Genomic DNA, 72,089 nt, shown 5'->3' with positions numbered 1-72,089 from the left:
CATTTTATTGATAAAATTAAGACGAATTCACAACGATGCTAAATAACAGAAAATAAAATGTCACTAGTGGCCATTGGCCTTATTACATCATTAAAAGCAAAATAAAAGACTCCTAACTACTTGGTCCTAGAAGGACCTTCCCCAGATTTGGCATCTTTATCCCCCTCGAACAGCTTCACCAGCTCGCGCAGTCCTAGCAGTAGATACGCTTGGGCCAAATGTCCTTCTGCATTCCCTTCAGCGTTTTGACAATCTTCAATCCTCTTGAGGAACTTTCCTTCTAGCTCCACTAGACCCCGCTCCAAATACCCTAGTCGTTTGTTGGCGCTGATAGCCATATCCTTCCATTCCTCGATCAACTTTTGATGGGCTTCTTGTATTTCCCGATGCTCACTTTCACACTCTCGAATTCTCTTGCGCAGTTGATTATACTTAACCCATGCTTCAGCTTTTTCGTCGATGATTCCGTGTCCGTGAATGAACCCGAGCTGACCCATACCATTGTGATCATCTTCCAACCAACCCAAATAGTGCGGCACGCAACCAGCATGATACCTGTCTGGCTCAATAGATTCTTTCCCCAAAACGAGCTTGCAATGCCACATGTGTTGAGATTGTCATTTGTGAGGGCTATCATCGTCCTAGAAATCAGCCCTAAAGTGACTCATTTTGTCGACCCTTGGTATGATTTTCTTTCGTCCCGCCTGCCTCATGGCTCGGAGGGGAACGTAGGGATAAGTTCCTCTTAGACCAATGAGTATGAGAAATGGTGCGTCTCGGGATCGAACAATGAATTCTTCCGTAGGGAACCATTCGACCATCCACTGTACCTGGTCTTCTTTTATATTCTCGAATAGCTCTACCCATCTTCTAGTGTCCTCTGGCTGAGCGAACATGTTAGGCATATAATTCATACGCCTTGGTTGGTGGAAGGCAATGTGATCATCCCAGTCTCTGCGTAAGATCTCTTGTCGGTATTCTCCTTTCTGGAGGTGCTCCATGAGCCAGAGTTGAAGTAATAAATTGCATCTCTCAAAATGACTGGCTTTTCGCTGACAGTTGTCCAGAACCCGGTATATCTCAGCAACAATCATGGGCACTATACTGAAAGGCTATCCGCCAATTCCTTCCATCAGAGTCTTGGTTACCATGGCCAGTCTAGTGTGGATCCTAGCCTTCTTCATAGGGAACACTATCATCCCCAGGAAACAAAACATGAATACGAAGACCCTTCTGTGAATATGCCCCAGTGAGGTGAGGGCAAATTCATCTGAGTAGGTGCGGTATGACTTGCTATGGTCATACCTCTCGTACAGATAGTTTAATGGGATGTAGGAGTCTTTCAAACAGGTCAAGTCTGGGTTCTTCTTTAGTCCCATCATCTTAAGGAAACCCCTAACCTTGCGATTCTCTGGCATAAGCAAACCCGGAGTCTCCCAAGGAATACCAGCTAAGCCTCCTATTTCTTCGACCAAAGGAGTCATTTCAAGGTCCCCGAAGCGGAACACGGACCTGTCACTATCCCAAAACAGAGTTACAGCCTCTATGATTTTGTTGTCAAGCTGGATTTCTAGAAGAGAAGGCAGATTCTCTAAGTATTTGCGGACGAGTGTCTGATCACTGGAGTGGAGATCTTCCCACCAATTCAGCAGGCTTGGATGAATGTTGGTTACCATGCCAAATCTGGGGACTTCATGCCTCATTTTCTGCAAAACAAAGTGTTAGACCCCTACCCCGCCAAACTCGACTATTTAAACCGATAATTAGCATAAAAAGCATTAGTTCTCCAAATAAATGCACAGAACGTGTAGGTGTCCATTTGGGTTTCAGGAAACCCGATGGACTTTGGACAAGGCTATCTTAATGAGTCATTATGTGGACAACATAACTAACTCGGCTAGGTTTGACCATGATGCATGCACAGTTAGACAGAGTAAGGTTTCTATCGGGGTATTAGACAGGTACCCTTGAGCGGACAACTCAAGAGGGAAAGGCACGGAACCATCGATTGCACCGCTGATCGACTGGTTTTATCGCAAATACGCCTTTGCCAAATTTAAAGGGTGATAATATTGGAAGAGCGCAACCACTCATTATAAGCGTTGCTATGGTATTTGTTTGGCACGAGTGGAATATGATGTTGAAGATGCAGTTTACAAGAATGAAATTGACATGTATGTTCACGTTCATAAGATAAATGATTACAATAATTGTAGTAATTACAACAGTATTGAAATAAAGCAGTAAAGGAAAGCAGCTAAAGGAAAGAAAAGACATGAAGAGCCAAGTCAGTTTCGTAGCGAATAAAAGACAGTAAATAAAGCAATTAATGAGATAGTAAAGTCACAAGCAACATGCAATGGTAAAAGCCTAAAGAAAATCCCCAGCAGAGTCACCATGCTGTCGACGCCCCCTTTTTCTCTAACCGTGGGGTCAGAAATCGGGTATACGACATTGGGAGGACAACTCTATTCCCTTTCGAGAATTGGGTTTAGAAGTTGAAGAGTCGCCACCTAATGATTATAGTGCATTAGGACACTTTAAGAAGGGTTTGAGATGAAGAGACCAGAGATTAGGGTAAGGGCTAGAAATTATCCCGAGGGGAAGGTGTTAGGCACCCCTCAAGATCCACTAGTGTGGTTCCCGGCCATGTTGCAATTGTGACTTTACAAGTAAACAATCAAGGCTCAAATAAGGATTCGCACATAAGATTGCGACCAAGTTGAAAATTTTCAAAGATAAGTAGAGAAGGCAGAAATTTATAAAAAAAAAAAATTTGAATAGTTTTACAAGAAGAGATGAAAGCAAATAAAGGGAGGTGGTCCTAAGTTTATAATTAATATGGATCACTTCAATGCAATACCCAGCAATCACTCCTCAGAAGAGGGGTCGCACGTGATATTAGCGCATTGGTCATCATATCCATATCTACCCTTCCCACCCCGTTAAGGTGTTAAAGCGCTGTGAGCACGTGATTTTTGCCTTACGAAAACTACTCCAAAATAAATCAAAAAAATAAAATAAATTTCTTTTACTGTGTAATTTTTGAATTTGCGTGGTGTTAAATACTTGTGTTATGTCCGTAAGTGTTTACTTTGTCATAATAAAATAAAAATAAAATAAAATACATATTGCATGCATATAGGATTTAATTATGCATTTAAAAGATAATTTAAATAAAATCACAAAAAATATGCAATAGTTCTATTTTAAATATTCCACTGTGTGATTGATGTCTTGTTTATGTGTTAAATAATTGTTATAGAGTAATTAATATATTTTGTTAAGTTAAAATTGTTAAAATTAGAAATTTAAATTAGAAAAATGTAATAGTTGAAAAAGAAATATAAAAAAAATAATCGGACCTGGATTTAAATCCAGGCCCAAACCATTTTTAACCCCCCCACAGCCCAATCTAGGCAGCCCAGGTCCGGTCCAAACCAAACGAGCCAAAACGACAGCGTTTGGTCGTGGCTTCTCGGGGACCGTTGGATCAAATCCAACCAGCGGTCAAGATTTCATCCCCCTTACCCGTAACCCATTACCCGACCCAATGCCCCGATTCAGCCCGACCCCAGCAGTAAACCAAACGACACCGTTTGGCTAAATGAGCTAATCCTGACCGTGAATCTTACTTGATCGGACGGACAAGATCAATCCACCCCTCCCCTATATAAGTTCCAGACCCCTACCCCGGCCCCCTAACTAAACACCCCCCCTTCCTTACTGTTCATCATCTTCCTCAGACCCCCCTAACCCTAGCCGCCCTAGGATCCCACCGCCTGAAACCCGGCGGCATCAACACCGCCGGTCACCAAAATAACACCCTAGAATCCCCTGAACATCCTCTACACAGATCTAACATTGGTTTCCTTCGAATCAGGCCCCAACTCTTCGAATCTTAAATTGAAGGTTGGCCTGAAAACCTTATCTTCTCCGATGACCTCCAAAATAACACCACAGTTTCTCCTAAATTCCCTCACCAAGGATCTGTTAGTTGCATGGTTCGAATCATACTGGAACTACTCGAATCTTCATTTGAAGATTCGAGTACAACCTGACCTTATCCCAACCTACTTCAAACTCACACCAGTTACCCCCCTGACCTCCCTCGTGCCTAGAACATCTTTGGTTTCTCCTCGAATCTGACCAGAAATGGTTAAGTCCCAAATCGAACTTTCAAGAACCCTAAAAATACCAAACTTTTGGATTCTGTTCAGATTGAATAAAGATTGAGGTTTAATCGACCTTAGTCGAAGTATTTTCAGTGGAAAATACTTCGACTAAGGTCTGTTTGATTTCAAACAAAATCCGAAGCCGAGTTGAGTTCGAGTCTGATTAAAATTCAGAGGTACTTTTCTATTTCTGTTTGTATATTCTGTATGTATTTTTGTTTGTTTTAATAACTCGTTGATTTTTCATATTTTTGTTTTGATTAAATTCTGTCATCTTTGTCTCATGCCCGTCTATATGATCAAAATATGAAACTATTTCTGTTGGTTGTGATTATTCACAATGTAAGTAATCGACTCGATTAAGTTCGTCGATTAGTTATATTATGAATTCTCATTTATGATAATGCTAATTGAAACAGTCTTTTTTATTGTTTTAGACTAATTATGGACAAATGTTATAAGTAATCAACTGATTAATACTCGTCAATTAAATCATGTTTGTTTGCGAATCAGTGAATTCAAATGTGTGCTGTATATATCATTTTCTGAACAGGGCATTGTCAGTATACTAACAATGCCCCTGTGTTTGTTTAACTTTAGTCCAATGTTGAAATTCAGTTTGATTGCTATGTTGAATTCAGTATAATTGATTGTGATGTTAAGTTTGAATTCAAGTTTACAAGTGTTAGTTAAATACAATTGTACTAGGAATTTAATCCTAGGACTGGTTATAACTGTTAAAGCAGACTTTAAAATCTGTTTTGCAACATATTCTGATTTTAGTTTAAAGGCTGTAATTACAGAAGGATTTCAGGTTTATTTTGAAATGAAACAGTAGGGTAATGTGATAGTGTGCTTTCAATGGAATGTTGGTTGGCTATAATTTAAGATACTAATGGGAAACAAGGGATAATGGGGCTGTTGATAAGAGCACTTAGTTTTAAATTATTCAAAAGCAGTTTTAATGGAAACTTTCTGATTTAAAAAAAAAAGAAAGGGGTCCAAGAAGCACTTAAAAAGTATAGGACCAGCCCTGTATAAATACAGGAGCTGGACAGCTTAATGGGAAGGAGTTTTTCAGACAGAGAGAGATTTTAAGAGAAAAGAGAGAAAAGAAAAAGAAAGAAAAGAGAGGCTGATTTCTAAAGCACAGAAAATATACACAGAAATACATATATATTTGAGTGAAACAGAAATCTGAAAAGAGAAAAATCAGATTTGAAGAGAAAGAAGAAACAGAGAAAAAATCAGAAACAGGAAAAAATCAAAAACAGGAATTTGAAACATAAAAGAAACTGAAATCTGAAATATTGTCCCTTTGTTGAATTTGTTCGGATTTATTTGAATCCATAGTTCAGTTAAAATATTCGTGTTTTCTTTAAAAATGATGTTATTGTGCATCTGGGTTTCTCGGGTCTTATAATTGCTCAAATCTGTGGAAATACTGCTATTCTGCTGATTTTGTTACTGCTGCTACTGCTGATTTGCTCCTTATACCTTCATTTCCAGGTACATATCCTTTTAAATTCTATATTGGAAAGAGATTCAGCACGACAGATAAATGAAGCTTGAATTGTAATAATATCTGTTATTCATTTGAGCTCTTTAATTAAAAATTCAACTTTGTTTCATGTTGGTTTAATAGTAGTATATTTCGACGCAATGGCTGTAAGTTAAATGTCATTTTTTTTTTTGAAATTTGTATAAGTGTTGTAATAGGGTTAATTTCGAAATTTTCATTAAGGGAAGGTATAATTAAGATTGTCAAGGTAGGAAACATGGCATAAAGTGGGCCATTATTTAAATTTTATGGTGTTGATAGCTAAGTAAGGAGTAATGTAGAAATATCAAGAAAACTACATTACTAACTCTTGTTGTTAAATAAGGTTAAGATGGTATTGATGGTATATTTTTATAAGATAATAGATGTGTGTATAAACGTTGGCGAAAGGTGATATGATATAGCTTGACACGATGTTAAAATGTTATGAATGTTTACGACATACAGTTAGGTTGCATGCAAAGTAATTTTATTGAATCGACTTGTATAATAATCCCTTTCCTATAAACTCGATGTCTATCTACCTTCATAAAAATAAATTAACCAAATAATTAGGCTTATTAGATTAAAAGCGAGTATATGAGAATGAAACGAGATGTACAAGCATAAATTGCAACACTTTATATCAATGGTAATTAGAAATAGAATTTGCACTAAGTAAATAATGAAAATTCTTGGAAAATATTTCCTCCCTTTATGAATCATTCATTTTCAGTTTCATATGCAATTTATTCTTTGGCATATATATATATATATGTCATATTTGTTAAAAAATAGTATTAATCATATTGTTATTCTGTTCTTTAAATTTGAATAGTTGGAACGAATATAATTTATACTCGGAAATTATAATCGACGGGCAACCTTTAATAGATTGTGAATTCTTTTCAAAGAATTTATAGGCCTCTAAAATGGGAGTTCTCATGATTTTCACATAAAAAATATATGAATATAATAAACAATTTGTGGAAAATCCCTAATACCATTACAAGTATTTTGCGCAATTAGGGATGCGTTCGCGTACCCTGATTATATTTTTAAAAGCAAATTCGGATTATGCGTACGCGCAATTTCGAGCAAATATTTAAGAAAAGGATTTTTCTAAAGGCGTTAAATAATTTCATAAAAACCCGAGATGTGCGGTTCACTATTTAAGAAAAACAAATATTCTTGATTCGACGCAGTTTCGAAAAAATGATTGCTTAATAAATATATTATCAAAATTTATTGTGTACACGTACGCGTGACATAATTCCGCATTTTTTTTTTAAATTTATAACACGAATATATGTACGCGTAATTCGATTCAAAGAAGGGTCCTTAATCACAATAAGTAAAAGCGGTAGAAAAATCACGTAACAAAAAGTATTTAATAAAAATCAAGATAATTAAGCCAATAATAAAAACAGTTAAGCGACCGTGCTAGAACCACGGAATTCGGAAATGCCTAACACCTTCTTCCGGATTAACAGAATTCCTTACTCAGGATTTCTGGTTCGCAGAATAATAAACAGAGTCATATTCTCCTCGATTCAGGGATTAAAATTGGTGACTTGGGACGCCTTAAAATTCCCAGGTGGCGACTCTGAAATAATTAAATAAATCCCGTTTCGACTGTCCTTCAATTGGAGAAAACTCCCCACGCGCCCCCGCGGGCGCGGTAAAAAGGAGGTGCGACAAGCGCGAAATGGTATCGTTACTTATTGCATGCTATTACCCGTCCCGATCCTATCAGTCCCGGAGGCATATAGGACTCATAATCCTAAAGGGGAGGGAGTTGGGGCTTTTGCGGAGTTTTCAAAAGGATAAAAATCTAGGCGACAAGCAATAACAGATAGCAGTTAAAAGGGAAACAAATAGCAGTTAAGGCTCAAGTCAACCTCCTCATTCAAAGCAGCAGATTATCTAGCATGACTTACAAATACTGGTTTCGTCTGTGTTAAACTTAGCGTAGGAAGGGTGGCTACTTTATCACATATTTTCAGATAAGAAGTCCGAATTAGGCCTGCCTACTGGTTGTAATTATCAAAACTGATGCAATTATAAAAATTTACCCTAAGGCTTGCCTAGGCGTTAAACAGAACCTATAGGCATGATATCTATTAGTTTCAGAAATAAAGAAGTAAACTGATTGCAGAAAAAGAATTGTCAATTACAGGGACATAAGATCTGCAGGCGTTAAACATTATTGCTACTGATTTTAGGCTTATAAGCGAGTTGACGATTCAGGTTTAGTTAACAGATCCTATAGACATGCTTTCTAGGTGTTACTGATTTGAGCACTGTTATTGCTTATGCAGGAATCCTATAGGCAGATTGTCTACATGCAATTAATTAGATATTTAAATCCTATAATAGGTTTGCCTAATGATGGATGCAGAATGCAGAAAGTTCTATAGGCATGGTGTCTATATGAAGATGCAGAATTTTAGAATCGGCTTACAGGCATGGCATCTATTATGAAATTGCAGAAAACCCTATAGACATAGTATTTATATGAGAATGCAGAAAATCTTATAAACATGGTATCTATATGAGAATGCAGAGTTTCAGTGATTTATAAAATGCAGAACTTTAGAAAAATGGTAATCCCTATGAACATGGTATTTACCCCTTGCATGCATAGTCCCCTGCCCTTTTCCACTAGCCGACCCCAAATGTTTATTACAAGATTATTACAGACCAGAATGAATAAGAAAAATATATCAGAAATTAAAGATTCCAACCAAGGAGATCCTAATTCAGACCCCAGGTCTGAAATATGAAATAAACCAACTTCCCAAGATCAGATTCCAAAGCCTTCTCTCATCCGGGTTGTTTCAGAGATCCAAGGAGTTTCAGGAACTCCAGGTTGTGCTTACACCCCAAATATATTACAGAATTAGATTATAGTGCAGTGGGGAAATGCCAGCTCTCAGATGTCCAAGTTTGGAGGGAACTCAAGGTCCCAAAGCAGGGCTCAAAAAGAGGGGTAGAACTTAAGATTCTAGGAATAGGTGTAAGTGCACAAGGGGGAAGGGAATCAGAGAGAGACAGGGCAAGCTAGTGGTCATGCCCAGTAATTGGGATGATGGCACACCCCTGACCAGCCTGCTAGTCAAGCATTGAGAGTTAGGATCCATTGTGGATCAAGCCAAGGCTTGGACAGTAATTAGGATACTGTCAGGCCAAGAGCTTATCTCAGCACATAGAAGGGAATAGGGTTAGAGGATTCATAACAGAAACAGAAGCAAAGAAAGGAGATATGAAGCATAAATTATAGCATATAAGCAATAAAGTAAACAAGAAGCTTGAAGCTGTGAAGTAAACACATAGGGGGTGAGGCAGAATATTTAAACAAAGGACATACCAGTTTCAAAGAAAATAAGTAAGCAAAAGTAGCCTTGAGAGAGCCAAGTTGCAAACAAAGTAGTTCCAAAAGATCTCAAGCGTAGCCAAGTATTGAATTCAAACAGTATTGCAAGTAAGTAATCAGAAGTTTTTTTTTTGTAAAAGTATTGAATTGTAAGTTAAGGATGATCCAAGTGCAGAAGGGTCGTGCCCCTTTTATAGTGCAGAAAACAAGTGAGAAAAGGTAAGGAAATAACATTGAAATCAATCTCCCTTTAGTTAAGGGATTCTGATTTCAACGGGTAAAAGCCAATTAAGGAAAGAAATTTTGATTAAAACCTTTTCAAAGTAGCACAAAAGGGGTAAATACAGAGGAGTTATTAAAGGAAAAAATTCAATAGTACACGGCTTGGAAAAAATAAGGAAAGGGAATCAATCAAACAGCCAGGGAAATCAAAATTACAAGTTCAATTCGAATGAACCAAGTCAGGAAAAGGTAAAGGAGGTTCAATCAAAGAAAATCAGTAACAATCAATCAAACCCCCCCCCCATTAGAGGATTTCAGAATCAATCAATTAGTTGGTAAAAAAACCTTTGAAGGCAGAGTCCTTATATATAAAGCACACAAATATGTGAATAACAAAGGGGATTGTCAAATTATTTAGAAGAGAGTTTAACAAAGAAAGGTTCAGAATCATAAGCAAGAAGAGGTATAAGTCTATTTTGCAGACTCACAATGAGTTTGAGAGTCCAGGGTCCCGAAGTGGAACCTAACTCGCACACAAAAGATCAAAATGCCAAGAAATCCCCGAACCTTAGGGTTTCGAGTTGAGTCGGACAATAGAGATGAGAAGGCAAACCATTCAATAGAGGCTCACGAGTCTTTTCCAAAGATTTATGAGAAACAAACAGACATGATACACAGTCAAAAATATGGAGAACGTGTTTTGAGAAAAACTCAGAACTTAAACAAGTTCAGAAGAAAAAGTGATACAAACTTAAGAAGCAGTAGATGAAACACATTTAGCAAGAACACAAACAGAGTCCAGTAAAGCAAACAAAAATCGAAGAACTTAACAGTAAACACATATAGTAGAAGAGTAATGAAAACATAACAAGGATAATCATGTGAGCACATGAGTAACATGTATAAAAGAAAAGTAGAAGGACAATACAGGCGTGGTAGAAAAGAAAACATACGAACATAGTATAGACAAATACATGCAAAGAAAAGAAAAAGAAAAGCCAGAGAAACATTTTCGGCATTTTCAGAAAACCCTAAATCGAAAAGAAGCGATTTTGAAAGTAATTTTTGAAAGAAAAGTTGGTGAAATTGTTTGAACACTCAAGTAGAGCATGGATACACAACAGATCTAAGAAAAATTGGAGAAAACCTCGAATAGTCAGGGTTTCGGAAGAACCCTAGAATTAGAAAGACTTTGAAAAAGGTCTGATCGGAGTAGGAGATGTCAAAACCAAGCTTGAACAGTCATAGCTGGCCAGAGCAAGGTCGGAGACAAGCCAAAGAACTCGAATCAAATAGGATCTGGGCCAAGCCTCTTCAAGGTCTGGTTTGGAAACCATGATAATCGAGCACGTAGGAGTCTCAGGAGGCTGGTACAGGCCTTTAATGGCTTTGGAAGCCATGGATTCAGGCAATTTTAGGTGGTAATCAGAGGGAGGCGACTAGGGTTTCGGAGGAGGTTGAGAGAGAAGTGGATTTCAGAGGCGGTGGACTAAACGAAATGGCTAGGGTTTGGGGGTAGGTCGGGATTAATTTATGAAAGGGTAAAAGGTGGTCGTTGATCATTTTGATCAACGCCCTGGATTGAATGGGTAGGTAAGGGATCCGTGCGGGTTGTTCTTTAAAGGGTCGTGGGTCAGGGTAATTGGGCTTTGAGATCGGGTCTAATTGGGGTTTAATTTGGGCTAAAATTGAAAGCCAAATTGGCTATATATTAAATAGCCGTTTTTTTCTATTTATTTTATAAAAAATAATAAAAATGATTTTAAAAGTAAATTTAAAGTACTAAACCAATTAATAATATATAAATATTAATATTAAAAATATTGGAACCAATTTGACAATTATAAAATGCTATTAATCTTAAAGTAGGCTATAATTGCAATTATATGCAATTTAGCTTTTAAAATACCCAATAAATTTGTAAAAATATACAAAAATTATATTAACTATATTTTAGTATAAATATGGGAATAAAATAAATTATTCACCAAAATTGATGATTTTAGAAATAATTATTGGATTTTGTACTGCTAAAATAGACAATAAATTGGTTTTGAAAATCTTTAAAAATTTTGGAAAAATACCAAAATACTTGGGCATGCTTATATATGCATACACATGCTATTTTAAAAGTATTTTGAGTATAAAAAATATATAGGAAAAAATTGGGTATCAACATCCACGGTCATGGAGTTTATTGTGGACAAATGATGATTTTAGCTATCATGAAAGTGGGCTAGTTTATAGCATTATTAATACTGGGTCAAGTAGTATTGTAAAAATAGCACGGTATAGCCAGTTTTCGGACTGGTCATTCAAAAATAGTCAGCGTTTACGAGGTCAATGGAAAATAGCCACTATTTTGCTGCAACAGAGACCGGTCCAGCATAATATACTGGAGTTCGATGCACCTGTGTATGAACTCCAGCATATTATGCTGGGCCGGTATACTTTGCTGACTCCAGTATAATATACAGGAGACTGGAGCATCGGTGCTCCAAACTCTAGTATATTATACTGGACAACTATACTTGCTGGAACTCCAGTATATTATGCTGGAGTTCTAGTGTACTTATGCTGGTTATGCTGGAGTTCAAGCATACTTATGTTGGAACTCCATTATAATATACTGGCATATTTTCCGGGTTTTGAACAGTGTTTTCACTCAAATTTATCTTTACATGAAAAGTGGTTAAATTTCGATTACTTTTAAAACTGGGCTATTTTTGGACAACCAGTTGTAAATCTGGCTATTTTTGAATTTCTCCCAGTAGTATTCAATAGTACAAACCCAAATTTTAATATCTTGGCTAGCCAAATTGTCATATGCACCTAGAATCAAACTTTGGTCCAAATACTACCCTACCCCTCAAATCCCCGTCAATCAGAAGAAAGATTAACAAATGAGCACTAAAATGCCTTATCAAAAATAAAGCCATCATGGAAATAATGTAAGCTAAAATAAAAGCACAAATAGCAAATGCTTTCCACATACAAGTGAAGCAAAATAAATAAGATACTGAAAATAAAGGATAGGGATACCCTTTGACGTCATGTTAACGGAAGATTATTCAGTATTATTTCTCAACGAGTAAAGAACTTCATTCAAACTGGAACTCAAACTCAAAACACCAAGGATCATGTATTCCAAAACAAATACTGTAACAAAGCAAAAATACCTTCAATGCAAGAAGGTGACTTTGTAGCTTTTGAAACTCAACGACGAACCAAAATGCGGACCTCGAACGGAACCTCGCGGGCAACCTCAAAACTCGGCCGAAACTTTTAGAGAAGTGGCTAGCTTTGCTGCAATTCAAGGCTGGCGTCGTGGCTGTTTTGGAGTAGTCTTAGAAGCCGCTTTGGAGGTGGCGTTAATGAAGGTTTTTTGGAGGAGGGTTGCTGCGTTTTTACAGCTACTTTAGAGGACGATGATAATGGTTCAAAAATCTGTTTTTATGGTGTTTGGTGGCAATTCTTGAAGCTATGTTTCAGCTGGGTTTTCAAGGAGTTTGGATGGTGTTTTCAATGGCAATTAGCAGCTGACTGGTCGAGGCTAAGGCGCTACTTGACGTTTCCCCGTCGCTCTGTTATTTTTCCAAATCCCCTCACTCCGATGCCTCTGTTTCGTGACCCTTTTTACCCGTTCCCCTCTCTATTTTGACTCTGTTTTCTGTCCAGAACCCCCCCCCCCCATCCGTTTGTGTGTTTTTCATGTGTTCTGTGGCAAAAAATGAAGGAGGATTTGAGAGGAAAACGTGAAGAAGAAGGTCGCCTCTGTTTTCCGTTTTCTCCTTTCTCAATCTGTTTCTTCTCCCCCGGTTTCCTCCTCTCTTTTTCGTGTCCCTTTGTGTGTGTGTGTGATGGTTTCCTTATACAGATCAATATTTACTTGGGGCCAAAGTTTGGTATGTCCAGAAAATTACGATAGCCAAACCAATAGGAAGAAAGGCCGTGTCCTTGTTTGTTAGTATGCACATATACGTGATTGTGAGGAGTTCGGAATTCAATTGTGGTTCTTTTGGACTCAAAATACATAAATAGGTAGGGGGAAAAAAGATGACATTTTTATATATAGTGCCATAATATTTGGCGTTAATAACGTTAACTGTGTCGTTAATGTATATCGCCAAGTATTGTGACACTCTACTGAAAAAACTGACACGCTCAGGTATAGCGCCAGATTATAGCATCTCATTTGACGCAGATTACGAGGTCCACTGTAGTGTGGTATTCGATATACAAGGACAGGTTTGCATTAGTATTACCTATTTTTAACTATTTATCCAAATAAATTTATTTCTTTTTGTAACATTTACAAAAAGGATACAATGTATCGCCACATTTCAAATTATTTACATCCACGACCTACAATGTTATGTCTTTTGATCAACAAAGTGTTCTTCTGTGTAAAAGGAAAAAAAATAACAATAAGCACTCATGTAATATGACGTAAATGAGACACACATTTTACATTACAAAATTATATACAAATATTAATTTGAATAATATTTCATGTACAATGCGATACATTTTTTATGTTACAAAATTCTATACAAATATTAATTTGAATAATATTTTCATGTACCGGATTGGTATTTATATTCGTAACTAAATATATTAAAATAAAATTATTAATATTAAATTATACATTAAAAAATAGATACTCCTTTTATTCCAATTTATGTTATAACATATTTGACTGAGTATAAAATTTAAGAAAGAAATGAAGATTTTAAAGATTGTGGTCCTTAATAAACCATAATATTTATGTGGCTATAATTATTTTTTAAAAATGGTATTAAATGTGCCAGAACATTTATATTACTATTGAAGTTTTTAATTGAGGGAAGAATTAAAAATTTATATTTATTTATTTCTAAATTTAGATATAAATTATTTTTTTAGAACGGATAAAAAAAATAGATTCTCGTAAACTGAACGAGATAAGAGTGCATTATTTTGTTGCCACTCCTTCCATTAAACTGAAGTTTGCAATGAACGAAATGGAAGATCAGAACACAAAACCTTATTATTATTATTATTATTATTATTATTATTATTATTATTATTATTATTATTATTATTATTATTATTATTAATAATAATAATAATAATAATAATAATTTTTATTTTTTTTAAAGCCAAGTTAAAAATCAAACTTGATGGCTAACAACAAACTTCCTTCAATATTTGGAATAATTGTCAACCTACATATTGAAGTAGACGTGCTTCGGGTTGAAGTTATTGGTGCCTAAATTAAATGGCCCTTTGCGACCAAAGGGCGCGAAATTGACAATTGCAAGCCACCATAAATGAATCAATATTTATATTAAATCAAATGAAAATTGAGGGAAAATATATACTATTAAGTAATCTTGATTAAGTAATCAAAAATAAGAAGACATATATCATACATTAATTAATTTGTAAGAACATCTGAGATGTAGATTTTTTTCATTTATAGACATCATATGGTTGATTCAATGTTTTGGTGTAGAATCTATTTTAACTCGATATTTTCGATGAAAAGCATAAATTTACGTATAAAACTATTAAAATATAGAAAAATAGAGATGAACTTATAATTTTTTTTTAAAAGGTTAATATTGTAAATATTAAAGATTTCATCCGAAAAGCTTAAATCATAAATCCGTCTCTATGGTTAATTTTTAAGCAAGGTGAATAGAACATGAAAGAGAATTATAACCACCTAAAAAAATCATTATAGCAATCCTAGCCAGATGAAATCAAATTTTGGTTAGAAATTAATTTAAAGCAATATATTTGTTATTCTTTTTTTACAGAAATGATGAATATACTGTTTAATCTAAAATTTGATTAGTAGACTAAAATAATTAAATCTATAAAATTAGGCCGCAAGTATATTTCAAACTTCATATAAATAGATCTCTGTGAATTGAAAGCAAATAATTAAAAATGAGAATAATATGTAAACAATAAAGGAGTAAGAGCTTCTTATGATCTTTAGCGTAAAATTTTGAATTCGTAACTGTTCAGGAATTAATATCGAATCCCGAATATTTTCGAACTGATTAATTTACCTTATATGGCCACTTTATGACTTTTCGGACGGTCACTCCCTAAAAAGGAGTATAGCGCCAAAATATCAGGCGCTATATATAAAACTTAATGTATAGCGCCAGGTATTATGGTGTTATACCTAGGCGTGTCCGCTTTTTCAGTATAGTGTCATAATATTTGGCGTTATACATTAACGACACAGTTAACGTTAATGTATAGCGCCAAGTATTGTGGCACTATATATAAAAATGTCAATTTTTTTTCTCATATATTTATGTATTTTGAGTCCAAAAGAATTATAATTGGGTTCCGGACCCGATTGTGAATGGAGATGAATATTTTTGGGAGATGATTGTATGTATGCATGTGTTGTAGAGGTAGTGAGTCATTGAATAGATAAATCCTAAAGATGAAAAGGACACGTATGTATATGTGTAAAATTGGAATATGGAATTGATTTCATCAGCAAAAAATAGTCTTTTCCAAGTAGTGAATTCTAATTAGATATCTTCCTTTTTGTCTTTTGGAAAAATAGTAAATCGACAAAAATAAAATACTACTCCTATAAATATAATAGCAAGAAAAAAGTAATAACTACTCAATTACTTGTGGAATTTCTAACTTAAGAACTAAACCAAATAAAGATATATATATATTTTGAAAACTTTTCCTGTTTTTTTTTTTTTTTTTGAAAAATGAAAACACAACTAATAACTCAAAGTGCAACTCTTTTTGTGATTTGATTTAATCAAATAAACTTATAAAAGGTGAAACAAAAGCTAAAATCAAGATTAAACTTAAAAACTATTTAAATCTTTAAAAGTGGTAAAAAATCTAAAAATGATAAAAAAATTAGATGTTCACAATTGTTCATTTAAAAAAAATCTCTGTTTTCTTTTCAAAAAAGTAGTTGTTATACATTCTCGTGTTTCATTTTACATGATGTTGTTTCCCTATGATTTTAACTCAAATGTACATCATTAGAGTCACCTTTACCTATTTTAATATAAATTATCTTATTTATGTGATCAAATGAGATCACCAATTACACTTTTTGTGTAACCTAATAATGTGAATTTTTTTACATTGTCTGTATGTAGGGTAAACTTTATTAGACTATTCTGAAAAAGAATTATTTTTCTCTATTTTAAAATAATGTAATTTTGAATTTTCAAGTTTACTCTTAATGGTATGCTTTTAAAGTCTCACAAAAAAAAAATTAAAAAAAAGAAGATTAACACTCTAATTTCAAATTTCTTTCTTTAATATCGTCCGTGCCAAGTCAAACTCGGCTCTTCAGACGAATCCCGAAAAATGATTTTAGATATTTTACGAGAAAACAATGTATACTAACTTGTAATTAAAGATTTTCAAACTCAGTTTTTTTTAGCCGGGGGTTTGGACTTAAAACTGTGAGACTTAAAAATAATCTTAAATATAATAATTTTTAAAGTTAAGTTGAAAAATAAATTAAACATAAATTGTATTTGAATATATATTTTACTTGAAAATATATTACAGTTTAATGAGTAAAAATATTTGTTACTTGAAAAGTGGCACTTCAAATTTGAAACTCATCTTTAAAAAAAAATTAAAACTAATCTTCAAAAATTTAGTGCAATATATAATCAAATAATATTTTAAAGATGAGTTTAGGTAAAATGGAAAAAACATTTATGGACAAATTTCTATATATATTAAAGCAATAAAGTTACCATATATATTTGACATTATGGTTTAGCCAAGTAGCATTCTAATAAATGTCAATAGTATATGGTAACTTTATTCTATATGACTATTTTAGTTAAATATAATATAATATAATATAATATAATATAATATAATATAATATAATATAATATAATATAATATAATATAATATAATATAATATAATATAATATAATATAATATAATATACGGAATTTGAATTAAAAGATAATTTTGAATTTATAGATAAAGTTCTAAACTTCGAATTTAAATTAAAAATAAAATTTATCTTTTTTTATCATGTTATCATACTTAATTCGATTAATGATCATATGCAATCATGTTAGGAACTTTTGTTATATTTTATAATTATTTAAATACTACTTTGCCTCTAGCAAAAAAAAAACTACTCCATATAACTATAAAACTCTTTCACATTTAAAATCCTATAAGTATAGTTCATTGAAACAGTGTAGCTAGATTTGAATAAAATAAAATTCTTTTAAAATAAATGTAATATATAGGGTACACGTCTATGTTTATCCAAATAACAAAAAAGAGTTTACAAAACCAAATAAAAATCTACTTACATATATAATAAAATAAACATAAATACTGGAGAAAGAAATATTATAGAATCAGTCAATATTAAAAAAAAGGTTGTTTCATTTTTCTTCTTGAAGAATATATGTTTGAAGAGTTAATTTGCATAAATGGACATCAAACAAATAATAAACTTTTGGCTATACAATTGCTATCATTAATTTCAATTTAGTACATTCAAGGAATTGAAGGGTATAAGTTGAAACTCCTTCATTTAGCTGTAGTCAAGCCAATATTGCAAGGGCATAATATTTTTTTCGTTGAAAAATATTAGTTTTGAATCATTGGATTATGTGAAAGGTTTTTTTTCAAACTCAACAAGAGATAAATTGATTTCTAATTGATAGTTTCTATAGCGACTTAAGTCTAACAAAGAGTATATATAAAGAAAAAATTGGTATGACGTGAAATATCTTTTTCTTAAATGTACACAAATTATTTTAAAAAATCTCTTTACTTTTTTAATTCAAATATAATAAAAAGATAAGATATTTTTGAACATTAGTAGAGAGTTTTAAAATTTTTATAATAGAAATTATATCATGGATAAACTCAAAAAAACTGAATCTTATGGAATATTAACATAATATCCGGCCATATTTATTGTTTACTTTTTATAGCTAATATAAATAGATGATATACCGACAACACACGATTATACACATATTATATATGGATTATATATAAATTACACATCACTTAATTTTTTAATTTAAGTGGTCGGGTGAGCACCTATTTAGGCTGATTAGATAAAGCCAAAAGAAAAATATGAAATAATTTCAGCCAAAGACTAAAAATATAATTAAAGTTCATATGTAGACAATTTTTATTAAAACTCATCCTTTTATAGTGAAATAAATTAATTTTTTGTAACAACAGAAATAATGCCATAAAAAATAAAATAAAAGAAAAAAAATGATAGAAAGATCTAAAAACGAGAAATAAAAGATGACAACAAATTTCTTCTTATGTTTCATCTTTGTTGAGTATAAAAAATTTGAAAGTTAATGTGATGAACCAAAATGTCATCACTTGTTTTAGAAATAAATTCTGTGTTTCGAGGCCTTAAAAACCTCTTTCTATCCCACCTCAATTTGTGTGCGCACTTCGGCGCGTATCCGAAAAGCCATTATGTGAAAATCTGTGAAAATGATAAATTTTGCTTTTAAAATAAATTTAAGTTGAGTTCGGTCAATATTTTGATTAAATGGACCCGGACCCGTGATTTGACGGTTCCGGAGGGTCCGTAGGAAAATATGGGACTTGGGCGTATGCCCGGAATCGAATTCCGAGGTCCCAAGCCCGAGAAATGAATTTTTAAAGAAAATTATTTTCTGAAATATATATGAGTTTTTGGAAATGAAATATGTTTGAATTTGATGGTATCGGGCCAGTATTTTGGTTCATGAGCTCAGTACAGGTCTTATATGTGATTTAAGTAGAGCCTGTAAAATTTGGCAAGAAACAGAGGTCATATGACGTGATTCGGAACCTTAGTTGTAAAATTTGAAACTTTGAAAGTTCTTGAGGTTTTCTTTGATTTTGATGCTAAATTCATAGTTGTTGATGTTATTTTGATGATTTGATTGTATGAGCAAGTCCGTATGATATTTTTAGGTTAGTGTGCATGTTTGGTTTGGAGCCCCGAGGGCTCGGGTGAGTTTTGCATAGGTCACGGAGTGGAATTGAACTTAGGAAGTTGTAGGTTTTCAGCTGGTATGTTGCAGGTCTGCAGGCTTCGCAAATGCGAAGCCTGGCTCGTAAATGCGAGCCCACAAATGTGAAGAAGACCTGCGCTGCCTTGGTCGCAAATGCGACCTGTTCATCGCAAATGCGAAAGGTCCATCGCAAATGCGAAGTGGACCGGATTTCCTTCAATGTCGCAAATGCGACAAAATCTTCGCATTTGCGAAATTAGCAGGTTCTGAAGGGTCCCCAATTGCGAACCCTGGTCGCAATTGCGACATCTACGACCTGCAAATTCATGACTTAGCCAAAAATCTTTCATTTTTCAAACTCTTTCAAAACATAAACTCTCTTGGGCGATTTTCCAAAAAAACGTTCTTCTCCAAATCGATTGTAAGTCATTTCTAACTCGTTTTCACATGAATTCAACTCAAAATCAAGGGTTTTCATGGGAAAAATTGGGTGTTTTGGGTAAAACCTAGGTTTATCAAATTTTGGGGATTTGGACCTCGATTTGAGGTCCGATTTCAAAACAAATTATATATTTGGGTTCGTGGGTGAATGGGTAATCGGGTTTTGACCATGTGGGCTCGGGGCCGATTTTTGACTTTTTGGAAAAACATAAGAAAACCTATTTTCATGCATTGGAATTGATTCATATAGAACTTATTAATATAGTTAAGTAACTTGTGGCTAGATACGAGCGAATTGGTGGTGGAATCAAGAGGTAAAGCGGTAGTTGAGGCTTGAATTGTGTTTGTGGCATCGAGGTAAGTGTTTGGTCTAACCTTAGCTTGAGTGATTAAGAGTTGTGTCCTATTTGCTATGTGTTAATTGTTGAGTACGACGTATAGGCATGGTGACGAGTATCTATACGTTGGTGTCAAGCATACCCGTGAGTCTTATACTATGATTAATGTGATTACGTTTGTATTTTTCATGCCTTATGTGATGATTTCTATTGTTGAGCAAGGCTTGTGGAAGTAATATTGGTATTTGAACATTGAAGAGCATTGGCTCAAGTTGTAAGAAGATTTGTGGAAGTATAATTGGCAATTGAACCTTATAGAGCATTGGCTCAAATTGTGAATTGAGTTGGGAAATAAATGTAAAAAGGAAAAGAGGATTATGATCTTGTCTCCCTTGCCGGAATGTTATTATTTGATATTGTTTTCCTTTGCCGGGATATGATTGTTGTACTATTGTTCCCTTGTCGGGATTTAACTACAAACTTGTTGTTTCCCTTGCCCTTATTGCTTTGTGATTGTTGTTTGAGTGAGGAAGAGTTTTAAAGCACAAAGTATGATGTCGTGCATTGTTTTGGTGAGAGAGTGTTAAAGCATGAAGGGTGATGTCGTGCCCCACGATGTACCATTTTGTGCCTTTATATGAGTGATAATGACCGAAGGATCATTCCGTGTCATAATTATATGAGGTAAAAGCACGAAAGGTGATGCCGTGCCATTTATATAGATTTTATGGTGAGGATGAGAGTAAAAGCATGAAGGGTGATGCCATGTACTTGTCTTTGATTTCCTGACTTTTACTGATAATTGGGTTATGGTGTTCTTTACAATTAACTGTTATTTTCAGTTGTTACTGGTTATATCCCCGTAGCATGATTTCCCATCCTATCTTTAATTGTACAGTTCTCCCTTTATTTTCCGCTATATATATGATTTAACTACACAGGTTTTTTTGGTAGTCTGGTACTAGCCTCGTCACTACTTCACCGAGGTTAGGCTAGGCACTTACCAGTACATGGGGTCGGTTATGCTGACACTACACTCTGCACTGTGTGCAGATCCCGGTGTAATAGCTTTCGGACCGTAGCTTTGGGTTGCTGCCTTCAGTCCATTCGGAGATCCGAGGTAGTCCTGCAGGCGTCCGCAGGCCTTGGCATCTCCTCCTATCCTTTTATTCTGTGTCTTTTATATATTTCAAAGATAGTGTTGTAATAAATCTTCCGGACCTCTATTTGTAGTATCCTTAGACCGTCTGTGAAATTGTGACACCAGTTCTAGGTAGTTTATATATAGATTGGTATTGACATCTTTATTAAAATATTACATTTCAGTCTTTCGCTTATTAAATTTCGCTATTTATCTAATATTGGTTATTAATTGTTGAAGGATTAAAATGGGAAAAAAGTAAATAATTCAAATGGTTGGCTTGCCTAGCTTTTACTAGTAGGCGCCATCACGACTCCTATGGATGGGAAATTTGGGTCATGACAAGTTGGTATCAGAGCTCTAGGTTACTTAGGTCTCACAATTCATGGACAAACTTAGTAGAGTCTGAGGGATCGGTACGGAGACGTCTGTATTTATCCCCCAGAGGCTACAGAGTTAGGAAAAACTTCACATCTATTCTTTCCTGTCGTGCGGTTTGGTTTCTCAATGCTAATTGAATTTTACTCTGTTCTTTCACAGATGACGAGAATATGCGCTTCCTCATCCACTAATCAGCAGCTCAAGCCCCCAGTAGCAGTTCCCACGAGGGGCAGAGGGTGAGGGAGAGGCTGTGCTAGAGGCCAAGGTAGGGGCAAAGCTCAACCCCGAGAAGCAGCACCAGCGGCAGAGCCTCAGGTTGAGTTTGATGATGAGGTTCCGGCCCAGGCAGTTCCGGTGGGCCCAGCTTAGGTTCTAGTACTCCAGGATGCTCTGGTCCGTCTAGTGGGCCTTATGGAGAGTGTTACCCGGGCAAGCTTGCTTCCTGTAGCACCATCCGTCTCTTAGGCTGGAGGAGGAGCCCAGACTCCTGCTACTCGCACTCCGGAGCAGATGGCTCCCCAGTTTCAGACTCTAGTAGCTCAGCCATTTGGAGCAGTTTAGCCAGGTGTGGTAGCTCAGACCGGTGACGGAGCAGCTATGTTTGCCGATGCCTTGTGGAGATTGGACAGGTTTACCAAGCTCTTCACTACCACTTTCAGCGGTGCATCTTCTGAGGATCCCCAGGATTATTTGGACAATTGTCATGAGGTTCTCAGGAACATGGCGATAGTGGAGACCAATGGGGTCGACTTTGCTACTTTTCGCTTGTTTGAATCCGCCAAGACTTAGTGGAGAGATTATTGTTTGGCTAGACCAGTTGGGTCACCAACTTTGACTTGGGATCAGTTTTCTCAGCTATTTCTGAAAAAGTTTCTTCCTATCACTCAGAGAGAGGTCTATCAAAGGCAGTTTGAGTGTCTCCAGCAGGGATCTATGACTGTTACTCAGTACGAGACCAGGTTTATTGATTTGGCCCGTCATGCTCTTCTTATACTTCCCACTGAGAGAGAGAGAGAGAGAGAGAGATGAGGTTCATTAAGGGACTCATTCAGCCTATTCGACATCAGATGGCCAAGGAGACGGGGAACAAGATTTCCTTTCAGGATGCGGCCAATGTGGCCAGAAGGGTTTGAGATGGTTCTATCACAGAGGGGTAGTCAGGGGTCTGACAAGAGGCCTCGTCATTCAGGCAGATTCAGTGGTGCCTCATCTGGGGGCAGGGATTCGTATGGTAGAGTCCATCCCCCTAGGCCTTTTCAGTCAGCACTTCAGGTTTCTCACGGTGCTTCAAATGGTCGTGGTTCTCATATGCAGTATTTTGATCAGCAGTCCTACAGTGCACCACCAGCTCCTATCAGTGCTCCACCGCTCCAGAGTTTTCGGGGTGGTAATTCAGGTCGTTAAGGTCAGCAGTCTCAGCCGCCGAGGGCTTGTTATACTTGTGGCGATATGGGGGCATATTGCTAGATTTTACCCTCGAGCATCGAGTAGTTCTTAGCATCAGGGTTCCCGTGTCATGGTTCAGGCACCGAGTGTTCCACATCCCGCTCAGCCAGCTAGAGGTGGAGGTAGAGGTGCTAGAGGTGGAGGTAGATGTATTAGAGGTGGAGGTCAGGCTGCTAGAGGTAGAGGCCAGCCAGCAGCAGGCCGTCCTAGAGATGTAGTTCAGAGTAGTGGGGCCCAACCCCGATGTTATGCTCTTCCAGCCAGGCCTGAGGCTGAGGCTTCTGATGCAGTTGTCACAGGTATTGTTTTGGTTTGTAGTAGAGATGCTTTAGTTCTATTTGATCTAGGGTCTACATACTCCTATGTGTCATCTTATTTTGCACTGTATCTGGTCATGTCTAGTGATTCTTTGAGTGCTCTTGTATATGTGTCTACACCGGTGCGTGACTCTATTGTGGTTGATTGTGTCCATCATTCATGTATAGTTGTGATTGGGGGTCTTGAGACTCGAGTAGATTTGTTAATTCTGGGCAGGTTGATTTTGATGTCATATTGGGGATGGACTGGTTATCACCTTACCACGCTATCTTGGACTGTCATGTCAAGACTGTAACCTTAGCCTTACCGGGCTTACCTCGTTTAGAGTGGAAAGGGACTCCTAGTCATTCTACCCGTAGTGTTATCTCATATATGAAGGCTCGGTGTATGGTCGAGAAGGGGTGTTTGGCTTATTGGGCATATGTTCATGATTCTAGTGTCGAGGTTCCTTCTATTGATTCTGTGCATATTGCTCGTGAGTTTTCTGAGGTATTTCCTTCAGATCTGTCGGGTATGCCACCCGACAAGGATATTGACATCTGCATTGATATGGCTCTGGGCATTCAACCCATTTCTATTCCTCCATATCGTATGGCCCCTCCTAAGTTGAAAGAATTGAAGGGGCAGTTGCAAGACTTGCTTGATAAAGGCTTCATTAGACCTAGTGTCTCGCCTTGGGATGCGCCGGTGTTGTTTGTCAAGAAGAAGAACAGATCGATGAGAATGTGTATAGATTACCGGTAGTTGAACAAGGTTACAATCAAGAATAAGTATCTATTGCCGAGGATTGATGATTTGTTTGATTAGCTTCAGGGTGCCAAGGTATTTTCGAAGATTGACTTGAGATATGGCTACCATCAGTTGAAGATTAGGGTATCTGATGTCCCTAAGACAGCTTTCCGCACTCGGTATGGGCATTATGAGTTCTTGGTGATGTCATTTGGGTTGACAAATGCCCCAGCAGCTTTTATGGATTTGATGAACCGAGTGTTCAAGCCTTACTTAGATTCGTTTGTGATAGTCTTCATTGATGATATTTTGATATATTCCCGCAGTTGGGAGGAGCATGAGCAACATCTGAGAGTGGTCCTCCAGACTTTAAGAGAGAGTCAATTGTATGTTAAGTTTTCGAAATGTGAGTTCTGGTTGAGTTCAGTTGCATTCTTGGGTCATGTTGTATCAGCAGAGGGTATTCAAGTAGATCCAAAGAAGATAGAGACAGTCAAGAATTGGCCTAGACCCGCATCAGCTAAAGAGATTCAGAGTTTCTTGGGTTTGGCAGGCTATTATCGTCGGTTTGTGGAGGGGGTTTCATCTATTTCAACCTCAATGGCTAGGTTGACCAAGAAGGGTGCCCAGTTCAGGTGGTCGGACGAGTGTGAGGTGAGCTTTCAGAAGCTCAAGACAGTTTTAACTACGGCGCTAGTATTGGTTTTGCTCACAGGTTCAGGGACATATACAGTTTATTGTGACGTATCTCGTATTGGACTTGGCGCATTGTTGATGCAGGATGGCAATGTCATTGCTTATGATTCGCGGCAGTTGAAGATTCATGAGAAAAACTATCCGATTCATGATTTGGAGTTAGCAGCCATTGTTCACGCGCTGAAGATTTGGAGGCATTATCTATATGGCGTGTCATGTGAGGTGTTCACGGATCACAAGAGCCTGCAGTACTTGTTCAAACAGAAAGAGCTAAATTTGAGGCAGAGAAGGTGGTTGGAGTTATTGAAAGACTATGATATCACCATCTTATATCATCCGGGAAAGGCCAATGTGGTGGCCGATGCTTTGAGTAGGAAGTCAAGCCAGTATGGGCAGTCTTACGTATATTCCAGTCGGTGAGAGACCGCTTGCTTTGGATGTTCAGGTTTTGGCCAACCAGTTCGTGCGGTTGGATATTTTTGAGCCCAGACGTGTGTTAGCTTGCACAATCGCTCGTTCTTCTTTATTGGAGCGTATCCGATATCGGCAGTATGATGATCCTCATTTGTGTGCCCTTAGGGACACGGTGCAGCACGGAGGTACCAAGCAAGTTACATTAGGAGATGATGGAATTTTGAGGCTGCATGGTCGAGTTTGTGTGCCTAATGTAGATGGGCTCCGAGAGTTGATTTTAGAGGAGGCCCATAGTTCCCGGTACTTTATTTATCCGGGCACCGCTAAGATATATCAGGATTTACGACAACATTATTAGTGGATGAGGATAAAGAAGGATATTATTGCATATGTGGCTCGGTGTTTGAATTGTCAATAGGTAAAGTACGAGCATCAAAGACCTGGCAGTTTGTTCCAGAAGATTGAGATTCCTGAGTGGAAGTGGGAGCATATCACTATGGACTTCTTTGTTGGACTCCCACAGACTTAGAGGAAGTTCGATGCAGTATGGGTTATTGTTGATAGGCTGACCAAGTCAACGCATTTCATTCATGTGGCAATGTCTTATTCTTCTGAGAGGTTAGCTGAGATCTATATCCGGGAGATTGTTCGTCTTTATGGTATACCCGTGTCTATCATTTCGGACCGAGGTACGCAGTTTACCTGACATTTCTGGAGAGCAGTTCAGCAGGAGTTGGGCACATGGGTTGAGTTGAGCACAGCATTTCATCCTCAGACGAACGGGCAGTCCGAGCGTACTATTCAGATTTTGGAGGATATGCTCCGAGCTTGTGTCATTGACTTTGGAGGCTCGTGGGATCAGTTTTTGCCTTTAGCAAAGTTTGCCTACAACAACAGCTACCAGTCAAGTATCCAAATGGCTCCGTATGAGGCTTTATATGGTAGGCGGTGTCGGTCGCCGGTTGGATGGTTTGAGCCAGGAGAGGCTCGGTTGTTGGGTACGGATCTATTTCAGGAGGTCTTGGACAAGGTCAGGATCATTCAGGATAGGCTTCGTACATCTCAGTCCAGGCAAAAGAGTTATGCCGACCGTAAGGTTCGTGATTTGGCATTCATGGTCAGTGAGCGGGTGTTGCTTCGGGTGTCACCTATGAAGGCGTGATGAGATTTGGGAAGAGGGGCAAGCTTAGCCCTAGGTTCATTTGCCTGTTCGAGATTCTTGATCGAGTGGGAAAGGTGGCTTACAAACTTGTGTTGCCACTGAGCTTATCAGCCGTGCATCCAGTGTTTCATGTGTCCATGCTTCGGAAGTATCACGGCGATCCATCCCACGTGTTTGATTTCGGCACTGTCCAGTTGGACAAGGACTTGTCCTATGAGGAGGAGTCGGTAGTTATTTTAGACCAACAGGTTCGTCAGTTGAGATCGAAGAGTTTTCCTTCTGTTCGTGTTCAATGGAGAGGTCAGCCTATTGAGGGATCGACCTAGGAGTCTGAGTCCGATATGTGGAGCCATTATCCCCATCTTTTCTCTGACTCAGGTACTTCCTTCTTATGTCCGTTCGAGGACGAACGGTTGTTTTAGAGGTGGAAAATGTGATGACCCAAAAGGTCATCACTTATTTTAGAAATAAATTCTATATTCTGAGGCCTTTAAAACCTCTTTATGTCTCACCTCTATTTGCGTGCGCAATCCGAGCACATATCCTAAAAGCCATTTATGTGAAAATTTGTGTAAAATGATAAATTTTGCTTTTAAAATAAATTTAAGTTGACTTCAGCCAACATTTTTGTTAAACTGACCCGGACCCGTGATTTGATGGTCCCGGAGGGTCCGTAGGAAAATATGGGACTTGGGCGTATGCCCGGAATCGAATTTCAAGGTCCCAAGCCCGAGAAATAAATTTTTAAAGAAAATTATTTTCTGGAATATATATGAGTTTTTGGAAATGAAATATGTTTGAATTTGATTGTATCGAGCCCGTATTTTGGTTCTGAAGACCAGTACAGGTCTTATATGTGATTTAAGTCGAGCATGTAAAATTTGGTAAGAAACGGAGGTCATATGACGTGATTCAGAATCGTAGTTGTAAAATTTTAAACTTTGAAAGTTCTTGAGGTTTTCTTTGATTTTGATACTAAATTCATAGTTGTTGATGTTATTTTGATGATTTGATTGCATGAGAAAATTCATATGATGTTTTTAAGTTAGTGTGCATGTTTGGTTTGGAGCCCCGAGGGCTCAGGTGAGTTTTGGATAGGCCAAGGAGTGGAATTGAACTTAGGAGGTTGCAGGTTTTCAGCTGGTATGTTGCAGGTCTATTTGCGAAGCCTGGCTCGTAAATGCGAGCCCGCAAATGTGAACATCTATCGCAAATGCGAAGAAGACCTAGTCTGCCTTGGTCGCAAATGCGGCCTGTTCATCGCAAATGCGATATCGCAAATGCGAAAGGTCCATTGCAAATGCGAAGTAGATTGGATTTCCTTCAGTGTCGCAAATGCGACAAAATCTTCACATTTGTGAAGTTAGCAGGTTCTGAAGGGCTCCCAATTGTGAACCCTGGTCGCAATTGCGACATCTGCGACCTGCAAATTCATGACTTAGCCGAAAATCTTTCATTTTTCAAACTCTTTCAAAACATAAACTCTCTTGGGCAATTTTCCAAAGAAAAGTTCTTCTCCAAATCGATTGTAAGTCATTTCTAACTCGTTTTCTTCAATCTTTAACATCTTTTCACATGAATTTAACTCAAAATCAAGGGTTCTCATGAGGAAAATTGGATATTTTGGGTATAACCTAGGTTTTTAAATTTTTGGGGATTTGAACCTCAATTTAAGGTTCGATTTCAAAATAAATTATATATTTGGGTTCGTGGGTGAATGGGTAATCGGGTTTTGACCATGTGGGCCTGGGGTCGATTTTTGACTTTTTGGGAAAAACTTTAGAAAACCTATTTTCATGCATTGGAATTGATTCATTTAGCACTTATAAATATAGTTAAGTAACTTGTGGCTAGATACGAGCGAATTGGTGATGGAATCAAGAGGTAAAGCGATAGTTGAGGCTTGAATTGTGTTCGTGGCATCGAGGTAAGTATTTGGTCTAACCTTAGCTTGAGTGATTAGGAGTTGTGTCCTATTTGCTATGTGTTAATTGTTGAGTACGACATATAGGTATGGTGACGAGTATCTATACGTTGGTGTCAAGCATGCCCGTGAGTCTTATACTATGATTAATGTGATTCCGTTTGTACTTATGTGATAATTTCTATTGTTGAGCAAGGTTTGTGGAAGTAATATTGGTATTTGAACATTGAAGAGCGTTAGCTCAAGTTGTAAAAAGATTTGTGGAAGTATAATTGGCAATTGAACCTTATAGAGCATTGGCTCAAATTGTGAATTGAGTTGGGAAATAAATGTAAAAAGGAAAAGAGGATTATGATCTTGTCTCCCTTTCCGGGATGTTGTTGTTTAATATTGTCTCCCTTGCTGGGATGTTATTGTTTGATACTATTTTCCCTTGCCGGGATATAATTGTTGTGCTATTGTTCCCTTGCCGGGATTTAACTGCAAACTTGTTATTTCCCTTGCCCTTATTGCTTTGTGATTGTTGTTTGGGTGATGAAGAGTGTTAAAGAATAAAGGGTGATGCCGTGCATTGTTTTGGTGAGAGAGTGTTAAAGCACGAAGGGTGATGCCGTGTATGATATTTGTGAGAGAGTGTTAATGCACGAAGGGTGATGTCGTGCCGCACGATGTACCATTCCGTGCCTTTATATGAGTGATAATGCACGAAGGATCATTCCGTGTCATAATTATGTGAGGTAAAGCATGAAGGGTGATACTGTGCCATTTATATTGATTTTGTTGTGAGGACGAGAGTAAAAACACGAAGGGTGATGTCGTGTACTTGTCTTTGATTTCCTGACTTTTACTGATAATTGGGTTATGATGTTCTTTACATTTAACTGTTGTTTTCAGTTGTTACTGGTTATATGCCCGTAGCATGATTTCCCCTCCTATCTTTAATTGTACAGGTTTGCCTTATTTTCCGCTATATATATGATTTAACTGCACAGGTTTATTTGGTAATCTGGTCCTAGCCTCGTCACTACTTCGCCTAGGTTAGGTTAGGCACTTACCAGCACATAGGGTCGGTTGTGTTAATATTACACTCTGCACTGTGTGCAGATCCTGGTGCAACAGCTTTCGGACCGTAGCTTTGGGTTGCTGCCTTCAGTCCATTCGGAGATCCGAGGTAGTCCTGTAGGCGTCCGCAGGCTTTGACGTCTCCTCCTATCCTTTTATTCGATTTCTTTTATATATTTCATAGACAATGTTGTAATAAATCTTTCGGACCTCTATTTGTAGTATCCTTAGACCGTCTGTGAAATTGTGACACCAGTTCTGGGTAGTTTGTGTATGGATTGGTATTAACATCTTTATTAAAATATTACATTTGAGTCTTTCGCTTATTAAATTTTGTTGTTTATTTAATATTGGTTATTAATTGTTGAAGGATAAAAATGGGAAAAAGGTAAATAATTCAAATGGTTGGCTTGCCTAGCTTTCACTAGTAGGCGTCATCACGACTCCCGTGGGCAGAAAATTCGGGTCGTGACAGTTAATCTCATCGATTTCAAATATTTTTTTCAACTCAAATACATAGATTAAGATAAGGATATCTTCGAATATTTTTTTTAATTTACACTATGTGTCATTTTTAAAAAATCACTATTACTAACAAATTGATATGATATTCGAATTTGAATTGGAATGCAATTTGAGTAGTTTACATTGAGGTTAAGCTAAGTATGGTGCCGAAAAATAAACTACTTGACAATTTTAAGACTATATATGCAATGTTTTATACTAATAATCAACTAATTTAGCATTTAATGATTCAAAGAACAAAATTTTTGTATATATAGGGTATTAAAAATTCAAATTCTGGGGCTAGAGATATCGACAAGCTTAAAGTGGAATCATACTGAAATAAATCCGGTCAAAGAATCATTTCAATTTTTAGATAGCCGATTAAAGTAAATTTTAAATTAAGGATAATATATTCACTTGCATCATTATAAAGATAATCATTATTATAATATATATAAAGTTTTAGAAATTGAAATTTCAAAATAGAAATATTTTTTGAAAGATAAAATCATACCAAATAAGAGTTCAAGTCGTAGTATAAGAGTCACGTCGTAATCAAAGAATCGTTTATATCGTGTCAACCTTTGTGCTTTGCCATAAATATGAGTTATTATTTCACTTTGTGGCTATATTTAGGTTCCAATGGCACCTATGAGAATAATGCAAAAATAAAATTATCACTATGAGAATTGAGAAAATGTTAGTCTTTTTTCATGTAGTGTTTCTTAATTAATATCTGACGATTATCTATAATTATTTAGAAGGTTTAGATGTTAAGATTATTTACATATAATTCAAATAACTCAATTATTTAACATGGTTAATGTCAAATATCAAAATGGAGTAAAAGAAATTCACTAGCTAAAGAATTCTTTATATTTTTCGATAGCCAACTAAAATGAGTTTTGAGTTAAGAATAATATTTTCAATTATATTATTATAAAAATAATTATTATTGAAAAATAATGTTTTAGAAACTGAAATTTTAAGAAAGAAATATATTTTTTAAGGGATATCAACACACCAAATAAGAGTTCAAGTAGAAGTAAAAGAGTTAAGTCTTATCCAAAGAGTCATTCATTATCTCAACATTTGATTGTTTTCCATAAATATGAGTTATTATTTGGCTTCCTGACTATTTTTAGGATCCAATGACACCGGCAAGAATGGTATCAAAAAAAGAAAAATAGAAGAAATTGTTAATTTTTTTCATATATAATATTCAATGATTATCTATATTTACTGAGAAAGTGTAAAATTTAAAATTATTTACATTCCATCCAAATAATTTAAATATTTAACATGATTAATGTCCGCGCATCCGTACGGGTACTAATACTAGTGGGTCTTATAGTATTTCAAAAAGAACTCCAAAATTTGTTTTATAGGCTATTGGTCGTCTACCGTCCGATGAAAGATGAGCAAATCTCATCACTATAAAAAGGACTCCCATTAGGGCAAACATAACAAGTGTTTCAACATCGCCGTCAGCCTCCTCCTATAAATTCCCTCTCTACCATCACAGACACTACTTTGTTTTATCTTTTTACCTTTGGTTATATCATTTTTTCTTTGATTACCAGTGAGTATTATTTAGGTCTTTTTTTTAAATAGAAATTGGGTGGTTATCATATCTTTGTAGTGAATTTAGAAAGGGAAAGAAGGATGAGATCTTTAGCATATGTGCAAACGCAGCATCGCCTGGTTAAAGGTGGGTGCAGTGAGCGGCACTTTCCACACGAGATTTCTGACTTTCCCTTTTTCCTACTAAATTCGTCTGTTATTTCCTTTATTCAATTGAAAGAAAAAAAAAACAGGATTGAACTTTGAAACTTTAAAAGAATATGTGGTTGAATTTGAAAAAAAAAAAATAGTGTCTGGAAATGGGACCTTGATCTGTTTGTCTGCTGGCCAATTTATTTGGCGTAATTTTTAATACCGATAGTTTTCGGGCCAGTTTAATTAGTTGAGTACTTGTTATCCATCAAAATACAAAAATCACTTGATGTTAATAACGAATAACTTTATTGACTTACACATTCCTTGGTGCATATGCGGTTCAAACCTCTAGGTCTTAATCTCATTGATATTTAGAGAGCAAAGTAATTAAAATGGTACAGTCACATCATCTCTTTATAACTGCACTGTCATATAACAACCATTTATTTTAAAAGCCAGCTTATTTTTGGAACCACTTTTCATGCTACACTAGAATGTATCTTCTCTATAACATCACTTTCCTGTAGCAACCAAAAAAAGTTGGAACAAACTAGAGGTTTGACTGTAGATGATTTCTAGTTTCAAAGGAAAAGGACCAAAGCTTTGCTACTACATTTGGATGATTGATTGATTTGTTGAATCCATAACCATAGTAAGCCTAATTTATTGGCAGGAAAAAATTACGTAATAATGGAATCTGCTAAGAAGAAAAAAAACAAAAGTCAGTTCTCAGCTTGACCTACATTACAATGCCTCAATATCGTGCGCCTGCGAGAATTACACTTCTTTGTCAATAAAAAAAATCATAAATGTGCTTCAAATTAGGCCAACCGCTTGTACAAGGAACAATTTTTAAGCAAAGTTGTATTTTCGATCCTATAGAAAAAATGTGATCTTACTTAAAATCAAGTATCTTGGTTCTTGGACACGTTTTAGATTCAAAGCCTAAACTTGTTATATCCAACAATTTCAACATGATCTATCAAACAAAATGATAACATAAGCACTTGTACTTATGTACTGGCCTTATAGCCTGTTTGCCCAAGCTTTTTTTTTTTGGGCCAAAAGTTTTTTTTTTTTTTTGGCCAAAAGCACTTTTGACCAAAAATTGAGGTGTTTGGCCAAGCTTTTGGAAGGAAAAAAAGTGTCTTTGAGGAGAAGCAGAAGCAGTTTTGGAGAACCAGAAAAAAATAGCTTCTCTCCAAAAGCAGAGAAAAATACACTTAGAAGCAGTTGTCAAAAGCTTGGCCAAACATTAATTACGGCTCAAAGTGCTTTTCTTATTAATTAGTCAAACACAAACTATTTCTCACCAAAATCACTTTTTTTTAAAAGTACCTTTGAGAAACTTCTCAAAATAAGCTGATTTCAGAAGCTTGGCCAAACGGGCTATTAGCCTCAATGAAATTAAAATAACAGTAAGCAATCAGAATTTGTGGAATCAAATTAATTTTATATTATTTTAATTGTTATCTAAATTTTTTGTATTAGTATTAGCATCAACGAAATCTTTATTGGGATATTGTGTTTTAAAAGTTTAATAATGGTATTGCATGAAAAAGAATAGTTTAATGGAAAATTAGTAGCCTAAAGGAAGTTTACGAGGTTCAAATCTAATACTTTGCTCCTAACAGTATCTCTATTACTAACCAAGGCAGGTGATTCTGCACCTTTGGCATAAAGAATGAAAAGGGTATCTTTAATACCCTTAATAGATTTCTTCTACAATGTTGGATATGAAATGATAAAATTAGAAATGCATTCCAGAAAAGGTTCTGCAAGCTAAAGAATGTTTTGACAAGAAGCTATTTTTTAGAGATTCAGCTACACCACAACTGATACATTCAAGAATCACCGTACTTCACATTGAACTGCAAGGGCCTCTACTATGATCTTTATAGTTCTACAAAGTTTACACTAAACCATAGTCATTAGCAAACGGATCGTTACCCAATAATAATAAAAAAATATACCAGTTCATAGCATCGAATATGATATATAGCAAGAGAAAATGTTACAGCTAAAAAGAATATAGGCATCCAAAATGATGACAAAAATACAATAGTTATAGAACAAAACACCAGAATCCAATTTCACTTTCTTTAGAATGGTAACAGTGGAACAAAGTCCTTAATTACTGATGAAAAAACATTTCCGTGTGATATCCCTTATTGAGAAGGGGATATGACAACTAATCTTATCTTCTGTTGGGATTACAAATATTGGAACTCCACCCCTTCCCCCTTCCAACTCCCAAGCAACAAATCCCAAAATGTATCAAAAAAGAATCAAGAAACACTTTGCAAAACAAATATCAATGTCTGCTACCTGCCTGTCAATCTATACAAAACCACTAGAGCTCTTCCTCATATTCATTGATGATCAAAACAATAGTGTTAGGGGATTGAACTTCTTCCCCCCACTTGAACTTTTCCTTCTCATATACACTTCGTGTCCTATTTCTTGATCTTACTCGCAGTCCAACCCACATACTTCTAACACGAGTCCATCTCTTGACACGAACGGATTGATTCGGACCCACAACAACGAAAGGATAGAAGCCAGAAGGATAGACCACACAACAATGATAGTTGGAACATTGCTTTGTTTCCCCATCAAACCTTTGAGGAAGGGGTACAAATGAACAATGACCCATAAGGCAAAGAAAAGCTTGCCGAATAAAGGACCCCACGAATCATATCCGTTGTTGATTGCATCTGAAACTCCAACTACAACTCCTATGATGTTAATAATTAACAAGGTCATCGGAACGATCAACAAGGATGTCCACTTGAAGAGGTAAAGCTCAGAAAACTCCCCGTCATCTGCTGCTTTTGATGTGACAGTGAAATTTGTGTTGACACCAGCCAAAACTTTAAGAAGACCTTGGATAAGAGCAAAAAAGTGGGACGAGACACCACCAATAACCCAGAATTGCTCATTTCTCCACATGTCGTCTATGCCAACATCTCCCCACCTTATCTCCAGAATAGTAGTCGCAGCAATTGATATAAAAAGTGCCATGAACACAATGCTAGCGTAGTTGGTAAGCTGCAGACAACAAAGAATAGTCAGCAAAAATACATTAGATGAGTTTATGACGTTTATTTTGGTTCTATCCTGTCATTAAAATTTTACAGGAACTGAAGATAGTGAAATTTCAAGTAGGTGGCCACAATACACAGACGTCAGAAATTGGAATCATGGTTTAAATGACAGACTGAACAGCATGCGAATATGGGGGGTGGGAAGGAAAATGTTTTTTTGTTTTCTTAATAAGATTAACAGAACAACAGCCAACGGTTGTCATTTCAGCTGTTTCTTGAAGAACTCTCCCAGTTTGAGATTAAGTAATTTGTGTATGTCACACATCAAATGGAATATAGCACTTCACGTTAGATACTATGTTGATAGAAATCAATTAAGGGAGTTCAAACATTCGATATGCATTGATATTTTCAGAACAGAGGTTTATGTGACACAGAACTTAAGATAAACAGTTGATGCAACATGACCAATATAATAACAAGGAAACAATGAAGGGGAAGCCTTACCTCTGGAACGATGAATTTCCCAGTAAGCAAACAGAATGCTGGCAATGTACAATATGCAATCAGAGGGATGGAAGTCAATGGATAGACAACTGAATTTACGTACGAAAACCGCTCCAATGGTTTCAGACCACACCCATATCCATACCAAATGGGACAATGTCTACTAAAGAAAATCTCAACAGATCCCAAGGCCCACCGCAGAACCTGATGCAGACGATCTGAAAGATTGATAGGAGCTGACCCCTTAAATGCAGGTCTTTTCGGCATGCAGTACACAGACCTCCAACCATGGCAGTGCATCTTGAACCCAGTTAAGATATCCTCAGTAACAGATCCATAAATCCATCCAACCTGGTAAACATGGTATAACAAGTGAGCCCACTAAATGCAGAACGCTTCTCGAGCTTAAAACAAATTTAAGAAACTAAGCAGTTCTTTTACCTCTTTACCCCACTCTGTTTTGTCTTCATAACCACAACTAATAACATGGATGGCTTCTTTCAGGAGAGATGCTGAGGTTGCTCCTAGAGGAACACCGCCATCTTCTAAAAGTGTTGAAGCAACAAATACTGGTGATTGTCCAAATTTCTTTTCGAGTTTTATTTGGGGCATGAGTAATGCTTTTTCATTATCTATTCCTGTATCAAATGAGTTGGTTAGCATAGATTTATATCTCAAAAAGCTCTAGCATAAGAAAGGGAAGAACATGCTGTGGAAGATAAAAGAGGAAATTATTCTGTAAAGAATATATATATGTATATGCAAGTAGAAAATAAATCCAAATTCAACTATCTATTTAAGACTTTAGGCTAGATATTGGTCAGCGGTTGATCTCAAAGTTCCTTTTTCTTACCTTCAATTCCTTCCTCAATATTCTCAAGAGCATGAATCTGAGTCGAAGCATCCTTGCCTTTAATCTTCTTTTTATCCTTGCTCGTTTTCCCTTTCTTATGCTTCTTTCGAGATTTACAACAAAAGCAACACCAGTTTGGCCAACAATTGCACGTTTTTCCTGGAGGCTTTGCCTTCTTTGGAGCATCATATCCATAGAGTGCTTGCCTCCTGAAGACGCATCCAGTTCCCACATAAATTGGACCCTGGATCCCATCAAGTCCTTTCATGTTTATCTGTTCCCAAAAAGCATAAAATTATCTTCAGTAATGTAGCTGAGGGTGCATATCATAGCCATATGCACAAGCAAAAAGAGATAACAAGATATGGATCTGTGCAAAATTACATAAGTAATAAATAGCCAAAGAAGGCATTTTACGCACATCAAAGAAGACCACATTGCGGTTTGAGTATCTATCATGTCGATCAATGCCATCAAATCTTTGAGGAAATTGTACATAGCATATTTTCTTTCCTGAAGTGGGGTCCATCATAAAGCACATAGCTTCTCGCAGTGCCTTACTGTTATTTATATAGTGATCACAATCCACGTTGAGTAAATAAGGAGCATTTGAGATGACCGCCGACACCCGCATCTACAATCACATTTTATAAAGCGGGTCAATAGCCACTAGATTAAGTCAAACGCTGTACTTTTAGATGGAAGATGACTTACCAAAGCATTCATGGCACCGGCCTTTTTGTGGTGATCAAACCCTGGCCTCTTCTCACGAGAAACATAAACAAGGCGAGGCAGAACCTTCCCTTCAATATCACGGACACCATCATGACCCAGGAAGACCTTTGTACAGAAATGAAACAGGTTAATTCACAATTTTAACATCGTAAATTTGGAGTATGAAAGAGAGCAAAATCAAAACCTGGATCATCCCGGGGTGATCCCTGACATTATTCCCCGGCCAAGGGGTTCCATCTTGCATGGTCCAACCATCCTCAGGAACCTTTTGTGCCATGGAAACCAATCCATTTATTCGAACCTTAAATTCTTCATAGTCTCTCTGCGCCAAAAATGTACCAAGTTTATGTCTTCAGCAATAGTTATTAACAATCATATCAACACACCTGGGAAATCGGGGATGCAGAATGAAAATTTGAATAAACTGCACACCTTCATGGCACGGCGTTCCCTCACAAATGATGGATTTACTTTGTTCTTCAAATAATCAACCTTCTGAGCAAAATACCACTCGGGGGCTCGAGGCTCTATGCTGAATTTCTTGCAGAACGGGACCCATTTCCTTGCAAACTCGGATGTCTCAGATAGTGCCTCAAAAGTAAGCATGGCGGCACCATCATCAGAGACATAGCATGCAACCTTGTCCACCGGATAATCCACAGCAAGAATGGAGAGAACAGTATTTGCAGTAATAAGTGGAGGCTCTTTCAATGGATCCACAGTACTAACAAAAACGTCGATATGGGCTAACTCAGAAGGCTTCCCTTCTTTCTCATACCTGAGAAAAATATATGGAAGAGAATAGCTTAGGACACAATGGAGTGGTAAGAGTAATAGATATTGATGTGTACATAGACATAAGATGTAGACTAAATTATACGTTGAATGTCATAAGAAAATGTATACCTTAGTGATAGCCTATCTAGGTACGTCTCTCGCTTAATAGGTAACCATTTGGGGAACTGATCAAATATCCAGGATACGGCAAACCATATTTCACATATAATAGACACCAGCCACAATCCATAAGCATCATGGACGGGATGCATTATTCTATAGTGGAAAAAGAGCCCAAGAATTGCAAGTCGAAGTAAAATCATCAATCTGTATGGGCTTAGCTTGCTAGACGAAATAGGCATCTTTCTTGAAAGTGGTTGTCTACCTTCGTCCATCCTGCAAGATGGTTAAGGGAACAGAGATAAATCTCAAGATTTCGAAAAACATTCTATTAAAGCACTAAACAACATTTAGAATAAATAAGGTCCTCACTGGAACAACCGAACATGTAGTACACACAAAACAATAAAGAGAAAACAAAGAGGTTGAGAGAGAGAGAGAGAGAGGGGGGGGGGGGGAGATGTGCTTTGTGCCTACTTCAGAGGACTCCAATGGATAGTGAATCTATATTTCTCTAAGATATTATACCCGACAGCACAGATACTGAATAGCTTTGGCCACCACGGCTTAGGCAAATGGAAAGAAAACACATAGCATTTATCCTGATCTCTCATGACTTTTATCCCACTTCATGGACCATTAGGCCATACTCTTGGGTGCCTTATTAGTGGTATACATTAGATTCCAGATTTTACTAATTTTTACAGCATCATATGAACCATTGTTTTTTTTTAGAAGGATAGCATCATATGAACCATACATAATGATTTGAACTCCCTTACTAGTCTCTGTTAAATAAAAGAGAGTATCAAACTAGCAGAATTTGTTTCTAATAATATTTTACTGCTACCTCCCCCCCCCCACCAAAAACAAAAAACAAAAGAACAACCAATCAGGGCAAGCGGGCAGCCCAAGTAGTAGAATGATAGAATCTATATTTGCATATTTTGCTTTCCATTTCTTTTCCTTTTTTTCCTCCTTGCTAATCTAACTAAAAAATAAAATTGAAATAAAACTCTGCAAAAGAAATGGTTTGTGCCCAAAAATAACACCCGAGATCCTGACTAATCCTACAACATTCCTCCATTTTTTGTTTTCCATTTTTTACTGGCTAAGTACGACTTGCATCCGCTTTATAGCTTTTGATTAAAGCCCCTTAATTACTAAATGTGCCTGCTTAATTCTTTGTCCAAAAAATCCCATGGTCCTCCCACAAGGATGGGACATAGCAGAACTGATCCCATTGACAAGTTCCTCTTGTCATTAAGCATCTTTGGAGAAAAAAAAGTCAAAGCTGCTTAGACAGCGTGGAGATTCGATTTGATGAATAAGCAAGTACATATTAGTTCTCAAACCAATCCAACTCAAAAGAGAAAAGCAACAATTAAGTAGGGAGCTCAGTTATTTTTTAAATTTTATCCCCACTCAAAACAGCTGCTATTTTCATTTATGTACTCAGTGAAATTATGATAATATTAGCTAATTTTGGAACACTCCAAAACTTGGATAGAGACTAAGAAGCCGTCTGAAATGCTCCAAATTCCATGACTTAAGAAACAGGCTGTCTCCACATGTAGGACCTCAAAGATTTTGGCCTCATACTGAAGTAACAACAACAACACCTAATTTTCTTTAGCACATAATCACTCAAACTGCTATAAGATGTCTGCACTTGCTAGAAATCTTAAGTCAAATTACCATTGCCAAGAATACAACAAGCAAATCATATCATCATCAATGCTCACTTAAGAGATTGAGAAAAGAAAAGGAAAGAAAACACTTACTTGGGCAGATCAGGATCCAGCTCATCTCCGTCACCGTAACCACCACCTCCTTCATGCTTAACCATCTGTAATTTATCATTTTGTTTTTTCTTCCAATCCTCCATTCTCTCCTTCCATGCAACACTACCATACCCGTAAACCGCCAGATCTTTCTTAGGATCCATAGGTCGAGGAGGCACTGCAAAGAGCGGTCATAGTAAGCCTCTAGTTCACAAATTGATCGAAGAATTATTATAATAAAAGATTCTGATAAACTTACAAGACATGGAAGAATCCGAAACTGGATGAACTTTCTTTCCACGACTCATAAACGGTGGGATGATAAGAGCATGCTTGTCAGCTGAAATTGTATCATCCTACAAAACAATATCCTAATTGTTTAGCTAAAATCTAACAAAGTATGAACACCAAGATGACAAATGTTGAGTTCATTACCTCTTGACCATAAGTAAGAAGAGGGATCTCAGTGCCAAGGGCAGCAGGATCCATCTCCGAAGGGGTAGCAGTCCCGGAAGCATTAGGATGGCCCCGACCAATGCTAAGACGAGCTGAAAGGGCAGCCTCAGCAGTTTGTTGAGGGTCAAACTCATTGTCCAAATCATCAAATTCATCTTCTTCATCATCCCCTTCAACTCGGGGACTTCCTTTGATACGCTTGTACCGTGTTTTGCATTGAGGGCAAGCTTGATTCCCCTCTCTCCTTTCATACTCATAGCAGGGTCTGCAAACAGGGAATGCACATTCATTGCAAGCAACAAATGGCTCCTCATCTACTGTAATCTCAATCTCATCTCCACAAATCTGGCAAATCTGCCCACTTAATTCTTTTACAGAAGTTACCTGCAATCAAGCCACCGTAATAAAGATTTAACTCATCAGATCACGAAGTTCTATGCTTAGAATCTATATCCATACTTAACAAATTAATACTAATAATCTATTAGCCAGCAAAAAAAAACCTAGGACACAAAAAAAAATTTGCCCAAATTATGCAATAAAGAAGGCTTTAGCTAGCAGGAAATTAATGTAGCTTTATTGAAATGAGCTGAAAGATCCAATTTTGGAAAGTTAATTGCCTGATACTAGGGAAACTTGGAACTTTAATTCTCTAAAGATCACATTTTTTGCACAAGAAAAAGGGAAATGAGCAAATAGGCAACTTCAAAAAGGACAAATGCAGTCAAGAACATTGCCACCGACACAAAAATGAACCTCAAAAAGCCATTTTTAGAGCACCAAATCCTCAAATCTCTTCAAACAACTCAAGATAAAGCTACAAATGAGCTAAAAATAGAACAAAATTTAAGAAAGTTGGGATCTTGAAAGCACTTACTCTTCCAACTTCATCAGCATTGATGAGAACAAACTCATTCCTATTATGTGAACCAGCTATAAGCCTCCCTTTAGTATCCATTTCAACTCCCAAATCTCAACTTCAAAACACCTTTTACACACAAAACATTACCCAAATAATACACTAAGAAATCACTCAACAAGACCTCATTACATTACACATTCAAGAAAAAGCAAAAGCCTTTTATTTCTCCTCTTTCTTCTACTGTTCTTGAACACCCATTAATTAAAGAATGACTGAAAATGATGTACAAACACACAGATACATACACATTATATTATTAGTACTATAAAGAATTGGGTGTACAAAAATATAGGGACTATTTATTATAGGAAAAAAATGTATGTGGGATAAAAAAAAATAGTCTTTAGGGTAGTGGGTTTAGATTCTTTTCTTGAATGAGAGAAAAAAAACCCAAGTTAATATGGAAAATGGATTTTCCTCTCGCTCTCTCTAGATATCACTTCAATGTTGAGCTGTAAGTGGGGTGGATCAGAGAATCAATCACACGGGCAGTTGAATAACAAGGGATCAGACAAAGACAGTAAGAGAGAGAGAGAGAGAAAGTTAGTGTGTGTGTGTGTTGAAAGTTCAACGCGTAATGTATAAGGGACACAGATCAGTTTGATGGATCTTTGATGATCAAAGAGTAAGGGGTGTGGGACTGTGGTAATACAAGTGGGCCCCAAGTCGGTGGTGGTAATGAAGGGGGACCCACAAGGGGTAACGGTGGTGGTTTTTATGTGTAATCTTACTCAAAACTGGTTCTTTTAGCTTAAATGAGCCTCTAGTTTGACAGTAATTTTGTAAACAAGTTAAGAAAATGTAATAATGATGGAGATGATTGTGATGTCTCAACTTTTTACTGTTTTAAGGTTATTTCACGGGGATTTGAGACAAATGAGAGAGAAGGGTAGTATGACAAGGGTGATTTATACACACACATGTTCGACTGTAAGTACAAATTTTGAATTTGGTTTAATATATGCTTTGCCTTCCTAACTTATACGCAATTTTTTTTTGACATACCTTCGTTTCAAGGACAACCTTTTTTACACATCAATTTTTAACGTGTTTAAAATACACTATTTTTGTTCAGCTAGCATATACGGTTTTAATCAAAAAAAATAAGTGCGTAAGGAGGGTAAAGTTTTGTCCAAAAACCTATAGTATCCAAAAACAAACCTTTAATATATCTTGAGCATGTCTAGAAAAAATGACCAATTTGCTGATTCTAAAAAATTTTGAACTTTCGAAAATGTTATCAACATCACCAAGGAATAGTTGAACCGCTTCATTCTTAATTAGAAGTTTAACATTTGAGTTATCACAATGAAAAACTTGATAAAGAACGCTTTATTCCATAGTAGGCCTAATGTAAATCCGAATTAATCAGACAATAGCTAATTTTCGAATATGGATCATTAAATCAAAAAGAAAAGAGCGAGAGAGAATAAATAAGAAATATGATTCAAATCTCAATAAAAAAATAAAATACAATAAGTATTAAGTAATTTCCTTTCATCTATTTAAGTTTTAACACATATAATAATGTAAGTAATAAATACTCGATAAAATAATTGAGGTGGTGATTTTATGTCATTGTCATGAAAAAATTAGAGAATAAGACTATCAAGTAGACCCCTAAAGCCCATTAGAGAAACATTCCAAAGAATCGATATGAGAATCAATGGGGGGAAATAAATATAGTAGGATATTGGAAGACCAGAGCATGTGTACAGAAATGCATCCACATGCCATTGTGGTTTCTCAGACAACTGGTTCTCTTTAATGGACATATTATTAATAACAATACAGCAAAGTGGACCCTTTGGATGCTTCTTCAACAGGTTTGGCTGGAGGCGGATTCAGTGTTGGATTCATTTGAACCTAATATTTTTTATGTAAAAAAAAAAAATTATCGGTATAAACTATAACAAATAGCTGTTAAACCCATCACTTTAAATATACATTGAATTAAATACTAAGAAGTTTAAACTCATCTAACTTATATTTTTAATCCGCCTCTGAACTTGGCATGGTAAAAAAAAAACATTCAACGCCAACCCAGATCTCTTGCCCACACTCCATTAGATGTTCCATCTGACGAATCTGAAGAGTGAACAGAAAGTGGTATTTAATTTGATTTTGTTTAGTTTCTGTAAGTCTTGTTTTGAGAAAAAGTAGCTGTTGGATTAGCTTTTAAGAAGATTTTTTTGACAAATTTAGTTCTTGAAAATGTTAGGTTTAATTTGTTTTTGGTGTTTAAGGACGTTTTACTTTGATCTTGGAGAAATTAATCTTGATCTTCCTTTTTAATTAATACGTAACGGATTTGCTTTCTGGAAAATCAATAATTAAGTAAGAATATTAGGATAGTCGCTTTTTGGAATTAAATAGACTTTTGAAAAAAAAAATTGTTTTAGTGAGAACCAAAAAAAATTGAGTCATATTTTGACAGCTCACTTATATTATTGGTATCGGATCTAGCCCCGCATGCCTTTAAAATGCGTTAGTAAAATCTAAAGCTTGCTCATTAAATACATTTAGAGGCTATAGCTTGTTTGGCTAAGTTTCTCCTAACTTCAAAAGTGTTTTTGTCTCAAAAAAAAATATTTTTTTCTAAATTTTAGGTATTTGGCGAAGCTTTTGGGGGGGGGGGAGGGGGAGGATGCGTTTGGGAAGAAGCAGATGCACTTTTTAAGAATCAGAAAAAATAGTTTCTCTCCATAAGCAGAAGAAATTTTAACTTTCTTCTTGCCAAAAATCAACCTTAACAAAATATTGTATATACCAAAGTAATATTACTTATTCTAAACCTAATACTTAGGATATTAATGTATAAATAATTCTTCTTATTGTAGTGACTTATGGGGGAATGATTTTATATTTGTTGAATGATTTTTTGATATATTTTAATCATCTTGAAAGAATTAAAGTATTTTTTAATTTGTTTTCATATTTTATTGAATAAAATTATTTAAAAAACTTAATTATTGTTGTAATAAATTTTTGAGATTATTTATTTACTTATTAATATTAACTGTTAATTAAATCTCTCCATGTATTTATTCATAATTTGATACTTAAAAGTACTATTTGAAAAATTTGGCTAAACACAAATTATTATTCAAAAATATTTTCCAAATTAATTAGCCAAACATAAACTGCTTATCTCGAAAGTACTTTTTAAAAAAGCATTTCTCAAAATAAGTTTATTTTTCAACTTGATCAAACAGGCTATAAATATCGATGAAGTATGTTCCACCATCGCCCAAGACCTCAAGCAAATTCGTGTTAATGTTAAATCTAATGCTCCAACACAATAATAATATTGTGTGCTTTAGATTTAGCTTTGAACTTTAAAACACGTCAAGGTTCCAAGATGTACGTCGCATTGTACCGACTTGGAATTCGCTTAATTAAATAAAAATAGAATATTCTTGTTAATTTAGTTATCACTTATCTATAGGGGGCAGGGGTTAGGGGTGGGTCGGGAGGCAAGGGAGGTAAAAGAAGCAGGGGTGTCTATAGGTTAAGAATCGGGTCATGGAATGTAGGTACATTGACAGGTAAGTCTATAGAGTTGGCGAAGATTCTCCAGAAGAGAAGGGTCAATATAGGTGCGTCTAGGAGACTAGGTGGGTAGGGTCGAGGGCGAAGGATGCGGACGAGTATAAACTTTGGTACTCAGGAGTCCAGAGAGGTAAGAATGGAGTGGGTATCTTGGTAGATAGGGAACTTAGAGAGTCTGTGGTTGAGGTTAGACGAGTGAATGATAGATTGATGGTTATTAAGTTGGTGGTTGGAGAGTACACCCTGAACGTCGTTAGCACCTATGTGCCGCATGCGGGCCTAGATTAGGATGTTAAACGACGCTTCTGGGAGGGGTTAGATGAGATTGTACGCCAAGTTCTGCCTGCTGAGAAGCTATTCATAGGAGGGGATTTCAATGGTCATATTAGGGCGTCCGCAGGTGGCTATGGCGAGGTGTATGGAGGCTTTGGTTTTGGGGAGAGGAAAGAAGGAGGTACCTCGCTGTTGGACTTCGCTAAGGCTTTTGGGTTGGTGATTGCGAACTCTAGCTTTCCGAAGAGGAAAGAACATTTGGTTACTTTTTAAAATGCGGTAGCGAAGACTCAGATTGACTATCTCTTCCTCAGGAGGTGTGGCAGCGGGTTGTGCAAGGACTGCAAGGTGATTCCGAGTGAGACACTCACGACGCAGCATAGACTCTTGGTGCTAGATGTTGGTATTAGGATAAAGAGGAGAAAAAAGGTCTGCTCGGGGAAAACCAAGAATCAGGTGAGGAGCCTTGACTAAGGATAAAGCCCAAGAGTTGGAGTGCCGGTTGTCGGCTATGGGAGCTTGGAGGAGCAGTGGAGACGCGAACACTATGTGGTCAGCGACAGTAGACTGTATAAGGGAGTCTGCGAGAGAGGTGTTAGGGGTCTCGACAGGTGTCTCTAGAGGACACAAAGGAGACTGGTGGTGGAATGAAGTAGTCCAAGGTAAAGTGGAAGCGAAGAAGGCAGCATACCTGAAGTTAGTGGGGAGCATAGGTGAGGAGAAGAGGCGAGCGTGCATGGAGAGATATAAGGTAGCTAGGAAGGAAGCTAAACTATTGGTCACGGAGACTAAGCCTGCGGCTTATAGTCATATGTACGAGGAACTGGGGGAAAAGGCGGGGAGAAGAAGTTATTTAGGCTGGCTAAGTTGAGAGAGAGGAAGGCTCGAGATTTGGACCAAGTGAGATGCATTAAGGACGAAGATGGTAGAGTACTGGTGGAAGATGCCCAGATTAAGAGAAGATGGCAGACTTACTTTCATAAACTTCTGAATGAAAAAGAGGATTGTGATATTATGCTAGGCGAATTGAAGCATTTCGAGAGTCATCGTGACTTCGGGCGCTACAGGCATATCGAGGTCGAGGAGGTCGTGGGAGCTATGCGTAAGATGAGTAGGGGCAGAGTGACCGGGCCAGACGAGATTTCTGTGGAATTTTGGAAGTGTGTAGGGAGAGCAGGTGTGGAGTGGTCGACTGGGTTGTTTAATGTTATTTTTAAGGCGAAGAGGATGTCGGATGAGTGGAGGTGGAGTACGGTGGTTCCATTGTATAAGAACAAATGTGATATCCAAAGTTGTAACAACTATAGGGGTATCAAATTACTGAGTCATACCATGAAAGTATGAGAGATGGTGGTTGAAGCGAGGTAGAGGATGACAGTGTTTGTATCCGACAACAAGTTCGGGTTCATGTCGGGTCGTTCCACCACAGAAGCTATACACCTTGTTAGGAGGTTGGTGGAACTATACAGAGAGAGAAAGAAGGATCTGCACATGGTGTTTATTGACCTAGAGAAAGTGTATGACAAGGTTCCTACAGAAGTTCTCTAGAGATGCTTGAAGGCAAAAAGTGTGTTGGTTCCTTATATTATGGCAACTAAGGACATGTTTGGTGGGGATAAGACTCGGGTTAGGATAGTAGGAGGCGACTCTGAGCATTTTCCGATTGAAATGGGGTTACACCAAGGCTCTGCGCTTAGTCCGTTCTTATTCGCCTTGGTGATGGATGCGATAACAAACCATATTCAAGGGGAGGTGTTATGGTGCATGCTATTCTCCGATGACATAGTTCTGATTGATGAGTCACGATCCGATGTTAACGAGAGATTAGAAGTTTGGGGATAGACTCTTGAGTTTAAGGGTTTCAAGCTAAGCAGAACGAAGACGGAATACCTCGAGTGTAAGTTCAACGTTGAGCCAGGGGAAGTGGACATGTGAGGCTTGAGTCACAGGTTATTCCAAGTGGAGACAACTTCAAGTACCTTGGTTCGATTATCCATAGGGGATGTGAGATCGACGAGGATGTCACACACCATATTAGGGTAGGATGGATGAAGTGGAGGTTAGCATCTGGAGTCTTATGTGACAAGAGAGTGCCAACGATACTTAAAGGTAAGTTCTATAAAGCGGTGGTTAGACCGGCCATGATGTATAGGGCTGAGTGTTGGCCTGTTAAGAACTCACATATCCAAAAGGTGAAAGTAGCAGAAATGAGGATGTTGAGGTGGATGTGCGGCACACTAGGATGGATAAGATTAGGAATGATGATAGTCGGGAGAAGGTATACGTGGCTCCCATTGATGACAAGATGCGGGAAGCGAGACTCAGATGGTCCGGGCATATATAGAGGAGAAGCCCAGATGCTCCAGTAAGGAGGTGTGAGCGGCTGGTTGTGGAAGGCACGAGAAGAGGTAGAGGGCGGCCTAAGAAGTATTGGGGAGAGGTGATCAGGCAGGACATGGCGAGGCTTCAGATTTCCGAAGACATGACACTTGATAGGAAGTTGTGGAGGTCGAGTATTACGGTTGTAGGCTAGGAGTTAGTTGAGTCTTGTGTTACTTTGTACCTTTGTGAGCCTAGTCCAGTAGGGTTTTGTCTAAGATAGCTAGGGGCAATGTCGTGTCTTACTATTTTCTATTTTCGACGGAGGATCCATTTACTAGCTATCGTTTTTGCTTTGCACTTTTCTGCATTTTATGTTCCTATGTTTCCTATGATCTCCGTGGTGAATCTACTATTCTCTCCTTTTGTCTTTTTATTATCTTGAGCCGAGAGTCTTTCGGAAATAGCCTCTCTACCCCTTTGGGGTAGGGGTAAGGTCTGCGTACAATTACCCTCCCAGACCCCACTTATGAGATTTTACTGGGTTGTTGTTGTTGTTATCTATTTCTCCAGAAAATCATTAAGGGGTTTTTTGAAAAATGCCATTGCATCTAAATAATAGTATAAAATGGAATGTAAATGGGCGAGTCGTAAGGTGTTTCTGGCAAATTTTTCTTAAATAAAAGTCAGTTCATACCTAACTTTATTGCGAAAAAATACAGCAAAAAGGAAGAATGTTAAAAAAGAATTGTATTTAAGGTTAATGCCTATATTTTAGAGAGATTTTAGGGTTTGTTATTTGATGGTTAAGTCACTTTTTTCATATAAATAAAAGAGTTCTATTCCATTGTAATTTATCCCAAATCGATAAGAATCTTCTCTCTACTTTTCTCTATAATACTTTTTTCTTCTTTTATTGTTTTATAACATACAAAGTCATGATATTAATCAAAATTTTCATCTGAAGAACAGAAAAAAGCAAACTAGAAAAGAGAAACAGGCCGAATTTCCTTCCTGTTCCCCAATGGAAAATCAATTCTTCACATGTCACTTTCAAACAATTCATCCTTTTCCCAACCAAACACGAAACAGCTCACTATTAATAGGTCTCTCTTGACATATTAAATCAGGAAACACAGATCCTTCTGATTGACAAATAAAATAATCCTCAGATTTTGGTATTATTGGAAACATATTAAAAATTTTAGAAAAACATTAAGATCTATGTTCATGGTTCGCTTAATTTCCATAAATAAAATACTGCCATCTCTTCTTGTTTAAAAAAAATAAAAGAAAAAATTCAAAAGAAAAGTATTTTGAAATAAAAGGCTAGATCAATATGACTGAAAAATATAAACACCATTCAAAAGTAACATGCAAATCGAAATGTCAAAGCCCTAGTGACCATATACCTTGAATGTGACACTGAAAAAAATACTTTAAAAAAAGAGACATGTTCTAACCACTATATTCATACAAAAAATATCAGTTTGTGGTGCGTTTGCACGCAATGCTACTTAAAATCAACTTGATATGCAAGTGAATAAATTGTTAACGACTAATAAAGAAGCATTTCATTAATTAATTCATATGTTTGAAATATCTTGAGTTAGCATAGACTTTCTCAATTAACGAAGTTAATTATTGTGGAGACCATATTGGCCAAGAGATTGTAAAGAGTTGCTTAATTAATGCGGAGATCACCGGGCATATAAAAAAAGGTAAGCGTTTACCCTAAAAACGGATAACAATTAAATTTATACATGGTTTTAAGAACACATGATTTTACTTGGCACAAACTGAGAAAACACGTAAATTGATATTAACTGTAAATAAAAATAAAAGCAAACCAAAGGAAATGTATAGCTTTGGCCCTCGAGCTAGGTCGCCCTCGAACCAAACAAATATTCCACTGGAAAATATGAACAAAGTAACAGAGTATTGAGAGCTTAAGAGAAAGGTAGTATATTGCTTTGTATTGCGTAAATGTGATCCCCTTTACAAATTATCAGCTCTCCTTTATATAGTAGGGGAGTCTTACCCTTGATAAAATTCTAAATACAGTAAGAAATCTCATGATTAGCTAATTAATCGGCCTCTTCTTGATACATTCCGAGGTTTCTGTCGTGATCCTCGTCCGATTGCGGATATTTCGGCTTTCTGTTATTTGGCTAGGTAGGCTTCCCTCGATCTTGCTCGATCTCTTTCCTGCCTGGTTTCGATCTTGGCCGACCTCGATCTTGATCGATATTTCGGTCACGAGCTCGACAATCTACCTTTACACCATGGTCCGATATAATATGGGGTCGAACCTTGGCCTGCCACATTCCAGGGCAAGCCCGATTTTGACCGTATACAGATAGTCCCCTCGTTTCTCGGAGAGGAGACGACGAGAAGCGATATGAACTTTTCCAATCCCATCTCAATGGGTCATGACATAAGCGACGAACCCGACCATGATGTCAGCGACAAGTGGATACTAAAACGTCCCGTTGGTTCGGGTATCGAGGCATTAAATGCCTGTCAATTATTGTCGGCGCTACCGGTTCTGAACCCTCGCCAGCTACCTATAAAAACCCTAGCCTTTCCTCATTCAAACTTTTACACTCAAAGTCCTCCCTACCTTTGCTTTTTCTTCAACAAGTCTCTCCGATTTACAATCTTCACACCCAAATTCCTTGAACCTCAATCAAACTGTGTATCCTCCCAATCCTCTTTTCTCTTGTTCATCAATGGCTAAAACTTCCAAAACCGTGCCGCAAAAGAAGGCCTCTTCTTCATCACAGCCCGCTGGCGATGAGGCTCCGGCGGAACCCCACCCTAAGGAATTTGTTCCGCTAGGGTGCCCAACCAATGCTGAATTTAAGCTCGAAAAGACTCCCGCGGTGTCGAGCTGTGAACCGGTCTCGAGGTATATATGCACCATTACTAAAGACATCCTCAAAAGGGTAAAAGAGGAGTGTAACTGAGTGAAAAAGGATGTAATAGATCCTACTCCTGAGGAATCGATCACCACTCACGTGGAGGGGTATCTAAGTGTTTACACTTACCCCTTCACGATGGATCCCCTAGACCCCATCATCGTCGCTTTTTGCAAGAGGTACGATGTCACCCCCGGCCAAATACACCCTTCATTCTGGAGAATAGTGCAAAACAAGAGATGTCCCTTCACCCTCGATCACCTCATGCGCCTTTATAGTCCCCCGTTCTATCGAGGGGGACTGAATAAGCTTGTTCGCCGGGCCAATAAAGCCCCATTCTCCAGCATAGACGAGTCTCAAAATCGAGGTTGGATAGGTCGATTGGTCCGAATAAATACTTCGGACTTGATCTCTACCAAAGATATGCCATTCCCTGAGAAGTGGAACATGAAACGTAAGTATACTTCACCTTGAATGTTTAATTTGTTGTTTTACTTCCTATTTCCTTTGCTCATATATGTTTTGGTGTTGCAGCTGTGACCCAGATGCGAGAACCAATTTCGGAATTAAAAGAATGGGTTGAAAGCATAGTGTCACAGAGACCTTACTTCGAACTTGCCTGGATGGAGTTGTCGAAGGGCCAATGGAAAGCCCGTAATCATGGTAGGTTTCTTCCCTAGAATGGCTATTGCTTATGCTTCTTCTAGAAATTACTCATCTTTTATCTTTGGTAGGTCTCGGGAGGGACATTACAATGAGACTACCATCTGGTGATGAATAATTCCTCCCCCAACCACCTGCTCCGAAGCAGGCCCAAGTGAAGAAGAGGAAAGAGGCTTCGAGTCCCCCGGGCCTAGAGACGAAAAAGCCGGCGAGGAGATCTCTCAGGCCTAGAAGAGTATCGTTACTATGTCTTCGAACTCAATCCGCCAGTTGAGGGATGAGTCCGAAGAAGAGTAGGAAGAAGACAATTCCCAGCTAGTGGCCCATGCTCAGACTGGTGCTTTGACACAAAAGCCCCTGAACCGAAGGAAGTTGACGAGGGAGCTTCGGTTGAAGTTCCGAAGCCAGAAAAAGTCGAGGACGCTTTGTCCCAAACTAAAATGATCGAGGAAGAAATTGGAGGCGAGGCTTCTTGAATAGCCGAGGATGTCCCGATGGACGATCTCGGAGTGATATCTTCGAGTCCCCTTAATTTTCGGACGCCACGATCCGCGAGGCTGCTAACTTAGTAGGTCGCTCTTGCGAGGGTCTTCAGGGGGCAGTCGACATCCACGACTTCCTGGATGGGGTGGAGTTTGAAGCTCTGGGAGATATCACCGGGATTGGTGACTTATCGATGCCAAAGAAAACATTGTCACCGGATGTCACTGGGTCTTCATCGAGCCCGAAACTAGTGGACTGGTTCCCGGCCACTAATGCTAACCCTGATCGTAGGCGTACCATATTGCTTACTGTCTTGGAGGATACTCGCATCTTCTATCCCCCGTGGAGATCGCTAGCTACCTAAGATGTTTGGTGACCAAAGATGACCAAGCCGTGATGGATACAGTGGGGGCCGCTTGTCTGTTCAACGAGGTCCAACACGCTCTAAATCGGGTAACTTCGAGGGCCATTCCATTATCTTTTTTAAACTTTGAATTTTAGATAATTCTAACATTTTCTCCATTACTTGAAGGATTCGGTGTTGCATCACGAGGCCTTCCTTCGAATCTAGGAGGAGCGCAAGGCTGAGGTTTGGGACCTCACTGAGAAAAGCGATACCTACAAGCTTCTTAGTAAGAAGCTTCAGGTAGGTTTGGTAACGACTCAAGATGAAAATGTTGAGATGGCCGAGCAGATATTCTGAGTGCTTCATAATAGTGAAGATGAGTTGGAGATAACAACTAACGATCCTATTCTGCAGGTTCGACAGAGGCTTAAACAGATCAAGGACCTTTAGAAACAAATAGATGACATACAAGCCGAAGCTGAAAAGTTCAAGGTGTATGGACATCTTCGCTTCAAAAAAGGAGGCCGTCCAAGCAGAGCTGGAGTTGGCCGAATCTCAGCTTCGGTCTGCAAGGAAGAAAACCTTGGCGCAGGCCACAAAAATCGAGGAGCTTCAGTCCCAACTGGATTCGGTCGTATCTGATAAGGCGAACTTGGCTAACGAACTCAAAGTGGCCAAATCTGAGGTGGCCATGGCCAACACTAAAGCTGAGCTAAAGTGGCCCAATTTAAGGTTGACGTCGAGGACATCCAGGCGAAGGCCAGGAGTATTGTGGATCATGCAAAATGGTAAGCTCGAAGGGAAGCCTTCGGGGAGGTTTAGGCTCAAGGTTTTGATGTTGTAGCCGAACTCGAGACTGCCAAAGTAGATGAGACCAGAGCCTAGAAGCTAGCCTTTCCTGAGGAAGACTCTGAGAGCCTAAGCAGATCTGAAGATGGGGAAGATTCCGAGAATAGAGATGCTAACCATCCAGGCGAAGGCCAGGAGTATGGTGGATCATGCAAAATGGCAAGCTCGAAGGAAAGCCCTTGAGGAGGTTCGGGCTCAAGATTTTGATGTTGTGGCCAAACTTGATACTACCAAAGCAGAGGAGACCAGAGCCTGGAAGTTGGCCTTTCCTGAGTAAGACTTCGAGAGCCTAAGCGGATCCGAAGATGGGAAAGATCCCGAGAATGGAGATGTCGCCTCTGACGAAGATCAGTCTACTCAGGCCTTTGTATTTTTGCTTTCTTTTGTATCTTTTTCGAGGCCATTTTAGTCGTTGTAAATGTTGTATTTGGCCGATCTGGCCTTTGTAAAAAGATTGTTTATATATATATATATATATATATATATACTTTCTACCTTTTTCGGCTCTCAAACTTTTCCTTTATTTTATTGCTTGTATTCACAAAGGTCAGAGTGTCTTAGCACAAAACAACTTAAGTTGTATAAGTTTGAACAAATCCTGCCTTCACATTGATTAGTTTTGAGGTGCTTTAGATTTTGTGTAATCGGGAACTTTCTCCCGAAATAAGTGATTTCAAAATATAGTTTTACCGATGATTACCCTTTAGAACCGGTTATGTAAATTTCGAAGGCTTATTTTTGTTACGGTTTTCGGACGTCTTCAAGCCATGCTAATATGGCTGTGGCCTTTTAATTTCGAGTGTAGCCGAGTGGGATTGCTTCCCCCAGTTATTAAGGCTTGCCTAATATAACAATCTCCGAGTAGGTATGGCCACGGCCTTTAAAATTCGGGGGTTTCCTGATAGGTCTTTCATCCCCGATATTTAATAGCTCGATCTATTTCGAAGTTGGTTTCCGAACGACAGTCCCTGAGTGAGGGACTGACCATCCGAACTTTGATTATAATCGGCCCTTGGGCTCGTTTCCATAATAGATCGAAAGTACGAAATTGTAGAGTAGAATTTTTTTATTTTTTCTAAGACATAAGATAATTGCAAGGAAGAATAATTCTCTTTATTCTTAAGAAAAATGATAACACATGCGTACATATTTTGTGCCAGGGCTCGAGCAATCTATGTGGGCACGGTTCGTTTGACCATTTGTCCCTTACAAATCTCACCTATCGAGACCCCGCTATTATGAAGTAATTTCCTCGCAACAAAGTTGACATCCAAGGGCAATGCCCCCTAGTATTCGAGTTTGATTGTAGAGGGACCTCAGATACTGTTAGTGATATCTTTGACACCGATTTGTGATCGGCCTTCGATTCTAAGTTAGCATGATCTACTGTTGCCTCGTTAAAAACCTTACCGAGAAACCCAATTGGGACAAAAATGGTTCAAGGTAAAAATAGTGCAACACGTGCTTTCAAACCTAAAGGCTTCATGCCTCTCATTGTCGATAACTTGCAGGTGTTAGTCAAAAATAGAAAAAATTGAAATGGGGTCATACCTCAGTAGTAATATTATTTGATATGAGTTACGTTCCAATTGTTCGGTAGTTGTTCTCCGTCCATCGTTCCGAGCTTATAAGACCCCTTCCCTGTGATCTCGAGAATCTGGTACGTCCCCTTCCCAGTTCAGACCCAATTTTCTTTCGTTTGGATTTCGGGTGTTTAGTGTGACCTTCCTCAGCACTAAGTCCCCGACATTAAAATATCGAAGGTTGGTCTTTCGGTTGTAATACCTTCAATCCGTTGCTTTTGGGTGGCCAATCGAACAAGGGCAGCTTCGCGCCGTTCATCCAATAGTTCTAGGCTCGTATTCATGGCTTCGTCATTTGATTCCTTTGTTGCATATTGGAATTTGATACTTGGCTCCCCGACTTTGTTCGGTATTAAAGCCTCGGCGTCCTAAACTAATGAGAACAGGGTGGCCCCGGTACTGGACTTTGAAGTTGTACGATATGTCCAAAGAACTTCGGGCATGATCTGTCTCCATTTCCCTTTGACGTCGGTCAACCTTTTCTTGAGGTTTAGGATTATGGTTTTGTTGGTCGATTCGGCTTGTCCATTTTCACTAGGATGATAAGGTGTTGATAAGATTCATCTGATCTTATGGTCTTCGGGAAATTATGTCACTTTACTGCCGATAAACTATTTTCCATTGTCGCATGCAATTTCGGATGGTATCCTGAATCAACATATGAAGTGGTCCCAAATGAAGTCGATGACTTCCTTCTCCCTAATCTTCTGGTACACCTGTGCTTCAACCCACTTAGAGAAATAGTCAGTCATAAACAAAACAAATTGAGCCTTACCTGGTGCCGTTGGAAGAGGGCCGACGATGTCCATCCCCTATTTCATGAACGACCACGGTGATAAAATCGAATGCAGCAGCTCCCCGAGTTGATGAATCATTGGAGTATATCTTTGGCACTTATCACAATTTTGCATGAATTCCTTTGCGTATTTTTCCATATCGACCCAGTAATAGCCGGCTCTGGTTACCTTTCGAACCAATGATTCGATGCTATAGTGGTTCCCGCACATGCCTTCGTGGACTTCCCTCTAAACGTACTCGGTATCACTCGGTCCTAGACATATTGCTAACTGACCGTCGACTGTTCTTCTGAGTAAGGTTTTGTCCTCGGACAAGTTAAATCAGGCTACCTTAGTATGCAGGGCCCTCGATTCCTTTAGATCTGAGGGAAGCTTTCCGGTCTACAAATACTCCATGTATTTATTTCTCCAATCCCAAGTCAAGCTTGTTGAGTTTATTTTGGCGTGACCTTCTTCCACTACCGAACTCATAAGTTGTACGACCGCCCCCGAGTTGAGCTCGTTATCTTCGACCAACCCTAAGTTTACAAGGGCATCGACTTCGCTGTTTTGATCTCGGGGCACGTGCTACAAAGTCCATTCTTTGAAACAATACAATGTTACTTGTAGCTTGTCCAAGTACCTTTGCATATGTTCTTTCCAGACCTCGAATGTTCTATTTACTTGGTTTACCACAAGGAGGGAGTCACATTTAGCCTCAATCACCTCTGCCACCAAGACTTTGCCTAGTTCGAGACCTACAATCATGGCCTCATATTCGGCTTCTTTGTTAGTCAATTTTACAGTTCTAATAGATTGTCTAATTATATTGCCCGTGGGCGGCTTCAGTACGATGCCAAGTCGGACCCTTTTATGTTCTAAGCACCGTCCGTAATGATGGTCCAGATTCTCGAAGATGTTCCCAGTTTACCAACAACTCCCTTTCGACTTAGGGTATCAGGGTCGGTGTAAAGTCTACCAAAATTTGAGATTTAACGGCCGTTTGGGGTTGATATTCAATATCGTACCCGCTGATTTCTACGGTCCATTTTGCCAGTCATCCCGAGAGTTCGGGTTTATGCATTATATTTCGTAAAGGGTAGGTTGTTACAACACATATAGGGTGGCACTAAAAATATGGTTCCAATTTTCTAGAGGCACTTAGCAAGGCGAGTGCCAATTTTTTGAGGTGGGGGTATCTGTTTCGGCCTCACCTAAGGTCCTAGTGACATAAGAAATTGGGAATGTACCTTGTTCCTCTCGGACTAGGACTCCACTTACCGTTATTTTTGATACCGCTGGGTACAGGTACAGTCGTTCGTCTGCCCTCGGCGTGTGAAGCAATGGTGGGCTTGACAAGTATCGCTTAAGTTCCTCTAAAGCTCGTTGACATTCTGGGGTCCATGTGAAGTTGTTCTTCTTTTTCAGCAACGAGAAAAATCGATGACTTTTATCGGACGACCTCGAGATGAATCACCCGAGGGCTGCAATACGCCCGATTAGCCTTTGTACAACCTTCACATTATCCACTATCGTGATATCCTCAATAGCTTTGATCTTATCGGGCTTGATCTTGATCCCCCAATTGGATACCATGAATTTGAGAAATTTTCCAAACCCGACCCCGAATGTATATTTTTCTGGATTCACCTTCATGTCGTACTTCTTCAATGTACCGAAGGTTTCCTACAAATGCTTTAAATAGTCCTCTGGTCGCAAGGACTTAAGTAGCATATCGTCAATATAAACTTCCATGGTTTTTCCTATTTGTTCTTCGAACATTTGGTTTACTAGTCGTTGGTACTTGGTACTGGAATTTTTTTAATCCGAATGATATTACGTTATAGCAGTATGTGCCATATTTAGTGATGAAATAGGGTTTTTCTAGGTCGTCTGGGTTCATTCGTACTTGGTTGTACCTAGAATAGGCATCGAGAAAACTTAGAGTCTCGTGGCCGGCCGTGGCGTCGATCATGCGATCGATGTTGGGCAAAGGGAAAGAATCTGTGAGGCATGCTTTATTTAGGTCTTTATAATCTACACACATTCTAAGTTTGTTTCCTTTCTTAGGAACCACGACTACGTTTTCTAACCATTCCGGGTATTTGACCTCCCGGATGGATCCTATTTTAACGAGCTTAGTTACCTCGTCCTTGATGAAGGCATGTTTGATCTCGGACTGGGTTCTCCTTTTTTGTTTTATCGGGTAGAACTTCGGGTCCAAGATCAGTTTGTGAGTAGTGATCTCTGGTGGGATCCCTGTCATATCAAGATGGGACCAAGCAAAACAATCCATATTATCTATAAGAAATTGAACCCCCTTTTCTTCCTGAGCTCGGGAGTTAACCCAATGCCTAGGTATACCTTCCGATCGGGCACATGCTCGATCAGCACAACCTGCTCCAATTCATTGACCATTGACTTGGTAGCGTCGGAATCATCGGGGGCGATAAAAGATCGAGGAACCCCGAAGTCATCATCTTCGTCTATCCCTTGCTTGTCTGACTGGGGCGAAGCTAGCATCGATGATTGCTATTTGGCTTTCGAACTCGAATCCTCTGTCGATGAGAGTGTTGATATCAGAATTACTTCATCGACGACAAATATCTCCTTCGTGGTGAGATGTTCCCTATAAACCATCTTTATTCCCTCCAGTGTTGAGAATTTCAATACTTGGTGAAAGGTTGAAGGTACGACCTTCATGTTGTGGATCCATGGTCTCCCGAATAGGGCGTTGTATCTCATATTGCCCTCGATTACATAGAACTTGATTTCCTGGATGGTACCATCAACATTTAGCGGCAACGTTATTTTTCCCATAGTAGTTTTGCAAGCCATGTTGAATCCATTTAGTACTCGGGCCGCAGGTACAATCTGGTCTTGAAGGACGAGTTGTTCTACGACCTTCGAACGAATGATGTTGGCCGAGCTACCTAGATCAATTAGCAAACATTTAACTCTAATTTTATTCATAAGTACAAAAATTACCAATGCATCATTATGAGGTTGAATGATTCCTTTTGCGTCCTCATCATTGAAAGATAGGATCCCTTCTGGTAAGTAATCTCGAGTTTGTTTTTCTCTTGTGATCGACACTTTGGTGCATTTCATCATCTGACCTTGGGGAACATCGACCCCTCTAATGATCATATGGATGATGTGTTGGGGTTCGTCTTTTCCATTCTATTTGTTGGAATCCCTGTTTATGAAGTGATTCTTAGCTCTGTCACTCAAAAATTCTCGAAGATGACCGTCGTTGAACAAAAGGGCTACTTCCTCCCCCAGTTATCGATAATCCTCCATCCTGTGGCCATGTGTGCCATGATATTAGCATATTTGGTTGGGATACCTTTGTCCTGGATCAATTTGCAAAGGTCTAGGCCACTCGGTATCTTTGGTATGTCCAATGGCCGATATGATGGCAACCGTGTTCATATTAAAGTTGTACTCCGATAATCTTGGTGCTTCTTTGGGATCAATAGATCTATCGAAACGGTTCTTATTCATGAGTTCCCATGAAATTTGACCTCGAACATTTCTCCTTTCACTCCGTGTAGAATTTTGCCCGGATCCGTTGCCTCTACGGTCTCCATTATACGGTTGATATCGATCTCTATTTGACCTTGGTTCTCGGTCGATATCCCTCTTGATTCTATCTACGGGCCTGATAGGGTACATGGACCCAGAAAGAGCCCCAGTTGATCATCTTCGACCCTGACTTCGACTGATACCGATTGTGTACATCGGCCCAAGTGACAGCTGGATATTCGATCAAATTCTACTTCAACTGCTGTGAAGCTATTGAACTTCGAATGTTAAGACCTTGAGTGAAAGCTTGAACAACCCAATCGTCAGTGATTGGTGGCAAATCCATCTGTTCCATTTGGAATCGAGACACAAATTCTCGGAGCATCTCGTTGTCTTTCTACCTTACCTTGAAAAATTCCGACTTCCTGGTTGCGACCTTAATGGCCTGGGTGTCCTTTACAAAAGAATCTGCAAGCATAGCAAATGAGTCAATAGAATTAGGCGGTAAATTATGATACCATATCATCTCCCTGAATTTCTTCAGCAAGACGGATTCAATCTCATTATCTTCCAAGTTATTTCCTTTGATAGCACATTTGTAGGAGGTGACGTGTTCGTTTGGATCAGTCGTCCCATTATACTTAGGAATTTCGGGCACACGAAACTTCTTGGGGATTGTCTTCGGAGCCGCAGTCGGGGGAAAGGTTTTTGTACAAACTTTTTGAAATCTAGTCCTTTCAATATTAGTGGTGCTCCCGGGATTTGGTGGACCCTGTTCGGTGTGTGGCTCTGATTTAGAAGCTGGCTATTGCTGCCTGTTGAGCCTGCAACATTTCGAAGATAACCCGCAGGCTGATCTCGCCATCTTCACCACCACGTGGGCTCTGAGTAGCCGGTCAGGCATCCCCGCGGACGCTGCTTTCGGGGTCGACGGCCAAATTTCCATTGATGGCTATATGTGAAATGACGTCGATTAGATCTACAACCGAATTCCATCGAGGCCAGCAGGGGGTACAACGTTTCCAGGTGCAATGCTCTTATTTTTGCCGTGGTGGCTGAGATCATTGTCAATGTGTTGAGGTGCTGACTGTGAGTTTGACATTTTTAATCATGTACTTCAAAGAGCAAGTGTAAAATAGTGTGTGTTACGAAAGTTTATACTAGGTAACCACTATTATCCTTAGCCCCACGGTGGGAGCCAAATCGTTTACCATAAAAATGGATAACAATTGGATTTATACGTGGTTTTAAGGAAACGTGATTTTACTTGGCACAAATTGAGAAAATACGTAAATTGATATTGAGTGTAAACAGAAATAAAAGCAAACCAAAGGAAATGTATAGCTTTGGTCGTCGAGCTAGGTCGCCCTTGAACCAAACGAATATTCCACTAGAAAATATGACCAAAGTAACAGAGTATTGAGAGGTTATTAGAAAGGTAGTATATTGCTTTGTATTGCGTAAATGTGATCCCCTTTACAAATGATCAGATCCCCTTTATATAGTAGGGGAGTCCTACCCTTGATACAATTTTAAATACAATAAGAAATCTCATGATTAGCTAATTAATCGGCCTCTTCTTGATACGTGCTGAGATTTTCGCCGTGATCCTTGTCCGATTGCGGATATTTCGGCTTTCCGTTATTTTGCTCGGTAAGCTTCCCTTAATCTTGCTCGATCTATATCCTACCTGGTTTCGATCTTTGTCGACCTCGATCTTGGTCAATCTTTAGGTCACGAGCTCGGCAATCTATCTTTATACTACGGTCCGATATAACATGGGGTCGAACCTTGACCTGCCACGTTCCTGGGCAAGCCCCATTTTGACAGTAAGAAACCCTTAATTTACTTTTTACCCATTAAACTGTAGACAATGGTATTTGGAGGTAACACGACGTTTACTTGGTCTTTTTTCTCTTTTTTAATTAATTACGTTTATTTATCTTGTCGTGACTTACATATAGCAATCTATACCATAATTAAGTCTAGTAACACATTGAATGCATCAGCCCTTTCTTTCTCCTCGTAAAAGCTTTAAATAATTACACGATATATTTTTAGGCGTAAAGCAAAAGATTTAAAATGAAAAGAAGAAAAGGCTAATAAGTGGGGGCAATGCCAAATTTCTTTATTCCCAAAAAGAAATAGAAGCATAAGTAAAATGAAGCTTTTTTTCTTCAGATCGATTACCCCACTAGCAAGCTTTTCCATTTTTGGCAATTCATAACAAGAAGCATGCAAATCAAGAAGATTTGGCCATCTTCTAAGAAAAAGATTTAAAAAAAAAGTTCATAACTGTAATTATTATTACGTCATTATTTTTTGAGTGTGTGAAAGGTTTTGCATTTAAAAATGAAAAGTTTACTTTTTTTGATTGATTTATCAAGAATTCAAGATTAATGATCATGGAGATATTTACATTTTAAAGCTAATTGGGGAATCATTTAAAATCTATATCTATATCTATATATCTATATATATATATTAAAGCAAGAAAGTTTGCATTGTGATTAAGCCAAATGACAAGCTACTATAAAGCCACTTAACAATCTTAAAGAGTTTATGAGAGATTGTCAAATAAGAAAATATCTCACTTAAGAACTATATATGGAATTCCATTTATTGAAATTAAATTGAAATAAATAAAGTTCAATCATTGTACTAATATTTTCTAACTGAATTTTTTTATTTGGAAAGTAGAGAATTTTGATATCAATAGCATTTGGATTCCTTTTCTAATATCGAGTGAGAAGAATATATCCTATCGTAATCTAATGTGCAATTTAATTTATTTTAAAAATTCAATACTTTTTAATGAGTTGAAGAATATATTTTAAGGTTTTAACCTAAAGTTCAGAATGCAGATATATTTAATAATTTATTTATTTCATAATGGATAATCCAAAGTATCTGTTTTAGACTAAGTTTTCTGAATTTTAAACAAGTATACAATAAAAATAATTTTTTTAAAGGTTAAAAGCTTCAACAAAAATAATAATTACTAGAAGTTTAGTAATAAAAATACTGTAACATTTTGGTGAGGTACTATATAGTTTGATCATATACACTTTTATTTTTGTCTATTATTGAATAAAATACTAAATGAAAAAATTAAATAAAATATCATACTTACTAGAGGAAATAATTTAGAAAGAGGGGGATAAAGATAGTGTGCGAGAATTTATACTTTGAATTAATATAAATAATAAAATAAAGAAAATAATAATTATTACTCAAAAATATTATTGATAAATTCAACTATTATATAGTGAAAGATTTAAAATAAATAAAAAGATTATTTTATGAGAAATAAAAACCATATTCATTATGGTATATTATAATAGAAGTAACATATAAGGATATAAAGTAAGTGACAAGCTAATAAAAAGTTAAGTAATAATGTAATCATATTATGTAACAGGTAACACAATAACAATAGACAAGGAACAAAAAATAGAGAATTTAAACTTATCTTAATTTATTTACGGTAAAATTAATTATCTAATATATTATAATTTATTTTATATCTCAATTGTTTGGAAGCAATACATACATTTTTTTTCCTACCAGTACTAGCAATTTCTATGCTAAAATATATAAGAAGGAGGATGGATTCTTCTCTAATGGCTCAGGTATGGACAATCACTTTTTAGCGCATTGTTGATATTTATGTTCTCTCAAATTGTATGAGCCAATTGATAGAGCAACCAATGGGGTCGAATATATATATATATATATATATATATATATATATATATATATATATGTGTGTGTGTGTGTGTGTGTGTGTGTGTGTGTGTGTGTGTGTGTGTGAATTAGAATGAAATAGATTTGGATAGAGTAAACACATAGATGAATATAATTGCACTATTTGGGTTGCTATTTACACAAAATAAAGTGAATCACAAAATCATAAGGTAAGATTCATTTAATTAAGAATTACATGTAAGAATTCATCTTCTTTTAGTATATGTGCATCGTAAAAGAAAAATATTTAAAGTAGGTTAATATTTATTTAATTATAATATATTAATCATAACTATATCCCAAAGCTATTATTTAAATTATTAAAAACAATGTGACTTTAATTGTGTGGTTAAAATTAAGGCAACTAGCAAAACTATTGAGCAAATTACGATCCAACTGTTTTATAAGTTGGTAACTCCTAAAAGTTAGAATATATTGGTTGTTAATAAATTATCATGTATGCACATATTAATTTGTCACTGCGTAATTTTAGGTCGGTAGAAGTTGATGTTGATGTGAGAATTTATAATGTTGAGATGATAATAGTATATTTTTATAATTTAAATTAAGATATTACTAAATGTATTTTTATTTGTTATTACTCTATATAGTATGACTTCACTCGGTTTCAATATAGATGAGATAGTTTGACTTGACACGAAATTTAAGAACGAAAAAGAAAACTTTTGAAACTTATGATCCTAATAGTTTTGTGGGGCCATGATATTTGCATGGGTGTAAAAACTTCTCATTATATGTAAAATAAGTAAAATAAAAAATTTAAAGTTAAATTATTTTCAAATACAGAAATGTATCATTCTTTTGGAACAAACTAATAAGAAAAATATTTTATGTAAATTGAAAGGGAAAGGGTATTTATTTTTGAATCATATTGTATTTTTATTTGTTTGTATCACCGGCTATATATGAGGTTATAATATTTAAGTTTATGTCAATAGTTATTCATATACTTTGTTCTTTTTAATTTATAAAATTTAGTAGCATCACAATATTATCCGCACATCGTGCGGGTACTTATACTAGTTAGCAATTAAAGCAACAACCTCCACTCTTTCAATCCTAGCTCAATACATTGTCTCGCTTTCTTAGAATCATTTCTTCCATACCTTTTTCTTAAGTACTTTTAAATATGAAATCTCTTATACTTTAATAGATTTTAAATATACAATTTTATTTTTAGACTTTTCTATTTTGCTTTAGAAGAAATTTAAATTGATAATCAATTAAAAAAAATGATATTCAAGCGCGGAGGTTATAAATATAACGTATATTCACTTATATCAAACTATGAGCAACATAAATATTTTTAAAACAAGGATAAAAATGTTCTCTTCTATTACGCGTTACAAGGAATGCCAGTGTAATAAACATATATTGTCAAAAAACCAATGATTGAAAATAGAAACAGAACACAAAATTAAATGAATACCTCATATGTGTTGGTTATTGTAAAGGCAAAATGTAGACAAATCCTCAAACCTAAATGGTTATGTCCGTAACGTATAATATGATTCCATTTATTAATAGTTGTATTTTTTCCATAATTAAAGGTGTTAAGTAATGTAGTAAAAAATTAGTTGCTAACTCCAAGAGTAAGAGAATGTGCAATGTGTACTCAGATTTGCCTTGTCTTTCTCTTTAGCTTTGGATCCTTCACTGTTCCTTGTGTTGGACGGCAATAGCGATTACCTTATTAGAAAGCGATGATCAAATTATTGAAGGCTCCATTAGTAGTAAAAATTTATTGGCATGTCTGATGTTTACAACAAAATATATTAATTTAATACTCTTATAATGAAGTGAGAATATATACAAATTAATCATAATTAAGTGAAAAAACATATTATGCATCCATTAGTATAGTTTAAATATTCAGTGCAAATAAGCCTTTACTGCTTTCTTATTGTCTTAATTTTGTCTTTCATCTTCTCGCTATGTCCAACATTTAAAAGGTACCTAAAACTCCTTATTTTCCCCCACTCTGATAACTCAAGTTATATATTATTCTTTTTTTTAAGCATATTTAATAAAAGTGAATACCGAACTTCCTTCGAAAAAATAAAGAAGGAAAATAAATAATTAAGTCACTCTCACACTTGTTACTGCTAACTACTCTTATGAAGTCAATAACTTCTTAGCTCAAATTTTATGTACGTCAAAAGAAGACAAAATGTGACAAGAGCTATCCTACTTACTCTGAAATAGTTATTTTAATAAATCGCAAACTTGAGGTTGGGGCCAGTTTACTTAAAGCATGTTGGACCAAAGTTTTTTTCTTGGTCAAAAGTGTTTTTTTTAATTCAAAGTTAAGGTGTTTGACTAAGTTTTTTGAAGGAAAAAATGTGTTAGTGTTTTTGAGTAGAAGCAAAAGTATTTTTTTTTAAAATTACTTTTAGACAAAGAAATTTTCAAAATAAGTAAATTTTAGAAGCTTTGCCAAAAATGTTATTAGTGACTCTCCCGCTTTTACAATTGAAATGGAGTGTTTAAACCAAAGCGTAGGCACATTTATTCCTTTCCCATTTACCCCCTACCATGGGGTAATAAAAATATTAAAAAGAAAGATCATAGATCCAGTTTCCTGACTATCCAAGAAGCATAAAGCCATAAAGAGCTAATTACAATTAAGAATCATAGTAATAAATTTCTTAACAACGTGGATAAAGTCACTAAAGGTAGTACAGTAAAGCAGCCAGCGTTGGATTGGGTGAAAAAGCTAAATCACTAGTATTTCTGTGATTGATTAGGTAAGAAATCCCATTTTACAGAAAGATTAACGCTAGTTTAGGAAATGACAATCATTAGGAAGGAGTAACATATCATAGTAAAATTGTACACATAAGCAAGGGGGGCCCACATTAAATGAGAAAACCTGGCTGTAGCTGTACATAAACTTTGTAAGTATGAAAGCTGGCATTGTCTTTCCTATTTTTTCTTGCGCCGTGTTTGTCGGTGGCAGGCGAAATAGATGGACGTAATAAAAAAATAAGGAAAATTTGTAAAATTTTCACTTTATTTTGGTTTCAAATTTCAATTATTATGACATTATTGTTATTTTTTGACGTCCTAATACATTCGAAATCAGTCTATTTATTTACATATTTCATGATTTTTAACAATTTAAATTCATTATATTCACATTTTGAGTTTAGTGTGACGTTTACTCTTTGTTGTATCATTACTTTCATAATTTCTTTTATTATTTTAAAGGAATTTTTATATTCCTATGCTATATAGTAAACTATATTACCCTTCATGCTTAACTTTTAATATAATTACCTTCTATATACTTAATTACCATTATGTACCATTTTAGGATTTTAATGGTATTAATTAGTCTCCTAATTTTACTCAACCGTGTATTCCCACTCCCCCAAGTTTCTCTCTCCAAATCCCCACGATTTCCTCTTCTAAAACCAGCGAAAATCTGTAATCCCTCCACCATTGACAACCATTAAAAAGTTTTGAAGCTTTAAATTCGAATTTGAGTTTTCAAAAGACATTATTTGTTTGGATTAGATGTTGCTGCAAAGAATTGAGAATTCTCTCTACGTCTCTCTCTATCTCTCAATCCCAAATTTCAGTAATATAAGAGGAAAGGAAAAGAGAGCAGCAATTCCACCATTGATAGCCATTAAAAAGCTTTGAAGCTTTGAAGTCAAATTTGGGTTTTCAAAAATCATTATTTATTTGGATTGGGTGTTGTTGAAAATAATTGAGAATATGGTTTGGAGTTTATATCTCAATTTTGAGAGGTTTTGGTGAAGATTAGACTTGGTTTTGGCCGAATTTCAGATTGAAACTCGAAGAAGAAGAAGACATGATATACATTATATTGTAGAAAAATTGTAGACCGTTGTTTATTTATTTTTTGAGCTTTGTGCTTTTGTGTTAAAAGTTTTGATGAGAGCTTGTTATTCCACTTCGTTTGTTTTGGAGCTAACTTGTGCAGTGGAGAAGATGTGTTTTAAGTTATATATATTGCTATACCTTTAAATTCAAGAAAGTATGGTTGTATTGTATTTAAAGAAGCGTGAATTTGTAGAATAGGTTGAATGTGAGGAATGAGTCAAATAAGACTCACAATGACTTGTTTTTGAGTCAAATAAGACTCACAATGGCGTAAATTGCATGGGGCGCCCTATTTGGTCGCCCCAATTTAACCTATACCCATTTTTTCAAAAAACTTTTAACACTTTTTAAATAACTTCACCCCTCTTTCTCCTCCTTTGTTTTCTTCTTCAAGTTACAAAACAAATTGGTATTTATCTCCAGAAGCAACGTTGTTTTAGTTATAAGGTCAATTTTTTTTAATTGAACGGTTCGACAGTTGTACTTCTGCTCCAAATTTACAGCAAATTAGTCTTAGGAAAAAGTTTAAGTTACCAGTTGGGTTTGTTTTGGATTGCTCACTGTTGGAAAGCGTTTTTGTAAGGCCAATTGTTTGTGTGCCCTTTGAAAATATATATATTTCTTGGTATGATTTTTCATATGCCTCTCTACTTATTTTTGTTTGTTTGGGCACCGTTATTCATTCTTTTATCTCAGAGGACATATATCGAGCATCTTGTGGCTTTCTTAAAAACATAACTTGCTCATTCTAGTTCACTTCAGCTAACAGCCACTAGCTACAACTAAGGCAAAACAACAAAAATACAGCTAGAAAATTATAATTGACAAATACAACATTAACAAAAACTTCAGCTCTAGAGTTGAAGTTTGCCAGTTACAAAGACAAAAACTTCATCTCTAGAGCTGAAGTTTCCCAGTTACAATACAAAAACTTCAGCTCTAGAGCTGAAGTTTCCCAGTTACAACACAAAAACTTCAGCTCTAGAGCTGAATTTTCCTAGTTACAATACAAAAACTTTAGCTCTAGAGCTGAAGTTCGCCAGTTACAAAACAAAAACTTCAGCTCTAGAGCTGAACTTCAGGCCCGACTACTAGAATGCTGAAGTTTTGCGTGATTGCCTTTGCTACTTCAGCCCCATGTGCTGAAGTTATGCGAAAAAGCGGGTACGTTTGCAAATTTTTTTGCAAAGCTGACACAAGTTAAAATGTGACACAAGAAGCGGGTATATATGCAAATGCATCCACAATGGCTTGTTTTCTACATTTATTTTAAAATAAAACGACATATCATTTGAAAAAATTAATATGAAAATACAGAATTTCAATGTTTCTACAAATTATCTACAAAATTTCTACAAACTGTTCATAACAGAATTTATCTTTATTTTCATGCATGTTCGTCTGGAACACTAAAGTCACTTGATATGGCAACATCTCCCGTTATAGAGGAATACAACTTATCTACAATTTTCTACAACTTTCACATATTATTTTCACCCAGTTAAATACAACTACAATAACATAAAACTTACATACAAATTTATATATGTCTTTTGTATATTTTGTATCTGATTTATACATAGTAAAAATAATTTTCATACAACTAATTATATATTATACATCTTATCTACAAATTATCTACAATTTTCGTACATTATTTCTACTAAGTTATATACAACTACAATATAATACCACTTAAATACAATTTTTATACAATGTTGTTCAACTTTCACACAATAGGTAAATGAATAAAAGAAAAATAAACAAACAACAGTCTACAAATTTTATACAATTTCTGCAATATAATGTATGTCATGTCATCATCTTCTTCTTCTTCTTCTTCTTCTTCTTCTTCTTCTTCTTCTTCCGAAATTCAGCCAAAACCAAGTCTAATCTTCACCAAAACTTCTCAAAATTGAGATATAAACTCCAAACCATATTCCCAATTATTTTCAACAACACCCAATCCAAACAAATAATGATTTTTGAAAACCCAATTTGAATTCAAAGCTTCAAAGCTTTTTAATAGCTGTCAATGGTGGAATTGCTGCTCTCTTTTCCTTTGCTTTGTATTACTGAAATTTGGGATTGAGAAATAGAGAGAGACGTAGAGAGAATTCTCAATTCTTTGCAACAACATCCAATCCAAACAAACAAATGTCTTTTGAAAACCCAAATTCGAATTCAAAGTTTCAAAGCTTTTTAATGATTGTCAATGGTGGAGGGGTTACAGATTTTCGCTGGTTTTAGAAGGGGAAATCGTGGGTAATTGAAGAGAAAATCGTGGGGGTGTGGTTTGATACGTGAGTGAGGTGGTTGTAAAATGTCTAGAAGAATATTTAATTCCCCAATATTAGCACCCATAAATAAGGAAGCCTACAGCTACACTGATTCCTTATTTAATGAATTGTCTATATTTTGTAGAAATGCTATTAGCATGGCGGGTAATATACAAAGTATGAACATATTTGGTAATATAGTTTCCTATATGGTATAGGAACAAAAATATCCCTATTTTAAAAAGCACTTCGAACCCCATCAAAATGTTGATTACGCAAGTTAAATTACGAGCCTGTTTGGCCAAGCTGTCAAAATCTGCTTATTTAAAAAAGTACTTTTTTTCATAAGTACTTTTTCCGGAAGTACTTTTGAAAAAAAAATAGTTTGTGTTTGGACAATTTATTTATGAAGTACTTTTTTCAACATTTGGTAAACAAATTATGTTTGACCAATCTTTCTAAAAAGTGCTTTTGAGTGTCAAATTACCAAAAAGGATAGTACCAAGGTTTTATAATTATTTTAAAGAGAAAAATGAACTTAAATATTTATTGTAAGAGACTTTTATTATTTTTTATTTTATTTAATTAAAATATAAAATATAAAGTAAACAAATATAATAAATATTTAACTCAATTTTACATATATAGTTATACCAAAGTATATAATATTATCTAGTATAATTACTTATTGTTACACATTGTCAGCACCTATTTTTGCCCCGCATGAAAATAACTCCTAAAAATAGACCAAAAATAATTTTTATGAATTTTAGGAGTTTTTCTTTATTTAGTTGCATTTCATGCATGTTTAATACTTTAAATTATAGAAAATCCATTAAAGATTTGTCATATTTTCATTTCATGCCATCATAGTTTTAATTTGCATTTTTAGGAATTAATTACTCATCAAGTTGTAGAATTAATACATTACAATTACAACAAAAATACTTTAGTAAAATTAATTTAATTAATTATTAGAAAAAAAGTAAGTAGTTCAATTTTGCAAAATTAAGTTTGAGTTAGGAAATTTGAATGACCACGTTTGAAAATAAATTTGAAGGAAAATGGGGGCTTGTCTTTTTTAAAAAATTGAATGGGCCAATTTTGCAAGACCCAAAATTTTCCTAACCTGGTCCAATCCAATACTCCCTCTTTAAAACTAGCATTTTGCTTGACCTAAAGGATCAGATTTTTAGACCTAGACTCTAATAGACATCCGCCGTTTACAACAAAAATACCCCAGCCCCTACTGATTGAGAAGAAGAACCAAAAATTCCATGACTCCTCCTTAACCAAACCAACTACCCCTGTTCTCTTTTTCCATCTTCACAACCAAAAACCCCTCACCCCTAATACCAGCAAAACACCCTTGACGCAAAAGAGCCTACCTCCCTTCACCCGTCGTTGTTTCTGCTTATCCCCGTTCATCACAACGCGTAGGAAAAGCCATGAAAACCGGCCAAGAACTCCAGCTTTGAAACGCAATGAAGCAGTCCTAAAAGAAGCAAAATTAGTTGCTAAACCCGACTGAAATCGATCCCGAAATCAGACCTAAACAACCACCAAACTCGTTGCTGCCGAGATTTGGGTTTTTCCCACGAGTTTGGAAGGCAGAGTTCGAGCTCGAGGTTTCGTTTGAGGTCGACGACGTTGGATTCGCATTCCATTCACTTCATAGACGATTTGCTGTATCCAAGTTATTATTTAATACAAAGGAATCAATTATTGAGGTCCATTCTGTTGCGGAAGCCAAATGTATATAGTGTGAATAAGTCACAACTACTATACCAAAAATTATGACAACCACCAAATAATAAATAAGACAATAAAGCAACAATAAAAGGAACACCAGAATTTACGAGGTTCGGCTAATTTTGCCTACTCCTCGGACACAACCAATATTTTATTCCACTCCAAAAATACAAGTGAAATAATACTAAAGAGAGAAGATACAAATGCCTTAAGAAGATAAGAAGGCAAATGAGAGGTGTGTTTAAATCCTAAACATTAGGCCTCCTTTTATAGGAAAAAAACCCAACCAATTTGGTCTTCCACCGATGTGGGAGTTTTGGCATTCAACAAATCTCCACCTTGGCAAAATTCCACATCTTCAATTTTCTCTCAATAACAAATTTTGGTTATGTCTTCATCTTCAATCTTCAGTGTTCAATAATGTTGATCAAATCCAAACAATGTTGAAACTTGATCGCAGTCACCACCTTTGTCAGCATATCAGCATGATTCTCTGTAGTAGGAATTTTCTTTACCGTGACTCCACCTTCTTCTATGATTTCTCGTACGAAATGATACCGAACATCAATGTGCTTCGTCCTTGCATGATAAACTTGGTTCTTCGCTAATTGAATAGCACTTTGACGATCACAAAAAATTGTGATACTTTTTTGTTCAACACCAAGCTCTTTTAGCAACCCCTGAAGCCAAATTGCCTCTTTCACATCCTCTGTAATAGCCATGTACTCTGCCTCTGTTGTAGACAAAGCAACTGTTGACTGCAAAGTAGACTTCCAACTAACTGGTGCCTTTGCAAAAGTAAACACATAACCAGTAGTTGATCTTCGTTTGTCCAGATCACCCGCAAAATCTGAGTCACAATATCCAACTACAGACTGATTGTCTTCCTGCTCAAAAACTAACCCGACATCTACAGTATTATGAATATACCGTAGAATCCACTTCACAGCTTGCCAATGCTCCTTCCCTGGATTGTGCATATATCTGCTAATAACTCCAACAGCTTGTGAAATGTCAGGCCTTGTGCAAACCATTGCATACATCAAGCTACCAACAACATTTGCGTATGGTACCTTTGACATATACTCTCGTTCAGCTTCATCCATTGGCGACATAGTAGTACTTAGCTTAAAATGGGAAGCAAGTGGAGTACTAACTGGCTTAGTCTTGTCATCTATGCCAAAACGTTGAAGTACTCTCTTCAAATATTCCTTTTGAGATAAACAGAGTTTCTTTGAACGTCTATCTCTAATTATCTCCATGCCAAGAATTTTCTTTGCCTCACCCAAATCCTTCATCTCGAACTCCTTCTTCAGTTGAATCTTCAACTTATCAATTTCTTCCAAATTCTTGGAAGCTATCAACATATCATCAACATATAGGAGAAGATATACAAAGGAACCATCTTTAAGCTTGTGCAAATACACACAATGATCGTATTTGCTTCTCTTGTACCCTTGCCGCAACATAAACTCGTCAAATCGCTTGTACCATTGTCTAGAAGATTGTTTCAATCCGTACAACGATTTTTCAAGTTTGCACACCATATTTTCTTTTCCAGCAACTTTGAATCCTTCTGGCTGAGTCATGTAGATTTCCTCCTCCAAGTTTCCATGTAAAAACGCAGTTTTTACATCCATCTGAACTAGTTCCAAATCCAATTGTGCTACCAAAGCCAACATAATTCTAATGGAGGAATGTTTTACAACTGGAGAAAATACTTCATTGTAATCAATTCCCTCCTTTTGAGCATATCCTTTGGCCACCAATCTTGCTTTGTAGCGAACATCTACTTGGTTAGGAAATCCTTCCTTCTTTGCAAATACCCATTTGCACCCAATTGCTTTCTTTCCCTTCGGGAGATTGGCCAATCTCCATGTATGATTCTGATGAAGGGACTGTATTTCATCATTCATGGCAATCCTCCACTTATCTTCTTCTGAACTTTGGACTGCGTCTTTATAAGTGGTAGGAACATCATCAGCTACAATTGAGGTTGCACAAGCAACTGTCTCTATGAGACGAACAGGTTTCGTTATTGTTCTTTTTGGCCTGCTGGTTGCTATTGATTCAAGTTGTTGTTGAGGTTCCTGAGTTGGAATCTCCTCTACTGGCTCTCCTTCCAGAGGGTAATCTTCATTTGTTTCCTCCTCTGCTTCTTGTGTAGGAAAAATAAATTTTCCCTCAAACTCCACCTGCTTAGAAGCACCTTCATTTTGTTTGGTATCTTCTGTTACCTTATTTACCATAGCAGATTCATCAAAGGTAACATCCCTGCTAAATATTACTTTCTTTGTCATAGGACACCATAAGCGATATCCTTTGACTCCAGAAGTAATTCC

At 36.8% G+C, this 72,089-nt stretch overlaps 1 protein-coding gene across 1 annotated transcript; it reads right to left on the bottom strand.

Moving 5' to 3' along the window:
• Positions 1-33,667: 33,667 nt before the first annotated feature.
• Positions 33,668-41,353, bottom strand: LOC104216894 (cellulose synthase A catalytic subunit 2 [UDP-forming]-like). The gene is made up of 13 exons (XM_009767033.2): positions 40,759-41,353; positions 39,861-40,265; positions 39,685-39,781; positions 39,426-39,603; positions 37,651-37,917; positions 37,177-37,522; positions 36,929-37,066; positions 36,724-36,849; positions 36,431-36,643; positions 36,010-36,283; positions 35,598-35,794; positions 35,157-35,507; positions 33,668-34,653 (listed from the first exon to the last, which is right to left on the bottom strand). Exons 1-13 carry the CDS (start codon positions 40,837-40,839, stop codon positions 34,072-34,074), a joined length of 3,255 nt encoding a protein of 1,084 aa, XP_009765335.1. The 5' UTR covers positions 40,840-41,353; the 3' UTR covers positions 33,668-34,071.
• Between the last annotated feature and the right edge of the window lie 30,736 nt (positions 41,354-72,089).

The sequence above is a fragment of the Nicotiana sylvestris genome, chromosome 10 (assembly GCF_000393655.2).
Source record: "Nicotiana sylvestris chromosome 10, ASM39365v2, whole genome shotgun sequence".
NCBI classification, from domain to species: Eukaryota; Viridiplantae; Streptophyta; class Magnoliopsida; order Solanales; family Solanaceae; genus Nicotiana; species Nicotiana sylvestris.
This window is presented reverse-complemented; position numbering and strand designations above follow the sequence as displayed.

Bases quoted from the DNA above. Each gene is read 5' to 3' on its own strand.
- LOC104216894 (XM_009767033.2), bottom strand. From the start codon at position 40,839: ATGGATACTAAAGGGAGGCTTATAGCTGGTTCACATAATAGGAATGAG. The intron at 35,795-36,009 runs GTAAGAAAAAGG...CATTTGATACAG, and splicing joins TATTGAGGAAGGAATTGAAG to GAATAGATAATGAAAAAGCA. The intron at 35,508-35,597 runs GTAAAAGAACTG...CATGTTTACCAG, and splicing joins AAACAGAGTGGGGTAAAGAG to GTTGGATGGATTTATGGATC.